Source organism: Microtus oregoni, unplaced genomic scaffold (genome assembly GCF_018167655.1).
Source record: "Microtus oregoni isolate MIOR12 unplaced genomic scaffold, Mior012 000049F_ref0000343, whole genome shotgun sequence".
Taxonomy (NCBI): domain Eukaryota; kingdom Metazoa; phylum Chordata; class Mammalia; order Rodentia; family Cricetidae; genus Microtus; species Microtus oregoni.
Window position 1 is genome coordinate 5,479,898 of NW_024543223.1, and position 52,526 is coordinate 5,532,423.

General features: G+C 52.7%; 1 protein-coding gene across 2 annotated transcripts; it reads right to left on the reverse strand.

Moving 5' to 3' along the window:
- Window positions 1-5,104: 5,104 nt before the first annotated feature.
- On the reverse strand, window positions 5,105-33,944 carry Htra3 (HtrA serine peptidase 3). Of its 2 annotated transcripts, XM_041636397.1 has the most exons (9): window positions 33,432-33,944; window positions 24,300-24,399; window positions 21,503-21,725; window positions 19,282-19,476; window positions 18,715-18,747; window positions 17,180-17,294; window positions 8,469-8,517; window positions 7,062-7,157; window positions 5,105-6,145 (listed from the first exon to the last, which is right to left on the reverse strand). In XM_041636397.1, the coding sequence occupies exons 1-9, from the start codon at window positions 33,832-33,834 to the stop codon at window positions 5,980-5,982; spliced, it is 1,380 nt and encodes a 459-aa protein (XP_041492331.1). In that variant the 5' UTR covers window positions 33,835-33,944; the 3' UTR covers window positions 5,105-5,979. The 2 variants fall into 2 exon arrangements, with proteins under 2 accessions (XP_041492331.1, XP_041492332.1); XM_041636398.1 differs by lacking the exons at window positions 5,105-6,145; window positions 7,062-7,157; window positions 8,469-8,517 and adding an exon at window positions 15,096-15,813.
- Between the last annotated feature and the right edge of the window lie 18,582 nt (window positions 33,945-52,526).

Below are 52,526 nucleotides of genomic sequence, written 5' to 3' on the forward strand. Positions count from 1 at the left end.
CGCAAGCTGGGAAGAATCAGGGGGTGAATGTAGCCTTTCATTCTCCAAGGACGGACACCAAGGCCCAAGGGTGGGATGGACCTTGCAAGGTGGAAATCCATCTTGGATTCCAGGGTCAAAGTGACCTAGGCAGCATGCCTCATGCTGCTGGACTTTAGGCATGCTGCCATGGGGTTGGTCTCCACACATGGTCATAATGCAAGCTGAGTCCCACCCCCACCACAGGCTCCAGCCTGAGGACCAGGTCTCTCTTGCCCAGCACATGCAGGGCTGCCCTCTGCTTGCTTATCTTGCCATCACAGCTTGGTTCCCCCTCACTCATGGTGTCTGCCTAATGGCTGGGCCAGTATACTTTTTTTTTCTTCTTAAAATTGTGGTTAAAAAGAAAAACAACAAAGCATGAGCCAGACAGTAGTGGTGTATGCCTTTAATCCCAGCACTTGACTTGGGCAAGAGTTAGAGGCCAGCCTGATCTACAGAGTGAGTTCCAGGATAGCCAGGACTATGTGAAGAAAATCCCTATCTTGAAAAACCAAATCCAAAACCAACCAACAAAACAACAACAACAAATCCACATACATAACGTAAAATGTCTTATGCCCACGATTTTCAAGGCAATGTTCAGTGACATTCCAAAGTACTTGCTAGAAGTACGTGGTCACCTCTTGGCAGGCAGAAGAAAGGGGTGGGGAGAAGGAGAGGGGAATGAAAGAGAGAGAGAGAGAGAGACAGACAGACAGACAGACAGACAGACAGAGACCAAGAGCAGAGCACCCCTAAGGACCTGGCCCCATACCTAATTTCTCCAGCAAGGCACCATCTCCCTTAATAGCTCCACCAGCCGGGGCCCCAACATTGAAAACATAAGCCTTGGGGCGCCTTTCTCAGTCAAACCATGGCAGGGTGAACACATCATGCGCCTGGTCAGGGTTTGTTTTCCCAGCCATCTGCCGTGGACTCCTGTGCTGTTTCCAGGAAGTGGTTTCCGTGACGCTATCAGGGAATCTGTCAGCTGCTATGGAGAAAATTCAAGAACAGTTTATTCATGGTTGATGTCCAACAAATCAACAGACGTCTCTAGGCACCTGTGTCGGATGGGTCTCTAGTGCCCTCAGCTCTGTATGTGTGTGACTCTGCACATGTGGTGTATTTAGGGGCACAGCCTAAGTGTGTGTGTGTGCACAGCTGTATGTCTGTACATGGTGTGTGTGTGTGCGCATGCGTGCATGTGTGCGTCTTAGTTACTTTTCTATTCCTGTGATGACCAGGACTAAGGAAACTTGTAGAAGTTTACTGGGGCTTACAGTTATGAAGTATTAGAGTCCATGACCATTATAGCAGCTGGCCAGCAGGCATGGTGTTGGAGCATCAGCAAGAGCCTACATCCTTATCCACAAAGAGAAGGCAGAAAGAGAACCAACTGGAAATGTCCTGAGCTTTTTTTATTTGTTTGTTATATTGTTTATTATTCAAGACAGGTTTTTTTTTTTTAACAGCCATGGCTGTCCTGGAACTACTTCTGTAGGTCAGGCTGGCCTTGAACTCACAGAGATCCAGTTGCTTCTGCGTCCCAGATGCTTTTTAAACCTTAAGACCCCCCTGTGGCCCCTCCCAATCCTTTCTAAACCATTCCACAATTGGGGACCAAGCGTTTAAATAATGAGCCATTCTCAATCAAATTGGGAGTCTGAGACTGCTCGAGCATTTTCCCAGGCAGGCTGCCTGTCATCAGAGTCTAACCTGCACAGGAACCCTGCCTTAGGTGGTCCCCAACAGGATGTAAACTACAGACCCCAAGCTAAATCCGCACACAACTTGTTTTCATCTTTCATCTAATCAAGGAGGTGTGTGTGTGTGTGTGTGTGTGTGTGTGTGTGTGTGTGATGCTGAACACACAAGCCGTGACAGTTATACAGAGGTCATACACAACCTGCAGGAGTCAGTTGTCCCCTTCCACTGTATGGGCCCCAGAGATTAAACTCCAGTCACAGTAGCTGTGGCAGGTGCCTTTACTTGCCAACACACTTCTTTCTCCCCTTCTGAATAACCCTTGAAGACACATGAAAGCCATTGCTGGCTCCTTGCATACGTGTCCTAAGAAAGGGGGTTGGGGACTATCCAAAGCAGGCCAGACTCTGACCACAGGCAGCCTGACAGGGAAAATACCTGAGCATTCTCAGAATCCTGGGCAGACGGGTTCACAGAGTTCCAGAGGAATGCTCGGTTTGGGGAGCAAAGCCTGCATTGCCTGCATGTCAGACCTAGGCACGGGGATGGGGGGCGTCCAACAAGCACATCCTGGTCCCCTCTGGAGATCGAGGCCGCTGGCCAGCTCTGCTGATGAGAACATAGGGGGTGCTGTCTTCACAGATGTGTCAGTGCGGGTGTTACTGGGCATGGGGGTCACAGCCTGTGCCCAGGCCGGGTTCAGCCACCCATCATCAGTCAGTCAGTTCAAAGAGTCAACCTTCGGTGGAAAACAGAAAAGGGACATTTATTCAATGTGACCACATTGGAAGATGTACTTGAGAGGATTGTCACTAAATGTCTTTGTCCCACTCCCAGGGATCTGGAGAAGGTTTTAGTGAGGGAAATCTCTGGACAAAGGCCAGGACTAGAAAAGAGCACCAGCTGGATCCAGGAAGGCCTGAAGACCGAGAGCCCAGGAGCTGTGTGAGAAAGGAGGGGTGACAGTAGGTAAGACAGAGGGAGTCGGTGACTGGGTGGTAACCGTGTGCTGCAGAGGCTGGGGCGAGGGTCCAGGAGGGGGCAGGCACAGCCCAGGGCCCCTACTCCCCTCAGCTGGGTCTTTGGCCACCCATGTGATGGGGAGGACAGGATGAGTCCTTAGGGTCAAGGCTGGTTCAAGGCCACTCTGTGCTCCTCACTGAGGAGCCATTTGTCTTGTAGCAGCTGTTGCCATTGCTACCAACCTGAGGGACGGGTCAAACCTGGCCAGGTCACATGGAGACCAGCCTCTTCTTCTCAGGGCCTCAGTTTCCCCGACATCCAGCAGGGCATTGGAAGGTCGGGCCCCGAGTTGACTACTCCATTTGCAAACAGAGCTCCTAGTTGGAATGGGGTGGCCTTGTGAATATCCCTGTTTATAGTCTCGTGGGACACATAGTGGAGGGCGGGTAGGAACTTAGCTGTTGGGGCTTCGTGGGAACCCAAAGGGTTGCACAATGCTCGGGCGGCAGCTGGCTGACTTTGAAAAAGTTGTTTTTCACAGACTGCAGCTGGCTGAGCAGCTGAGGGTCAGCCCACTTGGCTGGGAGCGGTCAGGGACCACTCTCCCAAGGCTGGGAGAGGAAGGGGACTGCTAGGGCCACCCACACAGGGCCTTGGGGTGTGGGGACTGGTCCCTAGCATATGGTGAGCCCTCTCTAAGGGCTCCTGGTTCTCTAGGGGCTGTGAGCTCATGACCTCACTGAATACTGTAGTTCAGAGCTGAAAGCCACTGGGTCAGAACCCAGAGAGTCAGTCCCTCTGAGCTCAGAGACTCCACTTTCAGACTCCCATATTATATAAAGTCAACCAGAGGCCAGAGAAGAGAGTGGTAGGGTAGGAAGAGTAAGAGGGGAGACTGGTTTGGGGCCCTTTGGAGCCCAGGCAATCCCTGTGTGTCTTTTCATTCAGGACAATATTAATTTCACTTTACAGCTGGGGAAACTGAGGTAACCACAACACCTTGTACTGGGTCAGGCTGTTGGGGGGCCCAGGGGCTTGTGGGGTCTCAATGCTAGAGCCAGTGGGGGTCCAGACAGACCCAGGGCAGCGTAGCTTGGCTGAGTTGGTGTCTGAGAGAGGAGAGCCCTGTGAACCCCTTTCTCTCAACTGCTATGGGGTGGACATGGCCTAGAAAGGAAGACTTAGCTGGGGTGCTAAAGCTTAGGTGGGGATGGACATTGAGGGGAGCCAAGCCTCTGTTTACCACGTGGAAGGCACTAACTCATGATATGAACAGCAGAACACAGACCTGGGTCTGAAATGTTTATGGTGAACTGTGATGTCTTCGTGTCAGGGTCTCCACAGAAGCAAGCAGGGCCTGGGAGGGGCAAACACTGCATGGACTCTACCAGGCTCTGAAGTCTGGTCTGGTGTCTCAGAAGATGCTAGTGGTGGCTGTACTGGGACAAGGGGTGGACAGAAGTGGGTAGCCAATGGGCATCTAAGGTGGGATAAGACATGGGTTGGGAGATGTTGGGATAGCCATGCTGTGGTAACCTGCGCCTGTGTCCCAAAGTCAAGAGAGTTGCAAGTGGGTTAGAAGGCACACTCCTTACAAAGTTGCTTTTTTGCCCCTTTCTAGTCCTTTCTGCCTGAGCACTGAAGTATACACCTATCTTCCCTTCTAGTTAGGTATACAGCACACAGCCAGCCATTCTCCACAGCTACCAAAAGTTAGGGCCTCTGTCTCCAGGGGGTCCCAGTACAGACGCTGAAGCTGGTCTGGTTGTTTGATGCTGGGGAACAGGAGCCCTAGAGTAGATCACTCAAAATGCCTGCAGTTTATGCTAGGGAAGCAGCCTGGGTCATCCAGTGTGCAGATCCCGCCCCTGTGTGTGGGTTGAGCTAGAAGGTTCCAGATCCTTTTGAACTCTATGGTCCAGAACAGCGTGGTTGTGGGTCTCCAACCCCAAAGCCTCACACCAAAGAGAATTTCCTCTTGGAAAATTCACACTGAGTCTTGCTTCCAGTCACTGTGGGCTGTGGGTAGTGGTTGTGAACAGAAAAAAGAAAGGACGGGCAGAGACAGAGCTCAGCCACATGGCCAAGTATGCAGGGAGGGACTCGGGTACTAGCCCTTCTAGTTTCTATTGTTTCCCATGGCAACAGAAGTTGGGTAGTGTCAGGGTGGGAAATGTAAAACCTCAAAACTGGATGTGAAGGAACTGTCCCCAGAGGCCTGACTTAAGGTTGCCCACAGCAGCCGGCAGCCCTGGCATCTGGTGTGTTCCATGCCACCCAACAGTTGTGACACTGAATAAACCTGGAAAGGCCGCTTACATGTCTTAGATTGTCACCAGTGATGTACTCGGTGTGGAACCCCAGAAAGACCCCGGTCGGCGGGATGCAAACAGCTCTCTGGCTGACAGCTCTGTGCTTGTAAACTTTAATTTCGTACAGTAGAGAAACATACAGTACAAGCAACATGGGGAATGGGGGTAATTTTACAGCAAAGCTCACAGACACACTTGAAACACTAGGGAGAACAAAGATGCCCTCAGGAGCCTGCTGGCTGCTGGGTGGCAGTCTTCAGGGATGGCCCGTGCACCCAGAACTGCGTGTAGAGGTGAAGTGGCTCAGTCCTTGCACCTCAGGCAGGTGCCAGCTCCCTCTTTGGCCACCATACGGTCACCTTGGGAGAATGAGCTCTCAGAATTGGAGACTGTGGTCATGACACTCTGCTTCCTGCCTGCCTGGGCCAGCACAGGGCTCAGCTCAGCAGTGGGGAACATTTACCTGCTCCAGGTCAGGACGCTGACTTCTCCAGGGGACAGCTGCAGGGCCTGACCCCCAGGGATGCCAGGCGGCAGGGCAAGCAGCCCCTGTCTTACCATGAGGGGGTGCTGAGGCAGAGGGAACCAGATGGGGTCAGAAGAGTCCTTGTGAGGGGAGAGGTCTAGGCACTGGGACATAGGGGAGAGGAGGTGGGGTGGGAACTGGGCAGGCCTTCCTGAGGGTACAGGCAGGAAGCTGGGGCAAGGACAGACTTTCAGGGAAGTTTCTGGGAGTTTCTAAATCCAGAGAACCCAGAAGGTGACATCTGGAGCTTTTGGTCCAGGGGACACTGCGCTTCCTCTATCGGAACTGGAATTCAGGGTCAAGGCTGAGATCCAGACCCCTGGTTAGGCCCCGATGCAGAGAGGAGCCTGCTGGCCCTGCTGAGGATCACAGCAGCCCTTCGTCCTGATCTCATGAAGGTAGGGACTCCGCCTTCTGTAGGCTTTGGCGCGGCACTGGAGGCAGGTAGCCTCACATCACCACCTCAGGCGTGATGCTGAAGAGGAGGTCATCATTCCCCCGCCGCACCTCCAACAGGAGTGGGGACTCATTCAGGACAGCCTCCTGCAGCTCACTGGAGTCCGCCAAGGGGCGTCCATTAACTTTGACGATGATGTCGCCGTCTTCGATGCCACCTCTGCCAACCAGGAGAAAGACCCTCAGCGTGCACATACTTTCAGGGCTCAGGTAGGGCTCACCTGGGCTCAGCAGCAGCAGTTTAACAAAATAATTTTGAACAGAGCACCAATGGAAAGCCAGTGGTATGTGGTAGCCAGTGATGTCCAAACCGCAGAAGGAGGAGCAGGCCCACCTCCCCACAGCAGTCTGCATGCAAGTGGGGTCCCTCTAGATCCCAGAGCCATAGTTCAAGACCACTGATAGGACCTACCCATCACAGCATGGATGAGACAGAGGCCAGGATGCCAGGGAATGACCACATGGGGCACATGGCCTCAACTCATGATGCTCCAATACTTAACATTGCTTTGTTTGGTTGGATTTCGTTTTTTTTTTGAGACAGGGTCCCATTTGGCTTAGGCTGGATCTCTATCTAGCTAAGGCTTACTTTGAACTCCCAATCCTTCTGATTCTATCTATCTCCCAAATGCTGAGGGCACAGGCTTGTGCCACCATACCAGGTCTGTGTCTAACATTTCTGTAGTTCTTAAAAAACAAAGGTTTCATCTCATTTGGCTGTGACAAAGTCTCTGGGATGGGGAGTTAACAGAATCAGGTCCTTTCTACAGATGAGAAAACTGAGGCCAAAGCACTTTCTGGAGAGAGGGAGGATTGGAGACAGCTTTTGGCCCAAGCAGGGACTCTTTAGCCTCTGCTTCGCAAAGGAAAGATCCCTCTGCTCTAAGGACAGGCGTGGCCAATGCTCTCAGGGACAGTTCATCCCTCCCGTGGCTCTGAGGAGAGGCCAGACTCCACAGCTCCTTGCCAGGAGGCTTGTGGGTCACATAAGGTCAGTGAGAAGGCCCAGCCCAGGCCCCAGCACATCCCCCCCTTGTGTCTGAGTGTCATAGCCCTCCCTCTGCTGGCGGGCATACCTCTGAGAAGGTGAGTTGGGCACGACCTCTTGCACGTATATTCCGCTGCTAACCGCTGGAAAGTCTGGGTTGGCGGCCTTCAGCTCCTCCACCAGACTGGAAAGGCAGTTCTGTGTCAGCCCCTGCCTCCAGCCCAACTCCCTGGCATGTGGCTCTCCCTTTCCACCACCACCCATGCCAGACAAACAGCCTCCTGTGTGCTCTTGGGGCACCCTGAGCCCACAAGATAGGGCTGCTCAGTGGTCACAACTGGCTGTGGGTGTGGAGAGGGGATAGCTAGATGGAAGAACAGGTTAGAAAGGGTGGCAGAGGAAGGACAGATGGGTGGGTGGAAGGACAGGAGGCACTGGGTGGGAAGGTGGAGAATGCTTCGGTCAGGGAGTGGACAGAGAAGACTGGACAGATGGTAAGTGGACGGGTGGCTAGGGAGGCACGCAATATAAAGATGAGTTGGCATACTGGTCTCAGCTGCAGTTTGCTGAAGATTTGTTCCCTAGATTGACAGCTACTGAAGCAGGAAGCAAGGGGTGGTTGGTGGGTATCCACAGAGCTTCACAGTGTAGAGAAGCCTCCTTCACATCCCTGGGCTGGACTTTCCTCCTCCCTCCTCCCCAACCCCCTTTATCACCTGTATTTCCAGGCAGTTGCCCTGTTCTGAACTTCTGCCAGGGCCAGAGCCAAGAGATGGGTGGGAACACAGCCATCTCCTTGGAACTCACAGTCAAGGTGGCAGGCAGGGTGGGGAGGACACCTGACATGTCATTCCAACACTGCGGGTGGCACGGTGCCATAGGAAGGTGCTGAGTGCAAACAGAGGAGGCTTTCCTACATAAGTGGCCTGTGGAGACCGAGAAGTGTCCACTAGGAGCTCAGAACATGACCATGTTTGGAAACAAGGTCTTTGCCATTTTGGTTGGTCAGCGACCTCGAGATGATGTCATGGACCTGGGCAGCTCTCATATCCAGTGACTGGCAGTTTTGGGGCTCAGACACAGGGTGAAGGAAGCCACATGGAGACAGGCAGGGATGAGGGTTCAGCCTGCTGAGGAGCGCTCACAGCCAGAAGGAGTCGAGACACACAGGCAGGATGCACCCCGGAACCTCGGTGAGGCCTGTGGGCCCCCAATTTCAGTGTCTCGCCTCCAGAACCCTCAAGTAATTTATTTTGGTTGTTTTAAGCCATCTGGTTTGAATTACTTATCATGGGGCCCCCTAGGAAGCAAATTCTGGAGGCTTCCTGGAGGAAGGGGCATCTAAGGAGAGTTGTGAAGGAACAGAAGGAATCCATCAGGCAATGGTGGTGGGTCTGACCCCTCTAGCACCTGCCAGCAGCTGGGCATAGTGGACAGTATGTGGAAGCAGTTCGTGGAAAGACAGGACAGAGGAGTCATCACCCATGGCACTCACCTTGACGTGATGGTCCGCATCCGGATGCCAATGAAGCGCTTCTTCCAGTCTGGAAATGGAGCACAGGAGGTTCCGTTAGGCTACATGGTCACTGCCCTTGAGAAAGGAATCTACGGGAGACTCAGTAGGGTGGGGAACCAGGGGCCTGGGGCTGCCCTGACTGCTCTCTGGCTCTAATCTGCTCCTGGCAGGTGGCTTTAGTCCCTCTCTCCCTTCATTTGGCCCTGCACCTTTGTCCCCCGCCCCCCCCCCCCCCCGCTAACTCCTTCCTCACTCCAGCTTCTCCAGGTTCCCCACTGCTGAGGCCCCACTGGCCTTGTTGGGGCCTAAACTTGTACCTCTCTGCCCCCTATGTAAACGCAGCATCACCTGGCGATGCCCAAAGAACGCTGGTCACAGTGAGGTGCCCTTTTCAAGAGCCTCCCCAAACCCTCTCCTCCCTCACCTTCCCCACCGCCACCCCTGGCTGCTCTAGTGGTGAAACTACGGGAAAGGTTCCGAACCCAAAGCAATGTTGACACCTTTCAGATTTTCATTTGCTAAAATTCTCTGAACACAGTGGAATTAAACCAGAAATCAACAGTAGGAAGAGCCTGTGAAACCCAAATGCTTAGGAAGTAAGTGACTGAGAACACAAGGAGAAAGAGAACAGTTTCAACCACATCAGTGAAACAATCCCTAACCAAAACTTTCAGGGCACAGAGGCCTGAAACACAACTGAACACCCAGATCAGAGAAAAGGACTCAGGCGGGAGAGATGGCTCAGCAGGTAAGGTTCTTGTGGTACACGCTGGGTGATTTGGGCTTGACCTCCAGAGCCCACATAAAGATGGAAGGAGAGTTCTGACCCCACAAAGCTGTCCTCTACCCCTTTACGTGCATGCCAGGGCATACATGGCTCCCTTAGAAACAATAAAATTTTTAAAGAGATGTATTTACTTTTGTTTTATGCACATAAGTATTTTACCTGTATTATGTGCATCACATACATGCAGTGCCCATGTTGGCCAGAAGAGGGTATAAGGTCCCCTGGAAATGGAGTGACAGTGGCCATGTGGGTCCTGGGAACTGAACCCAGATCCTCTGCAAGATCAGTAACTAACTGCTGTACCATGTCTCCAGTCCCAATAATTTGTTTTTTTTAATTTAAAGAGAAAAGTCTCAAACCACTGGTTTCAGATTCCCTTTAAAAACAAGAAAAAAAAAGTGGCTGGTGAAACTCAAAGGAAGGAAAAAGACAGGAACCAATGAGCCACAAAACAGCCCAGCAGAGACGTTAGTGAACCAAACTCCAACCCTCTGAAATCAATAAAGTGGACAAATCGTTACCCAGTGTGACGGTGAGAAAAAGACAGATAGTTACCAACGTCAAGAGTTAGAGAGAAGGTGTGGCTGCAGACCCTCAGACCCCACAGGGCTGCAAGGGGAGCTTTCCACTGCTGTGTCCGTGCATTCCACCGCTCAGGGTCTGGAAAGCCCCACTTACGTTCATTCAAGAAGAAATGAATGGCCGGAGGCCCTCCATCTAGTAATGAAGTTGATACATACTTAAAAGTATTCCCACAAAGAGCTCAGACCTAGATGATGTTGCTGCTGAAGCTGGTGGTTTAAGGAAGAAACAGACCAGGTTCTACAGATACATCCAGAGGACCTCAAAGTGATGCTGTTGTCCCCTGATCAATCCCAGACACTCTTGTCCCAAGTCAACCTCTTGTCTTGGTAGAAGCAAAACTGCTTCAAATGCTTACAGCAATCAGATCCAACACACCAAATATACAATACATCACAACAGAAAGATTTAGTTCTGGAATGTACAGGATGGTTTAACATTAAAAGATCAGCCTTCACTCAGGAGGCAGAGGCAGGAGGAGCTCCTTAGTTTGAGGCCAGCCTGGTCTACAGAGTGAGTTCCAGAGCAGCTAGGGTTGTTACACAGAGAAACCGTGTCTCAAAAAAACTAAGGAAAAAAAAGAGCAGCCTGACTTAGTGGCACAGGTCTGTCGCCCCAGTTACTCCACAGGCTAAGCCAGGAGAGTGGCAAGTTCAAGACCTACCCGAGGTTCAAAGTGAGTTTAAAGCCAGCCTGGGCCATGAGCTGAAACTCTGACTCAAAATGCAAAGTTAGATGAGGGCTGGGAACATGACTCATTGGGGAGCACTTGCCTACCCTGTATTTGACCAGGATTCAGTTCCCAATGCTTAAAAAAATAAAAAAATAAGAATCAGCTAATTCTAGTTATATTATGGACTGAAAAGGGGAAAAAAACATACTATGAGTTAAACAGACACACAAAAAGCACTGAGCAAATCCTTACATTGTGTACCCATGAGAAGCCAGAACAGAAGGGAAACTTTTCAACTTGATTAATAATAATAATAACTTTAGCCAGCAGTAAGCCTACTGGCATAAGACTGAATGCCTCTTCCTGCAGGGACTGGACAAGGAAGGCCATTCCCCAAAACTTTATTCAATATTTTGGTCAATTTGGAGAATGAGGGTGGGCCATTCAGCTGGAAAATGGAAAAAACTGTCTCTATTCATAGACCACACAATCCTCTACAATAGAAGACCCAGTGACATCTACCAAGAAGCTACTAGAACCCATGAGTTATCAAGTATTCAACATACCAAAGTCACATTTGCTTGTAGATTCTGGTAGCAGACCATCAGAAATTGGCCAGTATACTGTATACTCTGTATAACACGCTGAGAAAAGCCCGATGCTGTGGTCCCGGATCTGAGGTTGCAACACTGTTAAAACCCCAATTCCCCCCAAAGTCTTTGACAGACACATTGAAGCACTAATTGAAACACCATCTGGCTTTTGATTTCCTTCCATACAAACCAGCAAGCTGATTCTCAACAGTATCTGGAACAAGGTAGCTTGGAGAGCAGAGATGATGAGGAAGAGCAGAGGGCTCAGACCCCCTGACCTCAGGACTTTCTGAAAGAGCCATAGGCGCTCAGACCCCCTGATCTCAGGACTTCCTGGAAAAGCCACTGGCGCTAAGCCATGCAGCACTAGGACAAGGATGAACAGCTTAATTTGTGGTAAATATGGAAAACCATTTGTGTGAACAAAGCAAAGTCCTTGTAGCAAATGATGCTAGAACAATCCATTGTCCAGAGCAAATGATGAATGAGCAGCAACAATGCCCTGGGGAACTGGGCTGAAGGGTTCTGGATCCTACCTGAACCACAGACACACTCCACTGCAGTTCTGAGGCCTGTGGGAGGGTCCATGGTGTGGCAGGAGCAGTACTATAGTGAACTACGGCTCTGCCGGCTGGTGATGCTGAGTAATGGGGTAGATCTACTCAGGAGGGAGGGGCTGGAGACTTGTGGATAGGTGGCAGAAGGACATAGGGCTCAGGAAGGATGGGGGAGTGCCCTTCACTGAGAGATCAGCAGGTAGGGTTTAGGGACAATGCCTCTGACACTCATTCAATGTCCTGTTAGCAATGTACATTCAGCTCAAGCAAGGAGAGGTTGGGGGGTGAGGTGGGGAGTGTGGGACTTCACTGTGGATGCCACCTAAATCCAGGAACCTGGATCAGGACAGGATGAAGCCCCATTCCCAAGCTTGGGTATCCAGGATGCCCCTCCTTTGACACCTCCACTTGGTCTGTAGCCTAAGGCCATGTTAAAAAAGCACAAGTTCAGCTTCCCGTGGGTGTAGGGAGTAGGGCCTCATCCCTTTCCTATAGGGGATGTCTTCTTGGCAAAGCAGCATCCTGGGGCCATCTTTGAGGCCAGTGACATCCTAGATAGGGAACAACTATTGTAGGTCACCTGGCAGTACCCCAGCCCCAACCACAAAGGCTGGGTATTTAGGCACACTGCTGAGCTGAGGTATGGAGGAGTAGTGGGGTTCTGTTGGCTCTCTAGGGCTAGTCCGTTGTATCCGTCAGCTCTGCCCTCCTATCCCGATCTCTGTGGGGAAAACACCTCTCTCTGTAAGGCGCACATAGCACAGACGGAAAGAAACTAGTACAGGTGGGAATCTTCACTTTGCCCCCAAGGATCCCCCACTTTAATGAGCAGCAGGGCATCAGCAACAGAATCCCGAGATAGGGAAGGGAAGGGGGTCCCTTAAAGGGCTGAGACAGTTGGGTACCTGAGAATGTTCTGGACCTAGACAGCAGTGGCTACAGAAAGTACCACTAAACCAAACTTGCCAAACCCCCCCCCTCACACACACACACCTCCAAACAATGTCAAGGACAAATCTCCATCAAGGGCTTCTTATATTTGAGAGTGTCATTCTGAGGCCGGTTGGAGGAGTCCCTGGCCCCAAGGGATAGCAGGGGACACAGGTGACTTTAAAATTCCCATACAAGTTCCTTGAGAAAAGCAGATTTTAGTGTTTCTGGGTTTGTTCTTTCTTTAAACAGGGTAAGCGTTTAGGAGCAGGCCATTAGGTCTCCAGAATGACAGCTGACGGGCCCTTCTGTCTCACAGCCTTGAATAGAGGCTATAAGCCAAGCAAAGCCTTCTTTGGCGGCCTGTATGGCTGTTGTGCACACTCCACAGTCCTTGGGGGTGGGGGTAGGGACTTCCAGCTGCAAGAACCTCTGCAACCACAGCTGCCTCTGGAGCCAGGAGGTCTCGCTTCAGTCAGGCCAGTTCCAGACAGTTCCGGGATGCCTCACTCCAGCCTTGAGGAGCCTTGGTGACCTCCACACAACCCCTCTCGTAGATGCTTCAGCCCTGGCAGCGGCAGTCTTCAACAAGTTCAAGGGTGGGGTGGGGTGGGATGGGGCAGCACCTCCCGGTGACTTTGCGAGCTGTCAATCACAAATTGCTTGTGATTGGCAGAAAGGCAGCTGTGTTCTTGAGAGGCTTGTGATTGGTGGACAGAAAGGTGTACTGTGATTGGTAGGATCCTACCATGCTCTTTCTTGCTATATAAGGACACATCCCTCAGCCCCTATAAAGGCTTCTAACTGACTGGTCTTTTGCCTACTTCTTATCTTTATCACAGATAGAGTGGGCTGAATTGTCTGCACAAAAAGCAGGAACCCCCCCCCCCAAGTTCCCAGTCCAGTTGGCAACAGCAAAGAGAAAACAAGGAGTGTTCCAGAAAGCCCTGAGCTACAGACCCTGACACCAAAGCTCAGAGCGGTAGCCTCAAAGGGAGCTGAGAGCCCCAGAGGGCCATTGAGAGCTATAGACCCTGACACCCAAAGCTCAGAGCAGTAGCTCCAAAGGGAGCTGAGAACCCCAGAGAACCCTGAGAGCTATGGACCCTGATCCCCGAAGCTCAGAGTGGTAGCTCCAAAGGGAGCTGAGAGCCCCAGAGGGCCATTGAGAGCTATAGACCCTGACACCCAAAGCTCTAAAGAGTTCCAGAGATCAACAGAGGGGAGACTCTGAAAGAAAATGACCAAGAACAATACTACAGTCCGAAAAACCATGAAGAGCCCAAAGAGGGTGCAAAGACGTGGAGAACGGCGAGAAGTGCTGAGGCGCAGAGGGTCCCCACACCCAGCGCCCTGGAGTTGTAATTCTGGGAACTTTAGAAGCCCAGTCTGTGAGCCCCCGTGTCAGGAATATCAGCACTAAGGAAGCTGCCCTTTGTCTGTCTGTGATCTCTCTCAGGTCAGGGCACAGGAACCCAGCCAAATGTCATGACCGCTCCCTGGCATTTGGTTCCCTCCCCACTCAGCAATAAGCCCCTCCCTGGCTCCTTTTGGTAAACCTCTTGCCTTTCAGTAAACCCATGTCTCAACCTTCAAACAAAGCCTGACTCAACCGTGAGAAGGTGACTCTGCCCTGATGTCTTCTTGCCTCCTCTCAGCCACTGACGCCCACCCAACAGCCAACATGTCTTACTTACCATGACTCCTTCCCCAAGGCCCCGCAACACTGAGCCTATGTAGGTCCCCTGCTCTGAAAGTCTCCTTAGTACCACCCCCCCACACTGGCCTCCTGAAACGTTGGGGTATCCTGCACTGCCCACAGTACCTATCCTGCTGGGATAGGTACATCCCCATCTCCTGAGCTCCTCTGCTCCCTATATTTCCTGCCCAGGCCAATCATTTAGATGTTATATCATCCCAACCATTTTTCCAGGTTTCCCTCCCCGCTAGAGGAATAGCTCAGAAGGCTGAATGCACACTTAGGAGTATGCAGGGCAGCTCAGCCAGTCATATGCCTATTGTGATTGCCCAGTCTTGGGAAGGAGCTGAGCATAGATCAGACCTCTGGGTCCAAGGCTAGCCCATTCTCAGTTGTCAAGTTTCCCAGGGCTGTCCCCGGAAGGATGCAGAGAGGCACAGCAGCTCTGCCACTGACTCAGGGCCCAGCCCAAGCTCCTATCTAGCCCCTGCTGCTGTGGCAGGTCCCATGTACTCCCTAGGTCCAGCCACCTCCTCATCTGGGACTCCACCAAGCATGGAAGTTCCTCAAAGGGAATCTGTTGACCTGAGGAGGTAGGGGTGTGCCTGCCTTTCCCGTTACCCTGAAGCTTCTGATTCACAGCCAAGGGGACAGCTCCCCTGAACAGTACTGCACTGGTCACTCAGGAATCCGCCCCCCTCCTCAGGCTCCCCAGGCTCCTGCACTAACCCTTGGATGAGAAAAGAGATGCCTCTCTGATTTAATAAAAGGAAGGTGTTAAAGAACTTAGATTGGCTAGGTTTGGGTCATCCAATGTTTTTATTTAAAAAAGAAAAGCATAAATAAGCACAAATTTCAGAAGGACTTTAAGCCAACAGACTCTACTTAGCTAAGCCCCACCAGACTGTTTGGTGGTAGGATCTGTCCTTACGTGATAACACAGCTCTAGGGATGAGGTAAGCATGTCCCCAGAACCCAGGGAAAGTGACTAGGACACATGACTAGGACAGTTGCTGTCCAACAGAGAAGCAGATCTGGCCCCAGTGAGTTCTTATCTGAGAGTGGAAGTGGGGACAAGGGGACAGAAGGCCACAGGGCCATGTCCAACACCGAAGTCACCCACAGGCCGGTCTGTGTGGATGGATCTCTGATCCCATACACAGGATAAATGGGAAAGCCCTGGTCACTAGAGAAAGGGCCAAGGCAACCAATGGAGCAAAGATGGAACCCTGGGTTAATTCTGAGCTTCCTACAGTCGAGAGAAAAGGTGGCTAGTTCCCACTGGTCACCAGAAGGTGCCTCAGATTCTTGGGAGGGACAGGCTCTGCATGCTCCTGACATCTTCACACAGGGCCACTTGGAACAGAACGAGGCTCCTCAATTGCAGTTCTTCATGGGACCAGTCTCGCTGTACTGGGGTCTGTGTGTGTGGCTGGCAGGGCCGCAAAGGAAGGAGCAAGCAGGAGGCAGGCCCCTGCTCTTAGTGTAGTGCCGGTGAGAGGGCTAGGAAGAGACAGGGAGGCAGTGTGAGAGGGTGTGGGTGGCACAGCCGGCTCAGACCTGGGTATCAGCCAGGAGGTGGATGTGGGAGACACAGCAACTGGCAGCTCATTGGACTGAAAATGATGAGGGCCACCAGGAGCCTAAGATCAGAAGCGGGCCCCTTTCTGAACCGTGGCCATGATCACCAACTAAAAAGTTGGAGAACTAGCTTGTCCTTGACAAGTCCTCTCCCTAGAGAGATGCAGATGGCCACCCATAAGGGTGAGAGGGATGGGAAATTCCTGTTTATACTGGGATGAGGGGATAGGGGCTGGCAGATGGTAACTCCTATGGATTGGGTTCTTGGACTTTGCTCCTTTGGAACAGAGGATGCTCTACTAGGCCAACTGAACAGCTGATAAGGGTACTTAGGGATGGGTAGGTGAATGCGTGGAAACATGAATAGATAGGAGGAAAGAGGACAGGTGGATGAACCCACGGATGGGTGGACTGATGGATGCATGAATGGATGGGTGGGTGTGTGAGAGAGTGGATAAATGGCTGTGTGTGTGTACGAGCAGATGAGTATGGAGATGGAAGGATAAGAGGATGAATGGTCAGATTAACGGATGGGCACATATGTAGGCAGATGGGGGAACAGAGTGTGAGCATGTGGATAGATGGAAGGATGGACAAATGGATGCAATGGTATAGAGATGAATGGACAGACTGGTGGATGGGTGAATGAGTGAATGGGAGGGTAGGTGGATAGATGGACGAATGGATGAGTAGATGTATGAACTGATGGATGGATTGATGGGAAGATGAATGGGCAGGTGAATAAATGTACAGATTAGTGGGTAGAGTGGTAGATAGGTGGATGGATGGATGGACTGGTAGGGGAATAGCTAAGTGGGTAGGTGAGTAGTAAATAGTAAATGGATGAAGGGAAGGAACAGTAAATAGAAAAGATGGGTGGATTGGCATACAGATGAATGGGTAGATTGGGGAATGAGTAAACAGATGAATGCATAGGAGGGTTGGATGTGGGTAGATGAGTGGGGGATGAATGGATGGGTGGACGTGCAGGAAGCAGGAAGGAAACACAATTTTCTGCCAACTAAGAAGAGCCCTGGGAGTCCAAGCTCGGATGGTGGGATCTGGGAAGAAACTGTCTGAAGGAGGAGGTGAATGTGGCCCTGAGCTGGTAGGCAAGGAGGAAGACCCTGAGAGAGTCCTGGGTCTGCTGGCTTGGGAGGGTAAAGGGCCCAGTCTAGGAGTAAACATGGCTTCCACAGCCCCTGCAGGTGGTCCCTGGCTAAGCTGGGTGGGGCTGGGCTGTGTCCTGAGGGCCCCGCCTTACCTGCCCCTCCAGTGAGCTCTTTACCTTTTATGTGCTTGTTTTGAAACTCGGAGAGGAAGCGTGTGATGCGATCTGAGGGGATGGCAAAGGAGATGCCAGCTGCGACCTTGAGCGTGTTGATGCCAATGACCTCACCGTCCTAAACAGGGTGGGCAGAATGTGGGGGTTACTTGGAGGCATTCAAGCAAGTCACCAGCTGCTGCTGAGCTGAGAGAGCACTCTTTCCAGGAGCAGAGCTGGCTGCCAGTGACCCACCGAGATGGCCCAAGCAGCCCCCAGCAACCCTGGAAAGATGGCTCTCTAGGTCACATTGGGGTCAGTGACACCTCACCTAATCTGTGTAACCTCCAAATCCTGGGGACTTCTACTTTGGAAGAAGTTACTGGGTTGAGCTTGCCTTACTAGCCCCAGCCCTCTGCCCTAGAAGGCAGTATCCACTGCACTCAGGACATCATCTAATCCCATCAGAGACGTGGGCCCCTTCTGTCCCTTCCTCATGAAAGCAGAGACCAGTGAGCGGGGCCAGGGCAGCAGCCTGTAATCTTTTTTGAGCTTGGTCCCCACCCTGTCCAGATTCATAGGACCAATGCCAAGAGAGCAGGAGCTGGCCCAGTCAATGCAACCCACTCCTGGGCAGGACCCCTCCTAAAAGCTGCCTGGCCATTGGAGGGCTGCTGGATGCTCTTCCTAGACAACCCAACCAGGGCACTACCAGCTGGTCAGAGAAGCTCTTTGGGGCCTAGGGCAGAAACTAAAGAATCTAGCCCAGGCCCTACCGCATGAACCTCTCCCCTTAGCAGTTTGCCTGGAAAATTCTGAGTGTGGAGGAGACAGCCACCTATACAAGCGGCCTAAGTGTCAGCTAGACACAGTCCCAGCCCACAGGCTGCCCCACTGCTGTCTTCTCCCACCCTGACAGTGCCCTGTGACCTTTGCCTTATCCTTGGCATTCTCCCCCATTCTTTCGTCTCCATACCCTCACTAAATGCTCCCATCTCCAGGAATTCCTCCCTGGCCTGTGTCAGGGGTGAGGCCTGTATCCCTTCAGAGCCGCCTCAGGTACCCCCATAGTGCGTTTTCCCATCAAGTCTGGACACTACCCACTGTATGGATAGGTTTCCTGGAGGCAGGCTACACTGAGTCTCAGAGTCTGGGATCCAAGCTGAGCCCACCGCCCTGTTCTGGGAAAATCTCAGCCAGGGTGAAGCAGAGCCTGACTCCGGAAGGAGTGAGGGTAACATAGCTCATGAGGGTGGTCTCTCCTCCCACCTTAAATTATAACTGAGGACAGCAGAGTCCCGGGCAATATCAGCCTGATCTGAGCCCCCATTGCCCATTGTCACCATGGAGCACATGGTCCCAGCCTGGCAGCTGTTTTCAGTTGTCCCTGAGGGTTCCAGGCAGCATAGGCCTGGTGCTCAGGTCTTCCTGGGCCTGCAACCCAGCTGCACTACTGACCTCTGGACATGCAGTCCCTAGGGCTGCATCCACCTCCAGCCTGTGCCTCTGGGTGATCAAAGCCTCAGAAAACCAGATGCTCCACTTTAGTGGACACTTACCAGGTTTACCAGGGGTCCTCCAGAGTTCCCATACTGCAAAGGGGGAAACACTGTGTTAGCTGTGCCACAAACCCCCTTATGGTGCCCAAGCTCCTTCCCCACCACTGACTCTAGTCAATGACAAGACAATGCTCAATCCCCACAGACATCAGCAGGTAGCTACTTCACTGACCCTCTGGGTCTTTGCACAAACTGTGCACTTACGTATCTCCACAACTCACCAGAGGTTGCTAGGCACCTGCAGAACAGGCAGTGTCTGAGGTTTGGTAGTCTCCACAGACATGAATGGTTCCATCAACCAGTCATGGAACACACAGAGGGGGTACATACCAAGGCACCCAGCCTTGGGGCTGTGTGCCATTCTAAGCCTAGTAAAGTGCCAAGCTGTGTGTGGCAGACTAAGACCTTCTAGGGGTATGACTGGGCCACCCCATCTCTGGGAGGCAGTCACTGGGTGAAACCTCTGCATGAGATGATGAAAGGTCTTCCTAGATAGTGTGCTGCATGATGGGACAGGGAACAAGCTAGGCAGAGGTCACTGAGGTCAGCCTTGCCCACAGGACTCACATTGATGATGGCATCTGTCTGGATATAGTCCATGTCTGAGTCCCGAAGGCCCAGCTCCTTGCCATCCCGCTGGGCAGTGCTGACAATTCCCGTTGTCACGGTGTTCTGCAGGGCAAAGGGGCTGCCAATGGCCACCACAAACTCGCCAGGCCGCAGGTCTGCTGAGTGACCCAGAAGCAACACAGGGAGCTTTTTCTGGAAGGAGAAGAGGGGTGTGAGAGAGGACAGTGGCTCAGACCACAGAGAGGGATCCTGACAGGCTGCTCTTTGGAGAGGACGGAGGCAATTCACAGCCCCAAGACCAAGCTGAGACAAGTCGCCAATGTGAACTAAAGCCAGGCCAGCAGCTGGCTGACACTGAGGCTGGAGTTCACAGAACCAAGGCTTATCTTAGGAGGCCATAAATGTCTGTCATGGGGGAGCACACACATAGAGAGCTCAGGCCGAGGCCTGGCCTCTGACATCCTTGAGTCCAGCAGTTTGTTAGGGTTTTGCTTGTCAGGTCTTTCTATGCATCCCTGTCTGACCTAGATCTGACTCTGTAGACCAGGCTGGCCTCAAACTCACAGAGATCAACCTGCCTCTGTCTCCCAAGTGCTGGGATTAAAGGCATGTGCTACTGCTCAGCTAAGCCTGAGATTTAGTGGTGACAGTTTGCTCTGCAGGTCAGCTGAAAGCTACAGATACCCCAAGGCTTGGTGTGCTGCACCCAACAGAGGCGCCCTAAGGAGGGGCATATAGCTTTCCAGAACCCTACCAAGGCTCTGGAAAACCTAGTTTGAAATCTTTGATATCCTAATATAGACACACAGGGAAACTGAGGCCAGGGAAGGTAACACTCTACTCTGACACACTAGGTAATGGAACACTGTTTTGAATGGGGCTAGCCGAATCTATCCATCTATGAACTCAGCTATCCAACTCTAAGGCTGCTGTGGTCTGAGAAGGTAGATGCGTGTGCATATGTTTTGGGGAACTGCAGGACACAGGTTGAGCTTCAGAGGCTCCGGGGGGGGGGGTGTGGTGCCGAGGCACCCACACCATGCTTGTGCTACCAATGAAAGCCAGGCACACTCTACCAGGCACCTCGGGGCAGTGTCCCTGGTCGGCCTCTGCATTTCTGTTCTTAACCCCAGGGAGCTCTGGATGAGCTGTGGCACCCTGTGTGGCCCTATCGCTTCTTACAGCTGCATATGGGTGAGCATACAGCTTCTCCCAGCCTGGACACTCTGCATGCTGGTCACAGAGAAGCTGGGGTTGGGCCTCCACAGTGTGAAGAGTTCCTGCACTTCAGCCCTTCAGTCTGTCCCACCCACCCTCGGTTTTTGAGCTATGAAGAAGGGATGCACCCAGACTCGACCCGTGACAGGGCTCAGGATTACAGAGCGTCTGCACAGGGTAGTCCATTATGGATCCTCCACTTTGGTAGTGAATGCTGCAAACAACTGTTACCATGGACACTGAGAACCTGAATGCAGGAGGGCTAGGCTCCACATAGCTACACCAGCTGACTCACAGATATCAACAGGAAACAATGTGCCTGACTTTCACTAAAGGCACAGTGACATGTTTGATGGTGGGTGCAGGGGACACAGGAAGCCCTATGGCCATCCCAGAGCCATGCAATGGTACCACTGCGTGCAATAAAAACCATTTTGAGGATGCCTTGCATCTAGGCTGGCCCTGCCACTGTTGACCATGATCTTAGGTATGTGATCTAATCTCTCTGAGCCTGGGTTTCCCCTCAGATTCCAAGTGATGAGAATTCTAATCTTCCCAAGTTTCTGTTTCTTCCTGTAAGATTATAGGTAATGAGGGTTCTCCCTCCCGGAGCTGTGCCACAAACAGAGAGAACACTAACTGGTCTACCTGGGCTTCTAGAAGCTTCTGGGGACCATAAAGGGAAGTATGGGCACAGGGGTGGAAGGTAGAAACTGACTTCCCTGGTCTGTCAGCCCCCAGGGACAGGGAACTCCAGATATGGGCCCGGCTAGGACAATAAAGAGGTACGGAGGTGTGGATGCTGTCCCCTCGCCCCTGTGTCCTGCTTGCTCCTGGTTTTGGAACCTTGGGCAAGGGCAGTTCCGAGGCCCCAAGTCTGACGTGGCCAGTGGCCCTGGATCTCAGATCACGGCTATCCTCTGGGAAGGCTGAGATAGTACGGCTGTGTGGTCTGGGGAGGACACTGCTGGGACAGGCAAAGGCGCCCCATTCCACTCACCTTGGGGTGGATTACGATAGTGGCGATGTCGGACTTCTTGTCAATGTCCTGGATGGTGGCCTCGTAGGCATCCCCATTCTGTAGCTGCACCTTCAGCTGCTGCCGGCCGGAGGCAGTGTTGGAGCTGGAGACCACGTGGGCGTTGGTGACAATCAAACCAGCCTCTGACATGATGAAGCCCGAACCACTGGACAGTGGCACATTCCGGCCAAACAGAGGGTGTCTGAACAGGAAAGTACAGGGGCATTCAGGGCAAGACCTTGGCCTGGGGGAGTACACTCCCTCCACCACCTGGGTTTGAACTGAGGCTATCACTTGTGGGTGTGTCCTTGGCAACATTGAATCTAGACCCGGTTCATGGCCATAAAGATATGACTATCATCTCTGATCTGCAGTTTGCTGCAGTGAGACACGGTACCTGTTGACATGCCAGCATGCACCAGCCCACAGTGGCGCCAATGCCTGACAGTAGGGCCCTGGACACTAACTGTTAGTCCAACCTCACCCATGACCTAGCTGCCCTCAGGCAGGCTCTGTAGGCCTTCTGAGCCTCTGTCTTCCCATCTGGGAAATGGTCTGTCTGCTTAAGGAGCATTGACCCTACTTTCAGGATAGGAGGGGGAAAAGGTCAGAAGCTTGGGACCTTCCTTAGGGCAACACACACACACAAAAAAAGTATACAGGTCCTGAAAACACTAAACAGATGAAAGAACCCAAGTGTGCCAGTCTTTCCAAAATGTCACCTCAGCCTGTCAAGGCCAGGGAAAGCAGCAAACATTCTAAGTGCTCCCTGAAGCCAGGGACAAGTTCATGTGGGTCAGTGTCCTCCAAACAGATGTGATCAAGTAGTGACCTCATTTGGCAGTGAATCTCTGCAGGTGTGGCAGGGCTGTGTCGTTCTGATGGAGTAGGGGCCCTATGGCCAAGCATCGGTACCTTGAGAAGACTGGAAGCCGGAAGAGGCACAAGGGAGACATGGGTGGGGAGGATGCACTCCAAGCTCAGGAAACTTGGAGCCACTAGAAGTTAAGAGTGAGCCTAGGATCTGGGTAGGATGTCAGACATCTGCAGACACCTGATCTTGGACCTCAACCTCCAGGGTGGATAGGCAACAGGCTCATTGTTTAATCCTGCAGTCTGTGGGGCTCTGTAACGCAGCCCTAGGTAGCCACGGCTGCACGAAGCTCTCAGGGGAGCCTGAGGTCCAGAGATGTGGTACTACGTGCTGGAGTCAGGCAGAAGGCAGAGCAGAGCAGCGTTTCCATCCACCAGCCATGCCTCGGGGTTGCTACACCCAGCTCTTCTCAAGACTGCAGACAGGGCCCAAGAAAGCCCTGAACCTAGATTTCACAGGTCAAGGGTTGCAGCTGGAAGATTCTGTGCTATCTGCCCTACTGGGGCCTTACCCACCCTTAAGGCTTTGGCTTCACAAGCCAGACATCACTGATACCCAGCTGCCTTAGCCTGTGATTAAACAGCTCAGGGTTAGTGCCCCAGGCTTTCTAGATATACGCAGTCCCTCCTTAGCCCCCTTTGGTTGAGACAGCCTCTTAATACATTCATTTGTAATTTCCTCAATGATGTGGCTTGGATTTCACCCCAGGGTCAAAGGCAAGGGCAGGGAAAAATCGGATATGGCAGGGAGCTGCTCCAGGGTCAGAGAGGCTGAAATCAAACCTCAGTTCCAGGTGGGATGTGGTTGTAGTGTGTGTGTGTGTGTGTGTGTGTGTGTGTGTGTGTGTGTGTAAAAGCGTTGGGAGGAATAGGTCTATAAGTTGTCAATAACAGCAGGGACCTGGCAAGCAGAAGGGTCCCATAGTCCCACAGGGGCTGAATTCCCATTTACCTCTCTCTTCCAAGAGCAGGAGCCCCCAGGATGGCTTAAGGAAACAGACTCAGAGCCGATGTGATTCAGAGCTCTGGCTAGACCCTGGATGAGTATGGTCTATCCTCTTCTCTTGTCATAGACTGCCCCCCCCCCAACACACACACCTTGCCACCGTGAGACTTTGCCACTATTAATGGAGCACAGAGGGAGGGGATAATGATTGACATCAGTAACCAGGCAACTCCATACCAGAGTCAGACTAATAAGCCGCTCACCAGCGTCCCTGATCCCTATCAGGTGGGCTCCTGTCTGGCTCCACCATCCCAGCTGGTTCTCTCCCCTCAGCTGCAGGGTGAGAAGGGTGGAGATTGTTTTGTCTAGAGTCCTGAGGCTCCTGCCACAACCAGCCTCTCTCTAGGGGGTCTAAATTGAGACCTCAGGACCGGATGTGAGTGATGGGACCTTGGCTGGTATGTCTGGAAGGCAGGGCCTCCTCATCCAGCACAAACATCTCTGGGATAGAATACTGGGTGTGGGAGGAAGGGAGGAGGCTCCACCCCTGTCTGTAAAGAGGGATCCTGCCAGGATGCTAGGCCACACATCACACAGCTGGCTTCGTTTCCCATGGACGGAACTGCTTCCCTATCCACCCACCTCCACTCAGTCAATCCTCCCTCTCCTCCGCATCTAGCCACGAGCTGGCACATTCTCCCTCATGCCTGATTCAGACACACTTGCCCTGTTGGGCTGGTACCTCAGTGGACTGTCCCCTGTTTCTATCTCCTAGACGCCTAGGGTTCTCACTTTAGCCTAACCTTCAACCCCCAGGTTTCCATAGTGGCTACTCATCCTACCCCCACTGTTCCTGTGCCTCTGGCTGCTGGAATCACGTCTAGTTTGGGTGGCAGTAGGCAGCAGGGCAGCTGGGAACGGCTGGGAAGCTGCAGAGCAACTCAGGCCCCCACGTACCTCAGGAAGAGCTCTATATGGACCACGGCTGGCGCGATCTTCTCCACCACATCGGCGATGAAGTTGAACTTGTACCGTGGGCTGGTCAGCTGGTGGAGACCTGCGCTGGCAGCAAGGACCAAGGGTGTCAGTGAGACCTGCTGGCTTCCAGCAGCCCCTAGACCCAGGGTGAAAGAGGCCCTGCTAGGGACCCCTGCCTGGACTCAAAGCCAATGTCGACATGCTCTGCACCCCATCCCCCAGAAGTGCAGAGATACCCAGACATCTGAGATGGTAGTCCCTGCCCTGGAGAATGGTTAACTAGGACTTCTGGGAGTTGAGCCCCTGCACATTTTCCCCACCAGACTCTTCAGTGTTGAGCAGGAATCTTTGCTCCAGGAAGCACAGGACTGATGCTGGGGAACAGCACCCCTGGGCCCTTGCCTGCTCCCATGTGACAGAAGTATGTTGCAGAGCTGACGATTTGCCTGACCAGTGTACCGATAGATAAGGGCGCAGTGAAAGTCCCGAGGCCTCCTTTCCTGAGCCACCCCATAAGGCCTCTGTGAGGCCCTTCCTCATTGGCCAGGCTATAGATTCCTGGGTGGATAGAGCACCCCGCCTTTGTCTGACTTGGCTATAGCCCAGGCCTACTTCCAGGCAGCTCACAAACATCCCCCAAACCTTAATCACTGGCTCAGATTCCTGCCGCCATCAGCAACAGGGCTGTGGCCTGCCAGGACCACAAGCCTGAGGCATGTGGGTGGCACGAGCCTGTGCTGAGACCTCCAGGTTCTGGCCTCTGACACCATGCTCCTTGGCACTGCTTCTGGGTGGTTCATGGGCTCTCTCATGAGCACAGGACTGGGAGTCGCACACAACTGGGCTCAGTGAGACCTGTTGTCTTCTAGCTGTGGTCCTGTGCAAGTCGCTTACCCTCTCTGGGCCTTGACTTTCCCATCTGAGATGTGGGACTGAAGGTGACCCCTCACAGATCCTGGGTGAACTGATAAGAATGTAAACAGTGATATTCCCTGTCCCAGGAAGCCACCTGGTACCTGGTGATGTGAAAGGACTCTACATGGCTCTCTGGGGCTGAGCCTCCACCTCAAAAACCTGGTTTTCCACACCATCAAACAGGATGAAAAAAAACAAACAAACATGTCCACAGCAGCAGCTGTAAGAGGGGTACAGACCAAAGCCTGTGCTCTGGAACAATTGTGGGCCAGCACCGTCCCCACACACAGCCTGGCAATGTCCCTGACTCCCACAGTGGCGACCTGGGAGAAATGGAGCCGCAAATGTCAAGATGGGGAAATGGAGGCTTATGAAACAACTCCTAGCCGGGCCTCCTGTGCAGCGTAGCCAGTCACATCTGCCCACGGCCTTTGTGAACCCAGCCCTGGCAGCTGCCGGCAGTGAGGGACAGTGACCAGCCGGGAATGGAGACGTGTGAACAGGGCTGGAACAGACAAAATCTGGGGTGAGATGGGGTGTACAGAGGGACCCTGTATGGGCAAAGTCATCTGCTGCCCCTGATGGGCAGGAAGTAATTAGAAAAGTTGTCTAAGTGGGTTGAGCTCTAAGCCCCGCGTGCCTGTGACTGCCCTTCTCGTGGACAGCATGGAGAATAGAACACCCCATCTGTCTCACTGCCCAGTCCATCCTGGGGCTTGGCACCTCCAGGACCTGCAGACCCCTCCCCAGGCTCTGCCCACCTGGCCTGCCAGGTCCACTATGGGCAGCGGCAGAACTGAGGCAGGAGCCAAGGCCTCCCAGTCCCTGTGTCTCCAGGCTGTTGGGCGCTGACCTGGAGGCTCAAGTCAGTCAGCAGACCCACCGTGGTGCTGCTCCAAGCTCTTAGGCCACTTCTCGTTCCAGAGAGAGAACCTGACTTTCAAAAGGACCTTGCCAGCTAGGACTCTATATGGTAGGTAACTGGTGTTAGTATTCAGGCATCTGTACTGGTCTGCCCTTGGGGTCCTGACAGGATGGTCAGCCACCAAGAGCACCTGCTATGCACGTTCACTACTTTCCCTTATAAAGCCCACCTCCCGGCTCTTTCTCTGCCCTCTGTTTCTCTCTCTCTCTCTTTCTTTTCTGCCACTCTTGTCCCCAGGGACCGGCCTCTGCCCCCCTGTGCCCACTTCTGTGCCTCTTCTCTCTCCCCTTCCAATAAACCGCCTTGTATCATGGCGTGACTTCTCTTCACAGTGTTTTTAAAGAAATTACAGCAACTGGGAAGATGGCAAGGCCTGGAGCAGGGCCCAGGACAGCACACTGCTTTAGGCTGGCTCTTCACGCTCAGGACCACAGAAGAGCCAAAGAGATACTATACACGGCCCCATTCCCCAGCACAGAGACATTATTTGGCTCATCCCACAGCCAGGCAGGCAACCCCATGAGCTTCCTAGAAGGAGGGAGGAAGAGGATGCAGCCACCAGCCCCACAAAAACAGAACTTGCTCAGCCCAGCCTGCGGCTTGGAACCCCCACCCCAGAGCAGCAGTTACTATCCATTTTACAGCCCCCAAAACTGAGGGTGAGTATGAATGCTATCTTAGAATGGCAGGCCTAGCCGGGCACTAGGTCAGGGCCCTCCAGGCATGGCCCTTTAATCGGGCTCCACTCTCAGATGAGTCACCGTGAGTCACAGGAGGGCCCTACCATAGGCTTCCCACATGAACTGGCTTGGCTGGGCCAGGAAACAGCTCTATTTATTTGGGGTTTCTTAACAGCCCCACCCCCAGGCCAGGCCCAGCCAAGTTCTGAAGGCCTTAGTCTTGGCACACTCAGCTGTTGCCTTTTTTTGGGTTTTTTTGTTGTTTTTCAAAAATAAACAGAATCTGAAGGCCCGGAAGTTTTGTTTGCAGCCGGACACAGAGCACAGCCATTGTGGCCGGGTTCTGGGGCCTCCTGGGAGAGGAAGGGCTGTAAGAAGTAACCCCTCCCCCGGAGAGAAGCTGGCCTCGGGGCTCCAACGCCAACATTCCCACCTAAGTGACAGTGGGTGACTCTCAGCAGGATGGTGCGGGTGCTTTGGACGGTCAAAACTGCTGCGAAAGAGTGAGGAAGCAAAGGCGCAGAATGGGAAGTGAATGGCCGAGGCGCACCACGGGGACACCATGCACCCGACCAGAGCCTGCACACTGCACGGTTGCATCGACATTACTAACAGGGATCTGTGTGTGTGCCCACATCCCCTGGAGTTCTACAGCGTGCAACACATACAGCTATGTGCGTTAGCCCAGAGCCAGCACACAGTCGACATGTAGAGGAGCCCGGCTCGGATTTCCATATCTGGCTCCTCCACGGTGTCCCCCAACTCTGCCACTTCTTAGCAGGAAGACCTCGTAAGTCTCCTAAGTCCACTGTGCCTCTGTTCTCTTACCGGGGACACAGTGGCATCCCTCCACCGAAGTTGCAGGCTTGGTGTGCTGTAAGACCTAACGGGGATGGCAAATAATCTATGCATGGCACGTGTTTGCTGTGCAGACGGCACTGGACGACTGAAGGCAGCATCGAGCACACCGCACCCGCCAGTTTGTACTGCCCCTCCCCACTCAGGCGCAGGTGGAAGCTGAGAATCACTGTTAAGTGAGAATAGCCTCACAGCACAGTGGTGGCCAGGCAGCATCTCCTCCAGAGGTTGCCCGAGCCAGCAGAGCCTCGATTTCACAGCCAGAGGCGCTGGGCTGGCCCCAAGCCAGAGACAGGTCAAGGCTGGGCCTTCCTGGAAGCTAACCAGCTGTTACACCCTGCCCAGGAGCAGCCTGGAGCTGCGATGTATCTAGGTTTAGGGGTCTGGCTGTGTGCCTTGGGCAGGCCACCTGATTTCTCTAAGCCTTGTTTCCCAACCTATAAAGCAGCCACGGTTATCAGCATTAGAGAGCTTAGTGAACCCGACTCAGGGCCTGGTGCCCAGTGCCCAGTGTGCTGGGCTTGATGCCTTGCACCTGGCTTGGTACCCTGGGCTGTAGCTATGAGGGAGAGGTGGGGTGTGGTATGTGTGCTCCAAGCTGGGCAATTGCTTTCCCCATCTGCCATTCCCTAGGCAGGACCTGGGTCTGAGGGCCACGGACAGCAGCCTGAGTCCCTGGAAACCACAGAGGGATCTTAAGCTGATGTTGGTGGCCACGGGGCCATGGGTCACTTAGGGACAGAGAAACTTTTAGGAGAAGGAAAAGCAGTGAGCTGATCAGCCCTCCAGGCAGGAAAGCTGTGGCCAGGCTGAAGCTATGTGCTCCACTCTCGCTGCTCACTACAGGGCCAGCCTAGCCTGGGTACCCAAGCACTGAGGATGCACTAGAGCAGTGGTTCTCAACCTGTGGGTCGCGACCCCCATGGACAATGTATTAGACATTCACAGTATGACTTATCCCAATAGCAAAATTACAGTTATGAAGTAGCAATGAAATAATATGGATGATATATATGGTACAACATACGTGAAGTACTAACTGTACTAAAGGGTCACAGCATTAGGAGGGTTGGAAAACACTGGTTTAGAGAACCCTCTGTGAGGGTCCAAGTGTGACTGTAGGGTTGGTGACCTGCTGGCCTGGGCCTTGAGGAATGGGGGATCAGCATAGCTGGCAAAGGGACTGCATGTGCAAAGGTGAGTGACACAGGGAGCAAGAGCCTGAGACTGGAGCTGGGACAGAAAGGGAGGCCACTGAGCAGTCAGGGCTTAGATATTCAGGTCTCGGAGCTTCTGCTGGAGGAGGGTGTGGCTTATGGGCCATGCTGATACCACAAATATACAGGTACAGCTTGTGGTGCCCCAGGCCTGTCATGTAGTTGACATTGCCAGGGAGACTCTGCCTCACCGTGCCCAGAGCTCCTCCAGGCCAGTGAGCACACACAGACTCTCAGTGATGTAGGACACTAGGGGCAGCAGGCAGGTGAGTGCCACTCTGTCTAGGCAGCATTATCCCTGCACGGCTTCTCTGCATGGCCACCTCTGCATGCCCTAGAGGTAGATGAAGAAAGGACCTGGATTTGACAGAGCCTCTGGACTCACAGATCATGGCGCTCCTCCTGGTACTCAGCCATGACACACAATCCTATCCAATCATGGGATCATCAAATACATGGATGAGGCCACTGACATCCTGCCAAGCCCCACTCATGGCTGTCCAATTCTGCTGTCCCAGCAGGCAGAGGGGCCAAAAGAGGATGCATCTTCTTGCCTGGTTAGTCTCAGATGCTGAACTCTGAGCCCCTAGAAGCTGCTAAGAAGAATGAACACAAAAGCCACCCAAAGCTCTTAAATAAACAGGCTAGGAGAGGCCAGCAGGGTCTTGCACATTAAACGCTGCTGGTTAAAGCTGTATGGGAACTGCCCCAAGCCACCCCCACTCAGTTCCAAAGAGGGCTGGATGTGGGACATGGACTCCAGGAAGCCAGCCTGAGAGCAGGTCATCCTAGCAAAGGGACCCTTCTGATGAGAATGCTTTTCTAACATGCAGGTGGTACCCAAAAACTTCTGTCATTCCTACAGGAGCCATCTAACAGGGACCAGGACAGCCACAGGGAGCCATGGACCCAGACATTCATATACCATCCCCTACTGTGTGCAACCAGGTGCAGGACCCACCCCCACCATGAGGCCCAGAGTGAGCAAGAAGCAGAGAGAACAGACAGGTCAATGGACAGGTGGTATAGGCCGAGCCATGAGGCACAGTGGTAGGGAAGGCTGCTGGGGTGCTGGGACATCAAAGGCCAGGAAGAGGAACCTACTAGAAAAGGATGCGGGAGGGAACTGTGGGCAGTGAGCAGAACGTGTGCAAAGGCCCTGAGGTAGGAGGAGGAAAAAGAGTAGGATGGCCAGAAGATGAGAAGGTTGCAGAAGATGGAGGTGTGTGTGTGTGTGTGTGTGTGTGTGTGCGTGTGCGTGTGCGTGTGCGTGTGTGTGTGTGTCAGGTGGCAGACACAGGGCCTGAGGGTACAGGTACTTGTGAGGGGAGCTGAGGGGGTCTTGTGATACAGGAGGGTAGAAGCCAGTCTCCCTCTGCTACCCAATCTATTCTGAGATCCCAGTTCCCCAGGAGGCCCCCTCTCAGACATCACCCTCAAGTGGGGCTCACCCGCTCTCCCTGCCTCCAAGACATTCATGAACCCAGAGCATCTGGGCATTGTGGTTTGTGGTCAGGCTGATTAGTGACCACACACACAGTAGACAGGAGGCGATGACAGGTGCAGTGGTGACAGAGGCTGAGACATCAATGTCCTGGGGTGGAGCTGGCAGCTGAGTTGGGAGGACCAGTTAGAGATAGCCAGGCTGCCTGGGCCAACTTTCATCTGCATGGAGGGAGCCCGGCACTCGCTCTAGTGTGTGGAGCTTCTGAGCCGCAGGAGATAGCGGCAGAGAAGCCCAGGGTGCCTCTGTGAATGATGTCCCTGGAGTAAGCAGCAAACCTGGACCAGCCAGGTCAGGCTCAAGGTCACTGGCCCTGTCAGGTTGTAGCTATCCTGACTGGAATGAAGACATTTTGAAGGACACTTGGCCCTCCCCTCTGACTACTGAGGCAACGGACCCTAAGAAATTGGATCCCCCACGACTCTCATGCTGGGAGGAGAAGGCTGCAGGCAGCAAGAGGGATGCATCAGGCCACCTTGCAGGAGAGACCGCAGTAGAGACGATGATGGGTCAACGATGGGAGAGAGCTGCTTGGTTGTATGTACCTCTGTCCCTCTATTTAAACCTAAATCTCATGTCAGGATCCCTAGACGGACTTAGGGAGCTGTCACTGAGCCTCTTTGCTCCTCTTCCCGATGTGGCCACATTGTTATAGTTGGTCCTTTGAGGATGGGTAGTAGAGCCTGGCTTGTTAACATCCCTTGTAATGGACCACCCCCTCTGGTTTCAGCTCCTTGGCACCTTGAGCTTTGATGGTGGCCAGTACTCTAGACCAGACCTTGGTCTCTGCTCTGCCTAAGCCTCTCCACCTGCCCCATCTTTGACAGTGAGCCCCGTTCATTGTCCCAAATTAGCACCTCTCCTAGGGGCCTCATTGTATGACAGCAATAGTGCACCCAGTAGAAGAAGTAGCACTGGAGCTGCACTGGGTCTCTCTCAGGCCTGTCATCAGACCATTTATGGATGAGGACCCAGAATACAATGAAACAATGTGGGTCTATGAAGCCCGGGATCCTGCCAGCACCCACAGACTCTCAGCCACTTCCGCCGTTCTTCATGATGGATATCTGCCTGATCCCCAGGCTGAATTTCCCCTCTCTCCCTGCTCTGTGCCTTCCAGGGTCTAGAAGTCTCAAGTGCACTAGCAAGATCTGCTTCATGCCATACACTGTTACCAGTTAAGGGACAGCAAAGCACAGAAAGGATTTTTCACAGATGGCTCAATCTGTGAAGAACAGAGCCCGCTCCATCCCTGCCCATCTCTGCCCAGAGTCCAGTGCCTGCCACATGGGAGACCGGGGGAAAGAGTACACCAAACACAACCAAGATGGCAGGAGAATAGACGGGGCAGGTACCTGGCTACCCTGAACCATCTGCATCTCAGACAGCAAGAGCCAAGATGGGCACACAGAACCAGCACCCAGCACACCCTGGGTGTCCACCCAAAAAGAGCACTGGGCTGCTGCCCCTCATGTGGCCTGTGATCCCAACCATACCAACTTAAAGCCCCTCCAAAATTTAGGTGTAGACCTTATAAGATCCTCGCACTTATGAATGGGGCCTAAGGCCTTTGTAAACAGTGCCACACCCCTTTGGGTCTCTCACTCACGCCACCTCCTTGCCTTCTGCTCCACCATGGCATTTGAACATACAGTAACCTCCCCTTTAAGGGATCACAGCTCTCACCATATTACTGAGCCTGGCTGGGCCTCAACCATGGACTTCCAGGTCCCAGACTCTGAGACATGAATGTTTGTTCATTATAACCTGCCTAGTCTCCCATACTTCATTATAATACCATAAAACAGATAAGGACATCCTCCTCCCAACTCTCCAGAAATGGCTGACCCATGTGGTCCATACAATCCTACATGCCACTTTCCAGCCTGGACACCTGTGGTCACCCAGCCTAGGGAGAAGGCAGATGCTTACCAGGAAAGAGCAGTGCCCGCCACTCATTCTCTGACCTCTGGTTGTCTAGAGCCCCTCCAGGCTTATATACCTACTCCCTGGAAGAATGTTCAGCCCCCTAGCTTGTTGGGGGCACAGGACCTGAGTGTTCAGAAGGCTACACAGCTTTGTCTGACAGGGCAAAGCCAGCCTCTGGCACTACGCTTACAGCCACCAAGTCCCATCCCCATCCAGCTTGAGCTCCAGGCACCGTCCAGTGTGTCCAGTCACAGTCACGCCCACAAGGGTCTGCTCATGCCAGTGCGTTTTTCCAGGACGCCTTCCACACAGCACAGAGAAAACTCAGCCTTTTTCCCCAAGAGGTGGCCCCATGACCCTCTGTCTGGTTCCCAGGTGTCCTCTGAATGACCAGCAGAGCCCATTCTGACCTCAGGCTAAGGACACACAGGGGTCTGATTTGGAATGAGCTTGGGGCTGGCTGAGCTGCATTAAGGATCAGTCACTGAGTCCCCATCACCAAGAGCAAAGCTTGGCATCCTAAACAATGCCCCAGACAAGACGCATATTTTCTGGCAGTTTCCTGAATGTACAGAGTTCCATTGTAAGGTAAGAAATGGCCGAGAGCCACCTGCCAACCAGGGGAGGCTGACCTAGGATTCTCCCCCTGTACACTGTACCCTTGGAGCCTCAAGGATGGGAGTTACATCCTGGCTGCAGCCCTAAACTGCCCTCCTAAGACCACCTGGCTATAGACAGAAGAAAATAAAACTCAAAGAGCAGAAATTGAAGACCAGAAAAGACTGCTCATCACTCGCTCCCTTCTAAACCACTAGAGGACTCAAAGAAACAGAGGAGTTTCTGGGCCAGAGCTCTACAGCCCACCAGACACTACCAGGCTGCCACACTAGTTTTCCATTCTAACTTGTTCTGTGTCATTGGGGACAACATTTACCTCTTGGGCCTCAGTCTCTCCATTTAGAAAGCTGGAGGATTGTCTGAACTGCTCCTAAAAGGCTGCCCAGTGGTACTCCGGGAGCGGGCAGAATCCCCTTGGGCCTCAGTTTACTCAAAACAAGCCTTAGGATTTCTGATGGACCTTACCCGAGGGGCAGGCGCCCTTCTGCAGTTGGCGCACCGGTGTCCCGGAGATCTGCAGGGCACGGCGGCTGGCAGCCTGCAGCGCGCACACGTCGGCATAGGTGTGCCCATCCGTGCCACACACAGCATAGGTCCAACGGCAGCGGCACACACCGCGCACACACTCCAGACTGTCCCCGCAAGGCGAGTCCAGGGGGCGACCGCAGGGCTCGCCTTCGCTGGCAGCGCACACCAGGCAGCAATTGCAGTGGTCGGGCACATAGCCCCCGGGGCAGCGCGGGCTCGGACAGCGCGACACGTCGCAGCGCGCAGGGCATGGCGCCGTCGGGGGCTCCCGGGCCAGCGCCAATACAGCCAGCGTGGCCAGCGCGGCCAGCGAGGCGGGAAGCAGCGCGCGCGCCGGCATTGTAAAAAGGCGGCAACGCGAGACCCGCGGGGACACCGAAGCCGGGGCGGCTCAGGCGCACTCTGGCCGGGAGCGCAAGAACATGGTATGGGGACTGACCCGGGCCTCTCCTTTGCCGACCGTCCACTGGCGTTTAAAGGCCAAGGCCGCCCGCCCTCGCTGGAAGGGGCGGCCCTGCCCTCCGTCAGCCCCGCCCCAGCCCCACGGGACCCCGCCCCGACTGGTGGGGACCCACCCGGCGCCTCCTGCTCCAGGCCTGCCTGGTGGGGGCGTGCATTTTGGGTGACAGGACTGCTAGCCCATGGTGAGGGCCTGGGGAATGGGAGCTGCCATGGAGAATCCCAGTTCTAGCCAAGGATCTGACTACAACCCCAGAGACATAACAAGTCTGAATTCTGTCCCCAGCCTTCCTCCATAGAGGTTCCCCTCCTCTGCCCTCCTGAGCAGGAGAGCTCTCAGCAAGACCCCAAACCCAGACTGCTCCTGGTCTGCATCACTCCCCTTGGGGACATTGCAACAGATACTTAGGAAACAACTGGGTGCCCCCTCCTCTCATCTTCAACTGGAGGGCATGCCCCCAGCTTGGGGGGGGGGGCATCTGCCTTCTCTTAGGGGTCTATTCTCTCTCCCAGATCTAGAACTCTGGTTACTGCCTGATGTGCCTCAGTTTCTTCTCCTACAAGGAGGACTGAGCACCTCTCACCTCTGGGTGGTTGGAAGTACCAAGGTACCAGGCAGTGCAGGAGCAGGAAGCACCACGCCTCAGCTCACTCCCACATCAGCTCACCCCCACATCTCACAGTGCCTTCTTGTGCATTCACCGAAAGCTATTTCAGACCCAGGCCAGGCCGCAGAGTGCACTGGTCACAGGGATGTCAAGTCCCTGGCAGTGGAGACTGCAGGAGTCAGAGGACCCAACAGACACACACCCACCCACCCTTGTCCCAATCGGTGATCCTAGATTGAATACACAGTCTCAGGGGCTGGAAAACCTGGTCTGCAACTCAGAAGAAAAAGAAAACAGAGTGGAGGGTCCTGGCAAGAATCTGCTACCTGCCTGGAGTTTCCCAGCAGCACTGGAGGGCATGGCATGGTGTGGTGCGGTGTGGCGTGGCGTGGCGTGGCGTGGCGACGCCTCTGCTTCTATGGGTCTGTGAAAAACTGTTGGTGGAGGGCTGGGGAGACAGAATTGAAGAGCACTCTGGTTCCTGGGAACTCTCATGTTTTGAGGTCTAGGCAATGACCAATGGCCAGGAAGCAGAGTGGCCTCATCAGACAGAATTGTCTGGGGAGAGGAGGTGGGGCTCCAGGTATGAGCACGCAGATGGTGGTGGTGGTCAGGGCGGGCGGGGGGGGGGGGATGTTGCTGTCTCTCCGCAAAAGGGTAGACCAGTCCTTGCTTCAGATTTTTTGTGTGCAAATGTGAAAACAGAGTCTCAGGCTCGTGGCTTGGATGTTCCATGGTGTATAAGAGGTCCTGGCTGCTGCTTGGCAGGCTGTTCTGTATGTGTTATTTGGCTCCCCGTGCCTTCCTGATTGAGAGGTGATTATCAGGCGCCTCGGAGTGAGGCTGGGAAAAGACAGTGGGCTTCACTTGCATCCATTTTGTCTGAAGCCTCAAGTCCATCTTTTCCCCTCTCAATCACATCATCCTGAATGGTCACCTGACCTGATCCTTACCGTGACTGTGTACAGTGCTTTAGTCCCCTGTGCAAAAGGGAAACTGAGGCTTGGAGTTAAAGCAAAACCCCAGCTGTAGCTTCTCTTCTAGGAGGGAGGTAGTTCTGGGCTCTGTCTTTGTTCTTCTGGAAGCTTCCAGGGAGTCTGCAAAGGCAGGGCAGTGGCTCCCCCTGCTGCTCTAGCCCTTTATAGCGTCTCATTCAGTCGCAGGGACACCTCGGGTCTGTCTCTGCAGTCTGAGTGACCCACTACCCCAGGCCTCTGACCTCCAGGGCCCTGGCATCTTCTGCATGGTCCGCCAGGGAAGGAGCAGCCCCTCCTACTCTCAGGAAAGATGGAGGCACAAGCACTTTGTCATCCACCAGTGTGAGTGGTCTCTGGACTGGCTCTCCCCTGCTGCTCTCTCTTGAGTCATGGTAGGTGGCTGGCTTGACCCATCTGGTCTCATCAATCTTTGTTTCCCTGCCCAATATGCCATAACTCTTCACCATGAAACAGCACGGAGCTGGTTGCAGCCAGCGTCTGCCTCCTTTTTGGTCACCCCAGACTGTCCCTCCTGCTAGGTCATAGCAGAACAGCAGGGCCAACCTGGGCTTTCCAGACCCTTGCACCTTACCCTTGCTACAGCCCAGATATCATCAGATGAGGTTACAGCTTACATGGTTTGGGGGACGTCAAAGATCATCCCTGGCCACACCTGGCATGTGATAAGGTTCCTCAGTCCATGTTAGTGAGTGACTCACAGGGTGGGCCCTGCTTGGGTGATGATACAAGGCACTGTCTCCAGCCCCTCCTTTGGGAAGTCCCTCATGGGGGTGCTGAGAAGGGCAGGAGCAGCAGCTAGCTGTTTCTAGGAGCCCTGTGAAGACTGGATTTGATGATCTTTGACCAGTTATTGTTAATCCCCAAGATGTGAGGAGACAGACCGTTGACTCGAATCATCATGACCAAATTAATTAAAGCAAGCAATTAATTGAAGCAAATGTTTTTATTTGTGTACACGGGCTGCCTCCCACTACGGTGGCATTCAAGAGGTCAGCACTGGACATGAGGAAGACAAGGTTTTTATAACTCACCGGGTAGGGAGTTTCCAAACCAGAGGTGGAGGAGGCTGGTGGGAAAAATAGATGGGGTTACAGAAGCAGAACATAGCAAGGTGGTCATAACAAGGTAGTCATAACAACCTTTTGAAACAAAGGTAGGGTTGCAAGAGAATCGTTACAACTTTTTAAAACAAAGACGTGATTTCCTGGAACAGGCAGTACAGAATCATTTGTAGTTAAAGTTACATGTGGGACATAGCACAATCCTTGACGATCAGGTTTAATCATACATAGGAATGAGCCTAGTTTGTCTTTACTGTAAGAGGGCTTTCAAACCTAAAATGGAGGCAGGCTGGTTCATTATTATGAGTCTCTATATGAACTGCTGCCCACCGCAAAAAGAAGCTCCTACGATTAAGGTGAGAGCTGCACTAACCTATGGTTATAAATATAAAAATATTTAGAAGGAAGTTTTACAATATGTCCATTCAGCAAAACAACCGAGGGTCTATGAATGCCTCAGCCAAGGACTTTTGATCAAGTTTGCAGTATCAGGCCTGAATTCCTTCTTATGGAACAGGCTTCAGATTCTATCAGAAACAGCTGGTAAATCCCATAATAGTCGTGCCGATATTGTGCCTGTGGGCACACCTTGTCTGACAGGTCAGTATTGCAGCATGCAGGGGTGGTTGCAGGGGTAAGACCACCAATGTCTCTCCTCCCCCAGCAGTCTGCACAGTACCCTGTAGCATTCTGAAAACTAGACAGCAAGGAGGAAGTTTTCTAGTCAGTTCCAGGTTTATTTTTTTGTATCCTATGCCCAATGTGTGTGGTGTCTCCAGCAATAGGGTCTTATCATTTGGTTATGGTGGGAAGTCAAGAACAATGGCAACAGCCCATGCTGTTTGGGGAGCCTCTGCAGCCTCCCTGACTAACAGCTCATAGGGAGGCATCCCATATCTGTCACTGAGATTTTAATTTAATAATCTGTGTCTTCTAGGAGCACCATTGTCCACCTATGCAGGGTACCTCCATTTGAATTTATTTAAGAGCATTTTTAGGGCTGGAGAGATGGCTCAGAGGTTAAGGAACTGACTGCTGTTCCGGAGGTCCTGAGTTCAATTCCCAGCAACCACATGATGGATCACACCCATCTATAATGAGATCTGGTGCCCAGAATACTATATACATAATAAATATTTTATTTAAAAAAAGAGCATTTTTAAAGATGAGGTGTTTTTTTTTTGTTTTTGTTTTTGTTTTTTTGAGACAGGGTTTCTCCATAGCTTTTGGTTCCTGTCCTGGAACTAGCTCTTGTAGACCAGGCTGGCCTAGAACTCACAGAGATCCACCTGCCTCTGCCTCCCGAGTGCTGGGATTAAAGGCGTGCACCACCAACGCCTGGCTTTTAAAGATGAGCTTTTAGTGTGGTGAATTTCCATATGGATTTCACATATCTTCTTAGTTTTGGTTAACCCTCCCCATCCATCCTTTCCCCCATTTCTCTAATCCCATCCCTGGTTAAGCATTTAACCCTTGAAACACATCTACCTACTTGCATATACAACTCCCCCTTTTAAAGTGTGTGGCTGATCCGTTTTTGCCATCTTCATAGAAATATACACCTATCATTACAATGAGTTTTAGAACATTTTCATCTCTGTGAAGTTAGCTGCTCTGTGCTTCCCCCATGAATAGGATCATATGAGTTGTGGTCTTCCGTCTGCCTCCTCTCCCTGAACATCACGAGTCAAGGTTCATCAGCACGGCAGCATGAATCAGTCTTCTCTCTCCCTTAGCATGACTAGATAATATTCCATTGCATGGTTAGACCACACATGTTTGTACAGTCTTCTGCCAACGCATGGATTTTCCCCTCACTTTTCAGTTATCATGAAAAAAAAAATGCTGTCATGAACATTCCTGTCTGAAGTCTTACGTGAGCATATAGTCTTGAGTCTCTCGAGAGTATACCTAGGAACAGAATGACTAAGCCTTGTAGTGGTGTCATGCTTGGCCGTTTAAGGAGCACTAGGCTTTTCCATATCGGTACCACTTTCCACCCAAAACCACAAAGCTGCATTTACTCCAAACCCTCAACGACTTTTGGTATTTTCCATTTAAAAAAAAAAGACTTTTTTATGGAAAAAAGTTTTATAAACAAAAAACTTCTGTTGCCATTCTAGTAGCTGTGACGTGGGGTCTCCCCATGGTTTTGATTTATGTTTTCCAAGGAGCGGGCAATATCACATGTCTTCTGTGTGTCCTTGGTCACTTGTGTCTCTGTCTGGCAGAGATGTCTCTGCATATTCATTGGTAAGTGTGGTGACACGGGCATTTATTCCCAGCACTCAGGAGAGCTTTGAGCTATCTGTTGAGCCTTGTCATTCTTTCAGCCATGATCACAACGTCTCTCTTCGGTGTCTTTAGAGGCATCCTGGCTTTAGTTCTTGCTTTTGGGTTCGCCATTCGTCTTGAACAAGGTTGTGTGAAGTGAGGTAAGGGGCCTGGCCTCATTTGTTTGTATGCAGACATCTGGCTTCTCCAGCGCCCTTGGGCTGACATTATTCTTTTCCCACTGGGTGGTCTTGGCTCCTTCTCTGCTTCCTGCCACCTGTTCCCTGTCCCTCTATACCTGTTCTAATAGGTTCACTTCTGGGATGCTCCAGGCCTGTCCCTCCTCCACTTTGACCCTGGGTTCCCAGACAGCCTATGTTCATCCTTCCTTGGGTGGCTCAGACTTCAGTGTGTAGGCTTCTAGCAAGTTCTTGCAAGTTCTCTTCTCTCTCCTCCTCTCCCTTCCACTCTGGAGAACTCTGAGCAGTTGCTCTCTATCTGCCTTCCCAAATCACTGCTACAGGACAGGCAAGGAGGAGCCACCAATTGCCAGTGGTCACCAGCCTGACAGCCTGTCTACTGCCTTCCTCTCAGCATCATTCCGTGGCAACCTCTCTGCTCCTTTATCCCTCTAAAGCCCCACTCTCCGGGGCTGCTCAGCTGGGGCCTGACCACATTACTTTCTCCCTGGCCTATATGCCCTTTATTTAAAAATCATTATTTTCAGTGTTGATCTTGTTAATTTTCTACTAGTTAAATTTGTTCTGACAATTTCGTATATTAATATGATGCATTCCGATTACTTTTAGCCCCATCCTCCCTTATCGCTCTTCCACCCTTCTCAACCTCCCTCCTCCTACAGCTCCCTTTTCCACATTCATGTCTTTTTGTCCCATGACCCACTGAGTTTGACAAAGGCCATCTATGCGACCATGGGGTGCTGTGTATTGGTACACTTACCCGTGGGCACACAACTGAACTCTACTTGCATTCCCAGATCTGTCAGCAGCCAACTGAGCAGGGAAGATAGCAGTTAAAAAAGAAATTATTATTATTATTATTATTATTGAGTCACAGGCTGGCCTCAAGCTTGGCAGTGCTTGTGCTTCAGGGGCCGTGCGGTTATAGGTGTGAGCCAACGTGCCAGGCTTAATCCTGTGTTTGATCAGCAAATCACCACTGTTCCCTGCAGCGTACAAGGCAATGCTTCCTTCCGGGGGGAATGGTGTGTTAACATGGTCATTGCCTCATTCCCCGTTGTTTTCTGATAAGACCTTGGAAACCACAGCTGGGCATTTGGAAGCTACTGCTGGCTATGATTCCCAGGGTGGAAGGTCTCAGGACCACACCTCCTGTCTGTCTGAACACTGGGTCCTTTGACCAGCAGTGTTTCGTTCCCTGCCTCCCCTTCCCTGGGCCCTGTGAGCATCTTCTGTTCTCTGCTGCAGTGACACCAGCTTTCTTAGATCCCCTATGAGTGACATCACACTATCCTTGCCCTCCTGTGCCCAGATCAGTTGTCTAGGTTCTTCTATATTGTTACCTATGACAGATTTCCCCGCTTTGGGGCCCGATAGTGTTCCCGTGTGTGCACACCCCACCCCACCTGCCTGGTGATGGACTGCAGTTGCTCCCATACCTGCAATGGTGGAGAGAATACGGGGCTGCACATGTCCTCAGATAGGAAACAGAAGCCGAGAGAGCTGTTTGGCCAGCACCACGGGTCTCCAACTCTCCCCATTCTGAACACACACCCACCTCTGTCCTCTGATTCACTGGTGTCATTCAGAGACTCATCTTCCCCCAGACCCTTCTGCCTCAGCCCTGACCCCTCCCACACCTGCTCTATGTGGCTGCAGAAGTTGCAGCCTTCACACCACCGCCTCTCCTGGGATGGGAGAGCTGGTGCTGGCCATGCTACGTGGCTGTCCTCTCCCCAAGCCGCCTCATCTTCTCCACCACATCCAAAGGCTGTGTGCAACCCTTCTGCTGCCCCTCACTGCACCTTCCCCGGTGATGCCACTGTGTTCTGGGATTTTCGTTCTGGGGTAATTGTAGAGTTTCACAAAAGTTGAACCAGTGACCCAAAGAAAGATGTCTCTGTGCTGACCACGAGATGGCCAGCTCATTACTGCATTTGCTCGGTCCTTTTGCAGCATTCTGACTGCCCTTCTAAACGTCACCAGTCAGAAACGTCATCCCTAAAGTCAGATTGGATGAGGAGGCTGGGCCTTTGAGAGGTGACCGGGAATAGATGCTGTCACGGGGATGGGACCCTCAGATGGCATTAGTGGCCTTCCGAATGGAAGCGAGTTCTGAGGCAGCAGTTTCCTCTGTCTCACCACGTCATGCCCGGTGCTGCACCACTACATAGCACAAGGCCTCGGCAGACACCGTCAAACACCACCGCCACATTTCTGATGCTCTAGCCTCCAGAACTGTGAACCAAGCATGCCTCTCTTCGGTAAAACTTAGGCGCTCTCACATGTTGGGTTACAATGTCCTAGTGTGGATGATGTCATCTGCCTCCTCCCCTCCCTTCCTTTCCCCCTCCTTCGCATGCGCTGCTCTACTCAGCTTGTGACTCTTCCTTCTTCTGCCCCTGCCAGCGTGCTGGGCCTCTCGCATGCCCAGTGACAATGGTCAAAGTCCAACCCAGACCTGAGTCTGTGGAGCCAGAAGCTGAAGTGGGAGCTCAGAGTGGGCAAAGCATGCTGTACCTGAGGCCTCTGCCCACAGTCACTCAGCGGACAGAGATGTGCACTGCTTGTGTCAGGGAGAGGGGGAATGGACTTGACGCCCCCCTGCCCTGCCCTGCCCTGCCCTGCTTGCTTTATTCTGCAGGCCAGAACATAGGGAACTGAGGACAAAGAGGTGGAGCCTCTGCTTCACTGAGGGTCAGTGGAGGGCCACGCTGGCTCCCAGGACTCACACTCCTACCCCAAAGCCAAGGGTTGGGCAGGCTTGTCCCAAGTGGCTGCAGGATTCTTCTCAGGCCTAGCCAGGGTTTTTTTTTTTTTCTTTTGTGAAGGGAGGAGGAGGGTGAACAGCCCCATGCTAAGCCCATGGAGCATGGGCTGAATGCCTACTTTTCCTGGAAGAGGGTGACAGGGGCATGTTGAGAAGGTGTACCATCTGGCCCGCACTCTGAGGCTGACTGTGAGACTGGGCCAGGTGGGGAGAGGCAGAGCTGACAAGAGACTCCAGTCAAACTTATAGGGTGGCTGGGGCTGGAGTGTGAACCTATGTGTGTTCAGTCAACTGAGTTCGCATGCTGTGTGGAATAGACACTCAGGGTAGTCACAGGAGTGCCGCTACCACAGTTATCCCCAGGGACATCTTGGTGGCACTTGTAGTTTCAGACCCAGTGCCCCATTGACCCTATGTGCCCTAGCATGATGTGGTCAGTGACAAACTCCATAGGCTGTGGCGCAAGGGCCAACTGCTCCTGCCAGCAGACTGCGCCGGCAGCAGCAGGGTCTGGTCCCCGTCAGCCCCGGCCTGTAATTTTCCTGTTCAGTGGGCAGGAAGCTCCAGCCACACATCTGCTGTGGCTGCCCTGTCAGAGAGGGCCCCTTGCCTGCGGGACTCTGACTGGGGTCACTGTGGGGCCTTCACAATAGCTATTTGCAGACACAGCACTGGCAGCAAGTGACTTCATCTTTGAGGCATCTCCTTCCCACAAGCCTAGACTAAGGTCCCCATGACTGGCTCATGCTCTGGTCAAGCCTGAAGCCTTCTGGGAACTGTAACTCAGGTCTGTCCCCTCTCTCTGTGTCTGCTATGGCTCCCCAGGATCTAGTTCTCTACTTCCTGGCTCTATGAGAGTCCTCCAGGAATCTGTGCTGTTCCTAGCTCCGGGGCCTTTGCTCTTGCATGACACCTTCTTCACTGCCATAACCTGGGATTCTTTCCATCTTCATGTGTTTGGACTTGGTAGTGACTCCTTAAATGAGACAGGCATTCCCTCTGGACCCACATGGTCCTGGGCTCCCCTGAAAAAGTCAGGCCAAGTACGTCCAGCACACTGTTCTAGCCACCATAGCCCCCCATCAGGGAATCTTTGTTTTACTTGTTCGTCTTTGCAACCCTCCCTCCGATGGCATGTTCCCCGGTGATTCTCAGAACTCAAGACACACTGCTTTACGGCTTGTCTGGGCCACATAGAACAGTCAAGGCTGAGCTCTTTGTGTGGCAGGCAGAGTGGTGGCCCCTGAGAGGGGTGAACGCTGGTAAGTTGGGGTGTGAATGCTGAATGGAGGCTCCTCTCCCTGTGGCATCTGGAAACTGTCATCCACACTGGCCTTATTTTCTGTTGCTCTGAGTGCTGTATGTGTGTGGGGTGGGGGGAGGTGATAGTGGGAGGGCTAAAGAAGAGGGCTTCCTGTGTGACACACATGTGACCCCATCAAATAGGGAAGAACCCAACACTGGCTACCAGGTCTCTTGGCCCTCGGGACAGCAGGGACTCTGCCAGCTGGGACATGGTGGGAAGGACGGGCAGTAGGGACCCCAGGCATCAGTGCCTCGTTGTGCCGCTCTCACAATAGCTGAACTGAAGTTGGCTGTGGTGGACAGAGCCCTGGACTGTGACCCCAAGCAGACCTTCAGCCACACGATGGTGATCACCTCACAGATCCGCGAGAGAGACAGCTTGCCCTGCAGCTCTGCTGTGGCTTGTGGGCTCTCTCCACAGCAGGTCCTTTCCCTTAGTGGGGGGAATCACAGTACACACCGGCTGTCTCTATGGAGATGCAGAGTGGTCAGTCATCGGTACTGTGGGATAGGTCACATAGATGCCTGGATGGCCCAGAGAACAAACCTACCCCCGCCCCATACACACATACTCCAGGGCACCTGTTCAGAGAGATAGTGGGTGGGAGGGTCTCAAGTCATTGAGACTGTAGGAGAAACCTCCCTTCTGGTTGATTATGCAGCTGAGCAGCTCAGGCGGTGCCTAGAAGCCGACCCCACCGGTGCAGGTGGAAAATCCAAGATGCTGAGATGACTTGACATGACACACAAATCACAGGGCTGGAGGGTCAGGGTCTCAGGGCTCAGCGTGCTAACTACTGTCTGCTCTGGCTTCATGGGCCTCACACACCTGGTCCTGGCCCCTTCTGCCATGATCCCCAGAATCTCCCTGTCTTCAGGCAGGACACTGTTACCAGAGTCAGACAATATGGGTTCCCTGGAGAACATTTATGGAGCACCACTGTAAACACCCAGGGTAAATAGGGGCATGTTTTCTGGTCTACATTCAGAGTTGTCAACTTTGCAAAGTGTCTTACACCTGGGCTCACAGACCACCCCCAAGTCTCAGCCATGTCACCACCAGACTGAGCATTAAAGCAAGTGATGCCACCATCCAAACTGTTAGCACCTCGACTGTGCAGTGGAGATGAAGTCAGCCTCCCAAGAGTGGAGGACAGGACAGGGCTTTCCATCTCCGTCCATGTCATCTCAGCGACACAGGCTCCCCCGACTGTCCCTAGGTGCTCAGGAAATACCTTTGTGATGACATCATCCTTCCTCAGGGACAGAGCTGCTCTCTTGGGCAGTGTTAGCCCCTGCAAAAGGGGGAAGGAGGTTTTGTACCCAATGGGGGACTAGGAAAGGGAACACTTGGAAGGGAATAGGGAAAGAGTCCAACAAAAAAGGTCAAGGAAAGGGTCCTTCACAAGGGTCGGGGGAGGGGTCCTACAGGATGGTGTGTGTGAGTATTCATGGATTGACTGACAGACCTTCAAAGCCTTTGTCTTAAAAAGCTTGATTTTCCCAATATTATAGACACTGAGAGCAACAGTTAATAAATTGGACCTCCTGAAACTGAGAAGCTTCTGTAAAGCAAAGGACCTAGTCAACAAGACAAAATGACAGCCTTCATAATGGGAAAAGATCTTCACCAACCATGGGACAGAGGATTGATCTCCAAAATACAAAAAAGAACTCAAGAAACTTGACATCAAAAGAACAAAAATCCAATAAAAAATGGAGTACAAAGAACTCTCAACTGAGGAATCTCAAATGCCTGAAAGACACCTACGGAAATGTTCAACATCCTTAGTCATCAGAGAAATGCAAATCAAAACAGCTCTGAGATTCCATCTTACACCTGTAAGAATGGTCAAGATCAAAAACACTGATGACAGCTTATGCTGGAGAGGATGTGGGGTAAGAGGAACACTCCTCTACTGCTGGTGGGAGTGCAAACTTGTACAGTTGCTTTGGAAATCACTATGACAATTTCTCAGAAAATTAGGAAACAACCTACCTCAAGACCCAGCAATACCACTTTTGGGTGTATACCCAAAGGATACTCAGTCATACCACAAGGACATGTGCTCAACTATGTTTATAATAGCATTATTTATAATAGCGAGAACCTGGGAACAACCTAGATGCCCCTCAACCAAAGAATAGATAAAAATAATGTGATGTGTTTACACAATGGATTACTCAGTGGTAAAAAAATAATGACACCTTGAAATTTGCAGACAAGTGGATGGATTTAGAAAAAAATCATATTGAGTGAGGTAACTCAGACCTAAAAAGACAATATAATATGTACTCATTCATAAGTGACTTTTAGACATAAAGCAAAGAAAACCAGCCTACGATCCACAACCTCAGCAAATCTAGACAACAAAAAGGACCCTAAGAGAGACATACATAGATCCAAATAAGAAGGAGAAAAAGACAAGATCTCCTGAGTAAATTGAGAGCGTGGGGGTCATGGGCGAGAGTAGACAGGGAGAGGGGAGGGAAGGAGAGGAGTAGAGAAAAATGTATAATGCAATAAAAAACAATAAAAATGAAACAAAAGCTTGATTCCTTGAGAATCTGCCCGTCTTATCACGTGCTTTTTAGAGAACTGCTTCTTTCTGATTGCAAAATATATAGTGCAAAATGTATTTTCATTTTCCAGAAGTTGGATGATTCAGAGCTAGAGATACAAGGAGCAAAAAAATTACATCTAATGTTACCCAAAAGCAAGGACCAGTTTTGTTTTTCTTCTCATTTTGGCTTTTGTCAAAATCCTCCTAGGAGCGTCTGGAAGATGATCCGGTAGGTAAAGTGCTTGTTGTGTAAGTGTGAGGGCTGCAGAGTGGAGCCCCAGTGCCCACATAAAAGACCAGAGAGGCAAGGTGCCTACCTGCAGTCCCAGTGCTCCTGATGTGGAGATGGTGGGGGCAGGACAGCTAGTGCCTGGAGCAAGCTGTCTGGAAAGACCAGCACAATCAGCCAGTCCCGGATCCAGGGAAGAGGCTCTGACTCAGTAAACAGAGTGACTAAAGAAGACACTTGACAGCAACTTCTGACCTCCACACGCATGCACACTCACACGCATACACACATGCACACATGTACATGTGTACATTTACACACACGCCTACACACATACAAACATGCATGCACATCACAATCACAAACAAAATCCTTTTAGAGAACCTAAAGTGGAGCTGCCATGGTGGAGAATGGTTCGCGGGCTTCTCAGACTGTTTGCTGAATCCCAGCCATTTGATCGAAAGACTTGTCCGCATGACAGTTGGGACAGGGTGACCCACAGCACATTCATTGCAACTGCCGAAGACTTGCCAATTGTGCCAAATTAATGCTGAAGCGGCTATGGTCTGTCCCCAGCATGCCACAGACCACGCTGTCGTCAACGGGAAGAAGAGCATCACTGGTCCCCACAAAGCCTGCGATGGACGTAAGGATTCAGTGAGAGAAGCATGTATGTCATCTCATTGCATAGCTTGAAATGGTGGTAAAAGCATGAAGTCTGCCAGGGAGGCTGGAGGCATGTGGCTGCCAGATGTGTCTCTTAGCTGTGGCGGGTGCAGGAATCTACTGAAACGTGATAACATGGAGTCACAGGCAGTAGTGCAAGGCTGCCACCCTGGTGTCCCTACAGGTTACAGAGCCTGTGATCTTGAGGGATGCTGGGAGAAAGGCTTGCAGGATCTGTCTAATCTGTTTTGCAAATCTACAACTACTTCAAGATAAAAAGTCAAAGTGGTCCTGATTTGAAGGCGGAAGCTACCTCAGGGATAGGAAAGATAGGCAGGCAGTGGAGTCTGTGTGGCTGCCACCTGGTGGACGGATGACACAAACACCTGAGCAGGGGGCTGTGTGCCCCAAGGCTAAGGGTCTCAGGGCAGCGGAGCCTGAGGCCGTAGTCCCTGGCTGGAACTAGAACCGTGGGGGAAGGACAGGGGCGCTTGCCTGGTGTTTGTCCAGCCCAGCCCAGGGCCGTCCCAGTCTGAGCTCAGCAAGAGAACTACAGGGAGGCAGCAAATGAGGAGGGGGTGTCTCTAGTCAGTGAACGGACAATCTTGTACCCCCCCCCATTCCTCACAGTCTATTTGCTTCCTGAAGGGGCCGTCTTGATCGTCACCATTGGAATGTTGTCTTGAATGGGGGTACCTGCCATTTCATCTCTCTACTCCTATTCATGGTGCTGGACAGACACACTCGGGCCATGGGCAGGGATAGAGGATCGAAAGCCAGAGAAAGTCCTGCTACTCCGTCAGCATGACTCTCATCCTCCCTCAGTGACCCCTGGCCAGCCTTTGCTCACGCTCCAAACCCTCCCATCTGGCAGCCGGCTTGATCAATCCCTCCTTGCAGCCCACTCCACAGGCACGCCCTGAGACTCATTGCCAGCCAGGAGTTACTGGCGCAGTCTGGACTTCTCTGCCTGCTTCTGCCTCTATCCATTTGCCCCTGGCTCCCTCAGTCACATCCTGAGTCCTGGGGCCGTGTGAACAGCACTGAGGAGCTGGGATGGCCAGGGAGGAGGGAAACTTCCAAATGTCTAATACGTTTTAAGTCCTCACTGAACTTCAACTTCTTCTATGGCTCAGGGTCCGGGTAGATGTCTACTGCCCTCTGTCCTGTTGTCCGTCTGCATGGAAGGCGTCATGTTTTCCACATGGCGCAGCACTTCAGTCACTCTGCTCTACTCTAGATCAGGAACTCTGGCCTGAAACTGGGCTGTGTGACCAGACTGGGAACTGCTCCCTGACCTGCTACATAGTGACACACAGGCCTGGCCTGTCTGGAGCCCCCAGAGAGCACCGTATACTCTTGGAACACAATTCTGTTCACAGACTGGGATCTCACAGCCGAGTAACCAAAGGGTCAGAAAGGAAGGTGACCCCCCCTGGCCACAGATAGGGAGTCTGGTCATTTAGAGGTAGTCAAGGGTGTATTGGCCGGCCAGCCTGGAGAGCTTGTGATTGTGTGGGAAGCGTTATGGAGGATGGGGATCTCCTCCTGCCCGTGTGTCAGGGAGAGAGAACAGCAAGTGTTCATGAGGATACCATGACTGGTCAGAAGGAATTGATCCTGGCAACAAGATTCAAAATGGAAGACCCTGGTTATGGGGCTAAAGGATAGAGATCTAAATCCTGACCCTTAAGGCAAGGGGTCTTAGGAAGGGGTACTTACGGCCGGAGCAGGCCTAAAGGGTAAAGGGTATGGGACACAGAAAGCCTTGTCCACTGCACCTTGCCGTTGCCCCACAGACAGACAGAAGCCAGGGCCTGTTGTCTCTCAGCCATGCCGACCACAGAGCCAGGTCACAATGACCACAGTAGGCAAGATGGGCTTCCCACACAGTGTATCAGTGTGAGCACTTAAACAGAGAAAAGAAGCAGGCCTAGGTGGGGAAGGGCAACAGAGGGCCTGCACAATGAGGGGAGTACTGAGGAGGAAGAGAACTGCCCCGCCCCACCACCCACACGTACCTGTGCCCTGTTCCTTTTGACAACCTTAGCTAGACAGCAGGAAGTTGACTGAGGAGCCTGAGCAGCTCAGGTCAACCATTGGTGTGAGCCACCTTTTAGGATAACTTGCAGGGGCAGAGGAGGCCACACGAAACTTGGGCATCAGAACTTGGGGGGTTCTCTAAGTGGCAGCCCAGGACTCCAGCTATGACTGGCTGCTGGTGAGAAGCGGTGGGCTGGCCCCTCTGGTGTGGGAAGTTTAGGGTAGGCTGGGCAACCGCAGCTATGTGACTGGGGATTCCTCACTCTTGCCCAGTCTCAGTGTCCATTATAGAAGGGACTGAGGAGGCTGATGGCACAGAACTAAAAAGTTATATGTTTACACTGCCCGAGAAGTTGGAAGCACTTTGACTGTGTGTGTGTGTGTGTGTGTGAGAGAGAGAGAGAGAGAGAGAGAGAGAGAGAGAGAGAGAGAGAGTCCCTGACTGCTGGAGCCAGAGCAGGCTGTGCAGAAGATGGGACATTAGAGTTGGGCTTGCCCAGAGGAGGGAGCATAGGAGTTTGCCGGATAACTTCTCGGACAGCATTTAGTTTGTCCCTCCCTTCTGCACCAATCATCTGAGCTGGTGACTCACAGAAAGGACCTGAGTCCTTTTGGGTTCCCTTGTCTGATCTATTTGGGTCTCAATACGTACTCTGATCCTGACCTCATCCACGTTGGCCCCATTCCATCAGGCAGGGATCTGGTGACTTTGTGGGGGATCTGGGAGCTGCCAGTTGCAAGCAACCCTGCTTGTCTGGGTCCTCAGAACCACCCAGTGAAGCATTGCTCCCGGGTCTTTCTGAAGTCACAGAGGAGGGAGCTGAGAAATCCACCCAGCCACTCACAAGAGTACAGCAGTACTTAGGGCCAGAGGGGTCCCTCTGTGGAAATGTCAGATTAGGGGGAAAGACCCTGGGGGCACACAGGGGGCACAGTGGCACCCCCATGACTCTGTGGATCCTGGCTATGTGGGATGGTGGGCATACAGAAGTTCAAGGTGCAGGGGTGAAGAGAGAGGGGATGCCTCGAAGCATTGACCAAAGGGAAATCTGTTTTCAGACATTATTGCCTGTGCCTGGGACCTGTAGGACCCTAGGACTTCTGCAAGGGGAGTGACCCCTCCAAGCCTTGCTCCATCCCCCACTGTGATCCGCAGCCCACCCCTCACCTTGCAGACAAGCTTCTGAAACCCTAGCTCCTCTGCTTCTCCCCTGCCCCACTTCTGGATTCCTGACTTAACATCCTCCTTCTGCCTCTCTGCTTGGAGTCACCCCATCAGAGAGCGAGAGTGACCCTGGAGTAACAACAAAAACCTTGCAAACAAATCTGTGCTTTTGGAGCAAGGCAGACTCCTAGGTGGCCTTGACTGGCTTTCTGTGGTCTTGCTGGAGTGAGGAACAGGGAGACACCCCCACTCCCCGCACACTGAACACGGGTGTGACTGGAAGAATGTGGACTGGAATGGTACAGTCAGCAGAAGTGACTGGAGTCCCCAGAGCTGGTGTGCTCCGCACTCCCATGCCCTGCTGCTCAGGTTTGCTAAGCAGGTGACACGGGAGCTGCGCTGGGGTATTCTGCCCTTCCCAGCCACCTCCCTGCTAGCCTCAGCTCCCGGGGCCTGTTCACCACCATCTCTGGGACACCCCTCACCCCCACAGTGCAGCGCCTCCAGCTACCCACCTCAGAAGTTTGAGGCTGGAATTTAGAAAAGTTCAGTTGTCACCATGTCAGTTGACACAAGCAGCCTGCGGGCTCTGCTCTGGCAGAAATCCAACCTAGGTGGCTCTTCTAAGCCTCTCAGAAAATATAGATCACGTTCATGTACCCCAGACCTACGGCCTGGAGAGCAGCCACTGGACTTCAGGGAAGAAGACAGCCCCGTGGAGAATCCTCCAAACAGCCTCCCTGGAGGCTTAGCGTCATTTCCTGCCAGTTCTCCAGAAGGCTGGAACTTTCACCTCAATCTCCTGCCTCTGGGAGCCTCCTGACCTCCTGACAGATTGCTTCTGCAAGAATCGCGCTCTTCTGAGCCATCCTGAGCTGGTCATCACAGGTAGTACATGAGACCCGACTGTAGCATCGCAGTGAGAGGAAAGTGCCAGGGGGATGGGATCACACAGCCTCTTATGATTGCGACTCTTGGGGTGTTCAGGGAGAAGAGACTAAACAACAAGAGGGGTGCATGGCAGGGAAAGCTTGTGAAGGAGCTATCGGCATGGGGTCATGTCGGGTAAGCAGGAGCCCATAAGTCCGTGAGTGTGAGCTGCTCACGGGGAGCATGAATGGTGGGTAGAATGTTTGCCACGTGTGGTGACCTCTGTTGAAGCAAAAGCAGTAAAATACAAGTGACACAATCATCGAGGTTCACACCCTCACATGGTTCCTATGATCATGTCTGAGATGGGCCTCGGAGCTCCTGAGATGGACCAGGACCTAGGGGAGGCTGACTTACTCAGAGCTATGTGGATTGAATGTTGCTGTACCCCAAAGGCCTATGTGCTGATGCCATGGTCCCCGAGGTGGCATTTCTGGGAGGTGGGGATGACTGCTCCAGGACCCTGTACACGCTTTGGTTTAAGTGGTTTTCTCTGATGCCCCCTGCTGGCAGTGGTAGGACTCTCAGTTCAGGTGGCTGCATTGTCATGGCTGAAAGCCAACATGGAACTGAGTCCTCTCCAGTGCTTGCTCTAGCTGTTCCCACAGAGCCCCTGATCCCCATGCCCTATGGGGGAAGGGAATCCACACCTCCAGAGTGAACCGTTGAGATCAGGGCTAGTACAGCCTCACTTGGCCCCAAGACGGGCCATGCTGGGAATGGGTGTGCCTAGTCATTACTGAATGATGACCGCTTGGTGGAGCCTTTATCCTGGCCTCTGGTCTAGAAGTGGGTATCTAGTGTGAGTTCATTACTTAGCGGTACTTTTCCCGGCCTCCTGAGGCAGGCGAGGGAGCTATGGAGGTTCTGGGAACAGGGAAACATGGGTGAGGAATCCACACCCACTGCCCTCCTCCTAGGGCGAACCTGTGTCTGTCCTCAGACATATCTGGAAGTCCCCACTCCCAGGTTGATGAGTCCCCACAGAGATGCTCTCACCCTGCTGACAGGGTCATAGAGGCATCCTCGATCTCCAAGAGCCAATGCCCCTGCTCTCTATAGATATCAGCCTAGAATTCCTGCCTCCCTAGGACACGGAAGCTGTCAACCTGAGTCTGGACAGGAGGACTGGCTTTGCAGAGATGCCACAGTGGGTGGGGAAGGCCATTTTGCACAGCAAAGCAACCCGAAACTCTGGTCCAATCACACAGGGGGTCCTGGTGATCCTGCCCTCATGCCTTCTCGGTTTCCTCAATGCCTGCATCTTTCTACCTTGAACAAAGCTGGTGCAGAGAGTGACTGTGCTCCCAAAAGAGTGGACACAGCCCCATGGCCTCAAAGTCAGGCCATGTGTGAAGGAAGGTGTCTGGATAGACTTAGCAGACACTAGGCTCCATCTAAGTCTGAACCATGGGCAATGGGCCTGCTGGCTGCTGCAGCCTTCCTCAGGCCACAGGATATCCTAGACCCAAGCTGATGGAAGAGCTCTAAGGGGTGCATCAGGCCTACGTGGAGCCTGAGAGCCTCAGCATCCATCCTCCACTCCTGCCTCGGCAGAGATTCTGCAGCCTGCTCTGGGCCCGTGTTGAATCTCCTTATCATGCAGAGAAACTCAAAGCAGGGCTTCTTTGGTTGCAGATGATGAGACAGAAGGTCTGAGAGGTTAGGACAGTGGCCAGTGTCACTCAGCCTTGGTATAGCATGGTATGGCTGTTGGGGGTATCCTGGGATCATGAGCATCATAATAGGAAACATCTCTG

Excerpts from the sequence above, each read along its gene's own strand:
- Htra3 (XM_041636397.1), bottom strand. The coding sequence starts at position 33,834 with ATGCCGGCGCGCGCGCTGCTTCCCGCCTCGCTGGCCGCGCTGGCCACG. Across the intron at positions 19,477-21,502 it reads CTATCGTAATCCACCCCAAG|AAAAAGCTCCCTGTGTTGCT; the intron begins GTGAGTGGAATG and ends TTCTCCTTCCAG. Across the intron at positions 6,146-7,061 it reads CCCAACTCACCTTCTCAGAG|AGGTGGCATCGAAGACGGCG; the intron begins GTATGCCCGCCA and ends CCTGGTTGGCAG.